The sequence below is a fragment of the Malania oleifera genome, chromosome 1, assembly GCF_029873635.1.
Source record: "Malania oleifera isolate guangnan ecotype guangnan chromosome 1, ASM2987363v1, whole genome shotgun sequence".
Lineage (NCBI taxonomy): Eukaryota > Viridiplantae > Streptophyta > Magnoliopsida > Santalales > Ximeniaceae > Malania > Malania oleifera.
This window is the reverse complement of record NC_080417.1, coordinates 135,757,949-135,830,037: the sequence shown is the minus strand read 5'-3', so window position 1 is coordinate 135,830,037 and position 72,089 is coordinate 135,757,949. Positions and strand designations below refer to the sequence as shown.

General features: G+C 36.8%; 2 protein-coding genes across 3 annotated transcripts; one reads left to right on the top strand and one right to left on the bottom strand.

Annotated features, from left to right (window-relative positions):
* The first annotated feature begins 28,373 nt into the window (after window positions 1-28,373).
* On the top strand, window positions 28,374-29,699 carry LOC131163499 (uncharacterized). Of its 2 annotated transcripts, none has more exons than XM_058120096.1 (2): window positions 28,374-29,186; window positions 29,281-29,699. In XM_058120096.1, exons 1-2 carry the CDS (start codon window positions 28,815-28,817, stop codon window positions 29,446-29,448), a joined length of 540 nt encoding a protein of 179 aa, XP_057976079.1. In that variant the 5' UTR covers window positions 28,374-28,814; the 3' UTR covers window positions 29,449-29,699. The 2 variants fall into 2 exon arrangements, with proteins under 2 accessions (XP_057976079.1, XP_057976082.1); XM_058120099.1 differs by having other exon boundaries at window positions 28,382-29,147.
* An 8,220-nt stretch (window positions 29,700-37,919) lies between these two features.
* On the bottom strand, window positions 37,920-48,291 carry LOC131163491 (3-deoxy-manno-octulosonate cytidylyltransferase, mitochondrial). Its single transcript, XM_058120089.1, has 8 exons — window positions 47,790-48,291; window positions 43,509-43,554; window positions 42,816-42,902; window positions 42,595-42,719; window positions 39,458-39,597; window positions 39,341-39,392; window positions 39,118-39,228; window positions 37,920-38,256 (listed from the first exon to the last, which is right to left on the bottom strand). Exons 1-8 carry the CDS (start codon window positions 48,060-48,062, stop codon window positions 38,164-38,166), a joined length of 927 nt encoding a protein of 308 aa, XP_057976072.1. The 5' UTR covers window positions 48,063-48,291; the 3' UTR covers window positions 37,920-38,163.
* Between the last annotated feature and the right edge of the window lie 23,798 nt (window positions 48,292-72,089).

Sequence of the window (72,089 nt, the reverse complement as noted above, 5' to 3'; positions counted from 1 at the left end):
TTGAGCGATACTTTCCCGCTACGGTCAGGAGTGCGAAGGTGTCAGAGTTTTTGTACCTGACACAGGGGCCTATGACGGTGCAGCAGTATGTAGCGAGGTTTATTGAGCTGTCCTGATTCACCCCGAATATGATGCCAAATGAGGAGAGGAAGGCGAGGAAGTTTAAGGAGGGCTTGAGGTAGAATCTGTATGAGCAGGTGGTAGGCTTCCGAGGTCAGACCTTCTCGGAGATAGTGGACAGAGCTGCTGTGATTGAGAGCAGCATACAGAGAGGCGCAACAACATAAAGCCAAAGGAAAAGGCTCGCGCCTCCTGATTTTCAGGCAGGGTCCAGTCGAGGGTCGTGGAGGAGATTTGATAGCCGAGGGGGACGATGACAGGGAGGAGGAGATTGAGTAGTTCAGGGCAGACAGATGCTCCCTCCTTGTCCCAGATGTTTGAGGAGGCACCCAAGAGAGTGCCGAGCGAGGGAGGTTGTTTGCTATCAATGCCACCAGCCTAAGCATTTTGCGAGGAACTTCCAAGCACCACTAGCAGTAGCGGATTCTCCTCGACCATACAGAGGAGGCTATCAGGCACCTTAAGGTGAACAGTAGAGGAATACTGCCTCGGCACGAGTTTATGCATTGACGCCGAGAGATGCTGAGGTGTCGGGAGATGTGGTGATAGGTACTGTTTCAATATTGTCATTTAAAGCTATTGTCTTATTTGATTTTGGGGTGATTCATTCTTTTATCGCCCGGGATTATGTAAAGTTGGGTGGGTTTGAGCCTCAGCAGTTAGATATTAGTTTGTCTGTTACTACGCCGACTGGGACTGTAGGGATATGTAGAAAGGTACTCAGGGACTGTCCAGTGGATATTCAGGGGAGGTCTTTGTTAGCTAATTTGGTGGTTTTAGACATGCATGGGTTTGAAATAATCTTGGGTATGGATTGGCTAGCTGCCCACTATGCTCGTATTGATTGCCATTAGAGAGAGGTAATATTCAAACCTCCAGAGGGACAGGAGTACAGATTCATAGGATCACGTGTGCACATCCCACCTCATTTACTATCTACTATTTAGACACGTAGATTGCTATCAGAAGGCTGTCAGAGATATTTAGCTTGTGTGAAGGTAGTATCAGAAGGGAAGCTGAGGGTGGAGGAGATTCCAGTGGTAAAAGATTTTCCTGATGTGTTTTCCAAGGATTTGCCGGGACTACCTCCTGATCGTGAGGTAGAGTTCGTTATTGATTTAATTCCGAGGATAGCGCAGATTTCGAAGGCGCCGTATAGAATGGAACCGACAGAGCTGAAAGAATTGAAAGAGCAGTTGCAGGAACTGTTAGATAAGGGGTTCATTCGGCCCAGTGTGTCGCATTAGGGAGCACCGGTTTTATTTGTGAGGAAGAAGGATGGGTCGATGAGGTTGTGCATCGACTACCGGGAAATAAACAAAGTGACTATCAAGAATAAATACCCGCTCTTGTGTATCGATGATTTATTTGACCAGTTATAGGGGACACAGATCTTTTTGAAGATAGAGTTACGCTCTGGGTATCATTAGGTGGAATTCAGGGTGGAAGATATTCTGAAGATGACATGTAAAACACCAATATGGTCATTATGAATTTCTAGTTATGCCGTTTGATTTGACGAATGCTCCTGCAGTGTTTATGGATTTGATGAACAGGGTCTTTCACCAGTATTTGGATCAGTTTGTGATAGTGTTTATTGATGATATACTGGTGTATTTGAAGAGCCCAGAGGAGCATGAGGAGCCTCTAAGTATAGTGCTGCAGGTGTTGCGAGAGAAGAAGCTATATGCAAAGCTCAAGAAGTGTAAGTTCTGGTTGGAATAGGTTACCTTCCTTGGACACGTTATATCTAGGGGTGGTATTTCTGTTGATCCGAGAAAGATTGAGACGGTAGTAGACTGTGTTGGCTTAATAAGGTTTACAATTCTTATTTTGATGATAACAAATCAAATGATATATTTAATATGTTTCAAGTAAAAGTGTTTAGGAAAATAACAGAGCTCAAGTGTATAAAAAAGTTCATGGATTACAAAGAGCATGAAGAATGAAGTCATATTGTGAAAAGCTCAAAGGAAAGAATGCAACTACAAAGATGGTGAAAGAACAAGTTTTGAAGACTAAATTATACTTTTAAGGATATTCTCAAATGTAAGTACTTCAAAGTAAATCTTAAGTAAAAAGAAATTTGAAGCTCATAAAAATTCAAAAATATGTTTATATATATATATATATATATATATATATATACTCTAAAGAATATTTCTTAAATCCATAAAAAGAAAGGGTTTAAGAAAAGAAATTTTTTTTTGAAATAATGAAGTTTTTAAACATATTTATTTCAAAATATTTGGAAAATCAAAATATTTTTTTAAACATATATACTCTAAAAAGTTTTTTTTAATAAATAAAAAGGGCTTAAAAAGAGAAGATTTTTTAAACAATGTTTTTAAACATATTTATTTCAAAATATTTGGAAATGAATTTTAGGAATCCTTGGGAGTAATGGATGATTTAAAAAAAAACTCTATAAATAGTTCTAATCTCAAACATTTTAAATTAGAGAAAAGAAAGTACAAAGAAAGAGAGAAAGAGTTTTGATGAAATATTCAAAAGAATTTTGAAATTGAGAAATCCTCTAAAGTTTCCAAATCAAGTGCTTTTCAACAACTTTTCTGATCCAGAGATATTCAAAGGCTTTTAGATCAAAGTAAATTAAAAAAAAAAAAAAAAAGGTTTTAGATCAACTAATCTTCAAGTATTTTAAATTTTGTTTTCAAAGGATATGAAATTCTTTTAAGATAAACTCTCTGATCTGAAATCGATTTACATTCTGAAATTAACTTTTCCAACGATCAAAATTTTTATCTTCTTTGGAAAATTATTTGATAATCCATACCAAGTAATTGAGCTTGAAATTTCTTATATTTAAATTACTTTGAGGTATAAAGTGAGTTGATTGGTGTATTAATTCACTCTACTATGAGAGTTCTCTTTTGTACACATATTCCTTCGTTATCTTTCTTAAACGATTCTGAGTTGTTGAATCATTGAACCAAATAAGGGATTGTTATTTGGAGAGGCGAGCTTTAGCCTAATTGAAGGAGTGCATTGTAAGTTGGTATTGTTCCACCAGGTAAAGGAACTGAGATAGTGAAATCCTTTGGTGTTTTTGCCAAAGGCGAGGACCTAGGTTGTGTTGAAGTCAAACCTCGTAAAAACTCTTGTCTCCTTCTCTCTACTTTAATTTACATACTTTATTCACTTTTGTTATAAAATTTATGAGTGCAGGTTGCGGGATTTAAATTAAGTTCTTGATCAATAGAAAGTATGTTTTGATTAATCTTTTGCGGAAACCCAAAAGGGGAATACGTTGATTAATTTGCGGAAATCTTAATCAAGTAAAGTGAATAATAAAAGGTTACAGGGAAAGCAACGGAAGCCTAAATGTTATTGATTGATTGATTACATTGATTGAATTATTATTTTAAATTCTAGTTTTCTTAAGTGTTGTTATATATTGTATTTTGCTGGGTTATTAAAATTAGAAAACTTAAAAATCAAATAAAATTAAAAGATTTCCAATTCACCCCCCCTCTTGGGAAGCTATTCTTCATTTCAGACTGGGTACGACCAAAGAATATGCATGAGATCAGGAGTTTCTTGGGATTGATTGGGTACTCCCGCAGGTTTGTTAAAGGCTTCTCTAGATTGTCAGGCCCATTGCCTAGATTGACCAGGAAAGGAGTGAAATTTGAGTGGTCTGATGAATGTAAACAGAGCTTTCAGGAATTGAAACAGTGACTCATCACTACGCCTGTGTTGACGATTCCTTCGTGAAAAAAGGGGTTCGTAATTTACAGTGATGCGTCCCATAAAGGGCTCAGATGTGTGTTGATGTCGTGAGGGAGAGTGATAGCCTATGCCTCATGACAGTTGAAAGAATATGAGAAGAACTGCCTTACCCATGATCTGGAATTAGCAGCGGTGGTTTACGAGCTGAAGATTTGGAGGCACTATCTATATAGGGGTAGGTGTGAGATATTTACTGACCATAAGAGTATAAAATATTTCTTCACGTAGAAGGAATTAAATATGAGTCAAAGGAGATGGTTGGAACTAATAAAGGATTACGATTGCACTATTAGCTACCACCCAAGAAAGGCTAATGTGGTCGCTGATGCTTTGAGTCGGAAATCAGTGGGTTCATCTATGTCTGCAATGGAGATTCAGCATTCGATCTAGATGGACCTAGAGAGGCTCGATATGGATCTGGTAGAGGGCGATCACCAGGCATTCATTACTGACTTGGTTTTGCAGCTGACTCTACTGGAGAGGACCATATAGAGTTTGGAGGACATGCTGCGAGCATGTGTGCTGGACTTTGGAGGTCGTTGGATGCAATACTTGCCACTAGTCGAGTTTGCGTATAACATCAACTACCAAGCCAGCATTTGGATGACACTGTATGAGGTTCTGTATGGCAGGAGGTGCCGATCCCCATTGTACTGGGATGAGATGGGAGAGAGACAGATATTGGGGCCAGAGCTGATACAGCAGACTCAGGATAAAGTCAGACTTATCAGAGACAGGATCCAAACAGCACAAAGCTGGCAGAAGAGTTTTACAGATACTCGCCAGCGAGAATTAGAGTTTGACACAGGAGACCACGGTATTCCTCTGCCATAAGTGGTAATTAATAAAATTGAGATGTTTCTCTTTAAGGATGGAAAGCTGATGAATAACAAATTTCGAGGACGAAATTTTTATAAGGAGTGGAGAATGTAATGACCCTAAAAAGGGATATAGAAGATTAGTGGAATGATTCCAAAAAATAATAATAATAAATAAATAAAAATTAATTAATTAATCAGATTTTTAAAAAAAAAGAAAAAAAATAATAATAATTAAAATTATTTTTATTTTTATTAATAAAATATATTATTATTAATATTAATTAAATTTATTATTATTATTATTATTATTATTATTATTATTATTATTATTATTATTATTATTATTATTATTATTATTATTATTATTATGTAACTTCCTAAAGGATAGATCCTTTAGGAAGATCAATTCCCCCCCCCCTTTCTGTTTCTTCTTTCTTCTTTTGCGTAGGTCTCCTACGCAGTCATTCTCTCTCCTCTCATTCTCTCCCCCTCTCTCCTCGATTTCGTGATGGATTTTTCCCCAATCGAAAATCGGAAGATACCTCTCGACTCCATTCTTCGCTACCATCATTTCTACCGGAGCAGATCAGTGGTAGGAGCGGCATAGACGTATCTCCTACGGTAAGCCAATTTTTTTTTTTCTTTAATTTCTTGCAAATTAGAAGCCTAATTGACGAACGGATATAACCACGAGAATCTAGGGATGATTCTCTACAAGTCTAGCGGGATGGAATTCTCATGGGGTCGTCGTGGGCAAAACTCCAAATTTGGGGTACGGGGGTTATTAAGTGGCTTATTTTTAATTAATTAGTATTAATTTAGAAATACTAAAATATTGAGCATATGGGGCTAAAGTAGGATTTCTGGAATTTAGGACGCGGGTGAGTGCCGCAGGTGTAATTTTGGGACCCGCAGGTAAAATTCAAAAAATTAAGTAGGGGTGTTAAATAATAATTTAAATATTAATTTGATTAATATATAACTTTAGAAATTATATTTCAAGGTCTTTTAAAAAATGGTTTTTAGGTCTTTGATTATCCCTAAAAAGCTTCAATGCATTTATATTGATTTATAGTTGAAATACTCACAAAAGACTTCCTTAAGATTCTAAATCCTTCAATTCTCGAAGTCTTCATGTATGTCCTTGATTTATGTCCATTTTGTCTTGAACTTCAACATTCTTTGAGCTTTCATAATATTTGTTAAACTTTGAGCTTTGTCACCCTTTGATCTGAGCGTTGTTTGAATCACTTGTTTGTATGTTTTCATTGTACTTTTGTGATTGCTTGATCTTGGGCTTTCTAATATTTGATTCCTGAAATATTACAACTTTGAAGCATATTAAATTCGCTTGATTTGTTATCATCAAAATAAGAGTCATAAGCCTTGTTAGGCCAACATGAACCATGAACCTCCAACAAATAGGCCCCCTACAAGAGTGAATACATAACTTGTGGTAGATCTTTTGTCATCCAAGCCTTTTGCATAGTCTGCATCCACATATCCCACAATTGAAGGATCACCTTGTTGTCTGCCAAACATGATGCCATAGTCTATGGTACCCCTAAAGTATATGAAAATCCACTTGATTACATCTCAATGATGTCGTCCCAGATTTGATAGAAACTTGTCAAATTCGGTATTGTACAAACCATAGCATACAGTAAGCACCTCACTGCACTAATACATGAAACCTTTGACATGTCTTGAATTTCTTCATCTGTCATTGGCCACTGAGCGTTAGACAATATAAAATGATTCGCCAAAGGTGTACTCATTGGAGCCTAGGGAAGGTTAGATGAGTATTATTTTGGAGAAATAGATTAATTAATATGGGAAAATGCAAATTGTAAGAGTTGAATTTCAGGTGCCAAGGGCGTAGGATTTGGGATTCTAACGAAACTCTCAATAAGCCAGGTAAGGAGAATAAATTATAACAGTATTTTTAGAATTACTGTTTAAATGAATATGTGAAAATGACCATATGGTATTTTCCCTGAAAATGATTATGATATAAATATTAGATAAATTATGTGGCATGTGAGTAATATTAAATTGTGAATATTAAATGAAAACTGTGTGGTATGTGACTTATATTGTAAAATGTGGAATATAACGATGTGTATTTTCTGAGAAAATATTGAAACAAGAATGATTGATGTGATATTTATACGTGAGTAGAAATTATTTGCATGAAAAATAAGTTTGTACAAATTACTGATATGAGTATTTTGAGAAATGTAGAAATACGTGAAATATAATATATATTATTATGAGATAATGAAAGTGCACAGAAAATGATGAGAATATTTACAATGAACTAAATTGAGATATACTAAAATATAATTGATGATATGCCAATACTGCACAATAATTGCAGGTAGGTGGTATTCCTTTCTTACTAATGCCTTTGGGGAGGTATGCTCAATATGAAAATTGTGTGTGAAGTTCCTACTGATGCCGTTGGGGAGGTATGCTCAGTATGGAAATCGTGAATATGTTGAAAATGGGAATTATGTGATCTAATGTATTATGTAAAGTACATAAATGTGAATTTATGTATACATAGATATGTAATGAGTTAAAATGGGAAATGATTATGAGAAATGAAAGAGTGTGTGTTTTATAAATTAAATAATTGAGGCAAAGTGAAATTATCCGCCTGAGGGCTTACTGAGTAAGGTGAGTGCCCAGATAGGTATTAGATGTATCTATTCCTGGCTGCATAACGTGTTAGGGCAGAGGAAAGCTACCTGTATGGACGGGTAACCTTTCCTATTCTTAGGAACTTCGCGGTAAATATGTATTGGAAATTATTAAATTTAAAAAATGGTTTTAAAGCTTATAAAAGCTTGTGTTGTATATCTATATGATTATGAGAATGTGTATATCAGTGTATTTTCACAGATGAAACGATGGTTTGAAAAGTAAAGTGTATTATAACTGAACTTATATGGCCACACACTGTAAATAATTTATTCCTTCTTACTGAGATGTGTCTCACCCAAATTATCTAAATTTTTCAGGGAACAGGCGATAGAGCTCCGTGATCATAGGGAGCTGGGACCCTGACACACAGGGTGTGCTTTTAGATTAGGGGGTGTGTAATTTCCCCTAGAGTTGAGTAGTTTTTGAGTTTGTGATAATGATGTATATGTGTGTATGTGGATACTTTGGATATTGTATTCTGAATCATATAAATACACTGTCTTCCACTGTTTGGTTGTAATAATGAAATAAATAACTTTTTACCCGGTACCCAATGTGGGTCAGGTCGTACGAATGTTAGTAGGGTTGTTGACGTGACCGATTTGTGGATGTTATTGATGACGCGTAAATTATTTACTTATTATTGTTTATGAAAAAAATTGTACGAAAATTGGGGTGTCACATTTTTAGCTCTGATTTTCCCTGGTTCGACGATCAGAAGTTACCACAGTGATCCTGAGGAGATTCTCTACATCATAACTGGAGTAGAAATTCGATTTGGGAAGTTTGAGAACCAGCCCAAAATTAGGGTAAGTGGATTTTTAGGTATTTCCAGTATTACTAGTTTTATTTGAGCTTGGATTTTGTGTTGTGAGGGTATATACTGTTGTTTTGTGGAATAAAATTAGGGTGTTATATTTTCAGGGTTAGGGTGTTTTGTGACTCTGTAGGCATGGGTTAAGAAGCCCAAAAGATAATTTTCCAGAAGCCCAGGTATATTAAAGTTTAAGAAATTGTGAATAGGTAGGTTCAGAAAATATGAGTGGATAATTTTCTGGCGAAATTCAGTGATTTACCGAGGAATTTGTATAAATTATTGCAGGATTTTGAGATTGGTACGCCAAGGGTGTGAGGGTAGAGTAGGAGGCGAGCCCCTAGTCAGATAAGTAAGAGAAATATGCTATGCTAGGAAATTCAAGAATTTTATCAGTAAAATATGGTATTTGTTTAACACGGTATAAAATATTGATTATATAACTTCACGGATTTCAGAGCATGTGTTTTATTAGTTGTGTGACCTGAGTAGATATTTGTTTAGTGTAGAGTTTATACAATTTTTAGAATACCATGACTTATCAGAATGTATGCACCGAAATATGTATTATTAAATTTTACAGAATTATAAATTACAGTGTATATATATATATATATATATATATGTATGTATGTATGTATAAACAGATATTTTATAGACATATATTTTACAACATTTATAGAATTTCATGATTTCCAAAATCATAACACTCAGACATTACAAAAGATTCAGTTAGATATTATAGATTATTTAGTCAGATATTTTAGTATTTAAGATCAGATTTATAGTGTTATGGTTATTTTGAAATCATAATGAAACAGCAAGATAATATATATATATATATACAGTATTAGACCCTGATGAATTAGATCAGTTATCAACAAAGCACGGTACTGTTGCTACTTCAGATTAGTTTTCCAGCTACCGTGCCATGGAGTTTGTGTCAGGGCCGGGCTGAGGAGTGGTAGAGGTTAAATTCGGATGTATAGTTTTCCAGGGTATTATTACAGTTATTTCTATGTATATAGATTTACAATACAGTAGCAGAGATTCTATAGTATTAGAATTATGAATAAATAGTAAACAGAGATGTCAGTGGTATTTTAAACTATATGAGATGTTTTTCCAGCTAAATTTTATTTTAGTTATTTGTTAGTATAATATGTTTGTAAGCTCAGTTGCCACACACTAGTAATAACATATTTCCTCATACTGAGCATTGTCTCATCCCAGTGATTTAATATTTTTCTGGTGATCCAATTAGGCAAGCGGACTAGGCTCGAAGATAGAGAGGGCGAGTATGCTACCCTATTAGTAGGGTAAGTTTTAATAGATAGTTGTATTTTTGGATAGTAACCAGGGGTTTTGGAATATATGATACTAGGATGATGTGTAACTAAGTAATTTAGTTTTGGAGAAAAACAAGATTTTGGTATTGTAAATATGGATGTATGTTTTTATGTTTTCCACTGCTTAGGTATGTAATATGAGCATGGTTTCCTCATCGCTCACTTGGGGCCTGAGAGGTTATAGTAGATAATTCAGGGGTATCAGAGTAAATAGGTAAAGAAAAGAAAAAAAATTGATATAATTTTTGGGTTGTTACAACAAGAGCCTTAAATATTTCTTCACGCAAAAGGAGCTGAACATGAGACAGAAGAGGTGGATGGAGTTAATTAAAAATTATGATTGTACCATCAGTTACCACCCAGGAAAAGAAAATGTGGTAGCTGACGCATTGAGTTAGAAATCAAGAAGTGTCTCGGTATCAACAGTGGTGGGGCAGCATCAGATCATAATGGATTTGGAAAGGCTTGGGGTGGAGTTTGTAGAGGGCAGTCACTAGGTGTTCATCGCTAATCTGGTTATACAGCCCATGTTATAGGAAAGAATTAAAGCTGCTCAGATGAAAGATGCTAAATTATTAAAGATTATGGATAAAGTACAGAATGGTCGGGGAGCAGAGTTTAATGTCTTAGAGGATGGAGCTTTGAGGTTCCGTACCAGACTTTGTATATGTGCTGATGTTGAGACTAAGAGAGTTATCCTGGAGGAAGCACATCGATCCCTTTATACAGTGTACCTTGAAAGCACTAAGATGTACATGGATCTTAAGGAATCTTTTTGGTGTAGTAATATGAAGAAAGAAATCGTTGAATTTATAGAGCAGTGTTTGACATGTTAGCAGGTGAAAACTTAGCATCAGAGACCGGTGGGATCATTGCAGCCACTTCACATACCTGAATGGAAGTGGGAACACATTTCAATGGATTTTGTTACAGGATTACTGCTGGCCTTGCATGGATAGGATGCCAACTGGGTAGTCGTTGACCGATTGGAAAAGACTGTCCATTTCCTTCTTATCATAATTAACTACTCCATTAGTAAACAGACAGAATTATACATACGAGAGATAGTTAGACTACATGGCGCACCAGTGTCCATAGTTTCGAACCGAGACCCATAGTTCACATCTCATTTCTAGAGGAGTTTGCAAGGAGCCATGGGTTATCTGTTGACGTTCAACATAGCATTTCATCCTCAGACCGATGGACAAACAAAGAGGACTATACAGATATTATAGGATATGCTGCGAGCTTGTGTGCTGGACTTCGAAGGTAGTTGGATAAATTTTTTACCATTAGTTGAATTTGCATATAATAACAACTACCAGACCAGCATTGGGATGGCACCATATAAGGTGTTATATGGTAGGTGGTGCCGATCTCCATTATACTGGGATGAAATTGGTGAAAGACAGATTTTGGGATCAGAGTTAGTCCAATAGACTTATGATAAAGTCAGACTTATCAGAGACAAAATCTGGGCAGCTCAGAGTCAGTAGAAAAGTTATGCTGATACTTTCCGACGAGAGTTGGAGTTTGATGCAAGGAACCATGTGTTTTTGAAAGTTGCACCGATGAAAGGGATTATGAGATTTGGGAAGAAGGGTAAGTTGAGCCCTAGGTTTATTGAACCATTTGAGATATTGGAAAGAGTGGGTTCAGTTGCCTATAGGTTAGCATTACCACCGATTCTATCCAGGATCCATGACGTATTCCATGCATCCATGTTGAGGAAATACGTCCTAGATCCCTCTCATGTGATTAGTTATAAGGCACTGGAGCTTAAGTATACTCTGGCATATAAAGAAGTGTTAGTGCTGTAAGAACCCGAACCGTGATAATGGGTTTATATATATAAAAAGAGGGACATTTTGGTAAAAGAGCAGATTTGTCGACGAAGTCGAATTTCGTCGATGAAGGCTTTGTTCTTCTCGTCGACGAAATTCAGAGACTCGTCGACGAGGAGAAGCCGAGAAGTCTTAGAAAATCGGAGATCCCAGATTCATCGACGAGGCCACTGATTCGTCGACGAAGCCAGTGGAAGATTCGTCAACGAAGGCACCATTTCATCGACAAAATTGGGCCAGGTCAAAGGGCTATAAAAGGAAATTTTCATTTGTTCTTCACTAAGTAACTTAGATTTCTCTCTCTCTCTCTCTCTCTCTAAACCTCTCCCTACTCTTTTTCTCTCTAGATTTCTTCGCCGATCGTTGATGGAATCGGAAATCTGAAGTTACCACGAGGATCGTGGAAGGATTCTCTACAATTTCTACGGATCGAAATCTCATTTCAGAGATTTTTGGGTTTTGGCATAAAATCGAGGTAAGGTTCGGTTTTCAATTACGATCCAGTAGTTTTTTAGGTAACAGTCTTGTGAGTATATTCTATACTGTGACTTGTAGGTTTTGGAACTCGGTTCGCCCTTTAAGAGCCTTGGAGTTCGAGATTGGCTATTCGAGGAAAAGGTAAGGGGAACTATGTTTATATTGGTTATTTTTGAAATCGGACTCGGTGGAACTGTGGTCCACGGTCTTGTGTGTGTTTTGGCTACTCATTTGGGGGAATCCTAATGGGGAAAACTATGGGTTTTTTATTATTACAGTTTTGGGAAAAAAGGGGGCGACGGGCTGAATCCCGGGTTTTGTTGAAAACTGAGTATATGTGTGATTTATACTGTGATATTGGGATGGCCGTGCCTTGACTTTGTTTAAACTGTATTTGTTTGGAAAACCATGATTTAGATTACTAAATGAGTGTAGTTTGTTTGGTTATATGAGCATGCATGTGTGTGTGATATGTTGAAATGCTAGTAGGAACGCGGTTCCGAAATTGTTCTAGGTACTGAGAGTGTCTGGCTCTATATCCGAGGTAGTGTTATCGCCTGCCATGTAGGTAAGAGTGTCCGGTTCTATATCCGAGGGTGTGAGCCTATTTCTGCAGATCAAGCCGAAGGGTGTGGATCCACCAGTTTAGCGCCGGTGTGATGCCATGGGAGTCGGGGACTAGCCATGTGCCGGTGGCGCCATGTTCGCGGGTTAGCTACGGGCCAACGCCGTATGTCACGGGCCGGCTTCTGGTTGAAGAGTGTGGTGACACTGAGGATTACTGATCATGTGTATGTATTGTGACGGGGCTGCGTATAAATGGCCGTCGTATGTGTGCGTGTATGCACTATGTAAATTAGTACTGGAATGTATTTAATTGCGTGTATGTTGTATCATGATAACACTCAAATGCCACACACCGATATAACCTGTGTTATTCCTTACTGAGAGGTGTCTCACCCCTGCTGTACGTACATTTTTATAGGTCCTTTGAGTAACCGGAACTAGCGTCCTGGTGTGGGGAGCGTAGTGGCTGGTATACTGCGTTTAGCGCTAGGTAAGTGCTAGGACTGTAATTTTGGTAGGTTGCCATTTTGGGATGTACTGGGCACCCGTTTGTACGTTTTGATAGAGCATTGTGTCTGCTTTTGTATAGACTCTGGTATGGTACTGCATATGTATATAGAAGACTGTTAGCTTTACCGTGATCCCAAGAGGGGGGGTGAATTGGTATTTTTAAATTTTACCTTCTAAGTATTCCTCCTAGCAGCAGTATGTTCACAAGCCTAGGGTCAATCTAGTGCAAATGATGTAAATGTGCCAGAGATCAGATGAAGCAGTTTAAACAATCACACAAGTATCAGAAAGCAGTAAAGAGAAGATGACACGCGGATATGTTATCGAGGTTCGGCCAACCGCCTACGTCCCCGCCTTGGCTAACCAGCACAAAGATTATCACAATACCTTGCTCACTTAAACGGGTGGAGCGTCACCTATACAAACCAGGTCAAATTACCACAGGGCTGACCTCAACCTTAACCAGGTCAATTAGCGGGGCTGACCTCAACCTTTACACCAATCCTTACCGGGCTGGATTACCGCCCCCTCAGGCCACGCCTGGAATCTCTCAGATATACAATCAAAGGTACAATACAATTGTGCTTTCAAGTAAAGCAGATATGTACCACAAATGCGCACAAACACAAACACCACAAGTGATTTAAAATGTAAGCTCTGTGTGGTCTAAATATGTCAATCTCTCAACTATGTTTTCTATCAGTGTAACACGTACGTGAGAGTGTCAATAATAATCTGTGCACTTCAAAATATTCAGTCAAGAGTGTTCACACAGAATACCAAGCAAGCCTCAATATTATCAATCAATAGAATGCGTATGTGCTTGTATTGCAAAGTAGATAATCTTTGTTTTCGGTAAATGATATATATTTATAAAACTTGTACAAACAATACCACAAAGATTTATATATCACACACACACGAATATCCTTTCCCAAATATATCAATATGAACACCACAAGATATTCAAATATGTTTGAAAGTATTTTTGCAATCTCCAAACAAAAATGAACTTCCTAAGATATTGCAACTAGAGTGCAATACTTGGGATGTCACAAAGAGTCTTTCTTAGGGCAGGCTTATTGGCAAAGCCTCCTAAGAAAACTTAGGTTATGCTCTCAAAAATCGATTCAAATACACAGCAATATGAAGAGCTAACCAAAAATAAAAGACTCAATACACTTACAAATGATTTGGATAGATGAAGAGTGTAAGCTTGAGTAGGTTTTCAAAGTAATGTAAGTAGTAGGAGGCAAATATGAGTATTTGGCTTGAGAGAAAATTTTTCTTAATTTATTTGCTAATCCGTGCTTAATCCACCAAATGAAGGAGTATATATAGACATACCAAGAATTTTGACCGTTGGGGACTTATTAGGAATTTTCAGAAAAGATTAATGACACTTAAGAAAATTTAACCCTGTTTAAAAAATTTAATCGCGGTAAAAAAATTAGGGCAACCCGAGAGGTCCGGTCGACCAAAAGTAGCTCGGTCGACCGGGACTCAAGTAGCTCGGTCGACCGAGGGCATTTTGAACTAAGGGGTCGGTCGACCGGGTAAGGGCGATTTTTGAAATCTCTGAGTTTCGGTCGACCGAGGCCTTTTTGAACTGCACGGCTCGGTCGACCGAGTTGTTGGGAATTCTCCCGAGGCGCTTCGGTCGACCGAGTTGTTGGAGTACAAAAGTGGTCGGTCGACTGGGGGGTCAAATAGTTGACTCCCAGGTGGTTCGGTCGACCGAGGTCAAATGACCTGTAAGGGGTCGGTCGACCGGGACCGGGTCAAATAGTTGACCCGGACCGGTTTCGGTCGACCGGGCCAATTTGAATTGTTTGGCTCGGTCGACCGAAAGTGCACCAAGTGTGCATTTCGGTCCCGAATTGACCCAACTCAATCAATTTTAAGTGCCTAATAAACATATGTGCATATGTGTGTGTCTTAAGGCCACTTGGGGTCCAATTTTGAAGACACCGAAAAAGTCCGGTGTCGGTCGACCTTCGGTCGCCTGAAGGTACACTCTAAGGTCTTTCTATGGTTCGGTTTGAGCTTACAAAGTAAATCATTCATGTGATGTGTGTGAGCTTATTACAAACCAGTACCCTAATTACTATTACAGACAGCCTAATTACTATTACAGACAAAATTCACTTAGAGATATTACAATTGGGAATATGAAATTGTCTTCAAGCTTTCACGTGCCCTTGAATGTATGTTAGTATAAACCTGCACATGAACTGGATATTTATTAAATACGATTGAGTTTGTCATTATCAAAACCAGGGTGTGACCTTTAAGGTCAACAAAGACCTTTTTCCGTTGCATATATGATTATGATTAGATGTGTTTAGGGTGTCTGGGAACCCCACGGGGTCGGACCCTCATCTTTTGTACTGTATCTGTGAGGATTTGTATGATACAGGGACAGGTTAGATTACAATTTTCACCCCCAGGTCCCATTTTCGGGTTCGGGGCGTGACAGCTTGGTATTAGAGCTAACTAGGTTACTAGATCTTGTAGACTTAGTTAGGCTTAGTTGTGAGTACATACCAGAGTATAGGATGTGGATATGGGTAGAGTTGGTTGAGGGTTGTTCGGTTGCTAGATCGGGATTTGTCAACGGTATTCCATGGTTTTCCTAGGATGACGATTCCAGTAAAAGCAGGGCAGATCATTGATGACTTTCGTGTCGGTGTGATAGGACAAACCTAGACCTGGCAGGGAGTAGTTAGCATGATTAGTGTAGATCATTATGTTAACTGTATGTGTTGTAGGGATACTGATAGATTCCTATTGTGCTGCAGAATGGAGCCCAAGGATAATTACCTGGGAAGTGGCTCCGAGGAGACTGCGAGTGATGAGTCTTCTTCTGTGCCTTGAGGTTTGACAAGGCAGGTATTACAGGAGATTGGGCGGAGTGTGAGGAGACGCGAGCGCTCTCCAGTTGCTGCGGGGTGCACTATTGAGAGGTTCACACGCATGCATCCTCCGACGTTCTCTGGAGGGTCAGACCAGACGACAGCAGAGGATTAGATGGAGAAGACTAAGAGGATTCTAGGAGTCTTGCACTGCACGGATAGGCAGCGAGTCCTCTATGCTACTTTCCAACTGTCTAGGGAGGCGGGTCGATGGTGGACTGCGGTGAGTCTGCTGGAAAGGCAGAGAGCCGGTCCTGAGGAGATGACATGGAGCCGTTTCAAGGAGGTGTTCTTTGATAGATACTTCTCAGCTTCCGTACGTGATGCGAAGGCAGATGAGTTTTTTGTGCTGTCTCAGGGAGTTTGACGGTGCAGGGGTATGCGGCTCGATACATAGAGTTGTCCCGCTTCGCCCCATGTATGATCTCAAGCGAGTATAAGAAGACTCGGAGGTTCAAGAAGGGTTTGAGGAAGGATATCCGCAGGCTAGTGGGTATGCTTCAGATTCGCGAGTTCTCGGTGTTGGTGGATAGAGCCACGGTGATCGAGACTGGTATCTGAGAGGACGAGGTGGATCAGGAATCGAGAAAGAGGACGGTACCTTTTGGTTCTCAGACAGGATCTCATCAGGGATCGTGGAAGAAAAGGAGCAAGGGCTCGGGTTACCGCCAGAATACCGATCGCCAGGACTCTCAGATGAGCCAGACTGGTGGTCGTTGTACCAGATGTCACAGGTGGAACGAGGGTGAGTGCCGGTCATTTGGGGGTAGTTGCTATAACTGTGGCCAGCTAGGCCACATGTCTCGCGATTATCGAGTACTGAGGCGAGACGTGCCTGTAGTTAGTGGGGACCGAGGGAGTAATCAGATAGCTCGGGGAACCGCTTAGATGAATACAGCTCCGGTCAGAGTACATTCTCTTACTCCAGCAAATGCTGAGCATGCAGGTAACGTGGTGACATGTACCTTATTATTGCTTTCGAATAAAGCTTTTGTTTTGTTTGATTCGGGTGCAACCCATTCCTTTGTATCTATGAATTTTGTGGGATGGTGTGGGGTTAAGACTTGAGATATGAATGACGTGTTATCTGTTACTACCCCATCTGGGAGTGTTTCATTCTGTAGGAAGATGTGGGTAGATTGACCAGTGGAAATTCAGGAGAAGATGCTACCGGCGAATCTTATAGTATACGACATGTCAGGGTTTGATGTTATTCTGGGGATGGATTGATTGTTCTCCAGTTATGCCGTGATTGACTGTCGTAGGAAGGTGGTAGTTTTCAGACCTCCTGGAAAGCAGGAGTACGAATTCGTGGGATCGTGTGTGCGTTCAGTGCCACAGATTCTGTCGGCATTACAGGGGAGGAGGCTACTCTTGGATGGATGTCAGGGGTACTTAACTTGTGTGGAGGAACTGCCGCGGGATGAGTTGAGACTCGAGGATATTCGGGTAGTCAGCGAATTCCTGGATGTGTTCCTAGATGATTTACCCGGTTTACCTTCGGATCGTAAGGTGGAGTTTGCGATAGAGTTGCTACCTGGTAAGGCTCCGATCTCTAAAGCTCCGTACCGGATGGCTCCAATAGAACTTCGGGAGTTGAAGGAGCAGCTATAGGAATTACTGGATAGAAGATTCATTCGACCTAGTGTTTCACCCTGGGGAGCTCCAGTACTGTTTGTGAAGAAGAAGGACGGGTCGATGCGGATGTGCATTGATTACCGTGAGATTAACAAGGTAACTGTGAAGAATCGTTATCCTTTACCTCGTATAGATGATCTCTTTGACCAGTTGCAGGGGACGCGGGTCTTTTCGAAGATCGATTTGCGGCCAGGATATCATTAGGTGAGGGTTAAAGTGGAGGATGTAGCGAAGACGGCTTTCCGAACCAGATATGGCCACTACGAGTTTTTAGTCATGCCTTTTGGGTTGATGAATGCTCCGGAGGTGTTCATGGATCTGATGAACAAGGTTTTCCATGAGTACCTAGATCGGTTCATGGTGGTATTCATTGATGACATTCTGGTATACTTGATGAGTACGGAAGAACACGTGGAACAGTTGAGGTTAGTGTTACAGATTCTGCGAGAGAAGAAGTTGTATGCTAAGTTGAAGAAATGTGAATTCTGGCTGAGTCAGATTGCGTTCTTAGGCCATGTGGTTACTGGGGATGGAATATCAGTTGATCCTAGCAAGATTGAAGCTATGATCGACTAGGTAAGGCTGAAGAATGTGTAGGAGGTTCGGAATTTTCTAGGACTGGCGGGTTACTATCATCGATTCGTAGAGGGTTTCTCTAAACTGTCTGGACCTCTGACTCGATTGACCAGGAAGGGAGTCCAGTTTGAGTGGTCCAATGATTGCGAGCAGTGCTTTCAGGAGTTGAAGCACCGGTTGGTTACTGCTCCAGTGTTGACCATTCCTTCGGGGGATGGTGGATTAGTGATTTATAGTGATGCGTCTCTGAAGGGCTTAGGATGTGTGCTTATGCAGCAGGGTAAGGTTTTGGCGTATGCTTCTTGGAAACTGAAAGAGTATGAGAAGAATTACCGTACGCATGATCTGGAGTTGGCTACTGTTGTGTATGCACTGAAGATCTGGCGACACTATTTGTATGGGGTGCAATGTGAGATCTTCACTGACCATAAGAGCCTCAGGTATTTCTTCACGCAGAAAGAGTTGAATATGAGACAGAGGCGGTGGCTAGAGTTGATTAAGGACTACGATTGCACGATCAGTTATCACCCCGGGAAAGGCAAATGTGGTAGCTGATGCGTTGAGTCAGAAGTCAAGACCTACACCTGTAACTGTGGTTGTAACTCAGTGTCACATCATACGGGATTTGGAGAGCTTAGGTATAGAGTTGGTGGTTGGTGATCATCAGGCTTATTTTGCTGGTTTGGTGGTCCAACCGACCCTATTTGAGCATATAAAAGCTGCGCAGGCTAGTGATCAGAGTTGGCAGAGGCTATGGAAGAGGTACAGCAGGGATTGGCTACAGAGTTTAACATCTCTAAAGGAGGTGTGTTGAGGTTTGGGACCAAAATGTGTTTCCGAACGATGATGAGATCAAAAGGACAGTTCTAGAGGAGGCACATCGTTCTATGTATACAGTACATCCTGGTAGTACAAAGATGTATCGGGACTTGCGTGAGACCTTCTGGTGGTCTGGTATGAAGAGGTAGATTACTCAGTTCGTGGAGCAGTGTCTGACGTGTCAGCAGGTGAAAGCTAAACATCAGAGGCCGGCAGGGCCGTTGCAGCCTTTGCCTATTTCGGTGTGGAAATGGGAGCATATTTCCATAAATTTTGTGACCGAATTGCCGCCAACGCTTCACGGACAGAATTCTATCTCGGTGATTGTGGATAAATTGACGAAATCTGCTCATTTCATACCGATGAAGGTTAGTTATCCTTTGATTAGGCTAGAAGATTTGTATGTGCATGAGATTGTGAGAATGCATGGGGTACCAGTGTTCATTGTGTTAGATCGAGATCCGAGGTTTACTTCTTGATTTTGGATGAGTTTACAGGAGGCATTGGGGATGAAGTTTACCTTCAGTACAACATTCCATCCCCAGACTGATGGATAGTCGGAGAGGACGATACAGATATTGGAGGATATGTTGCGAGCTTGTGTGTTAGACTTTGGTGGTAGCTGGATATAGTTTATGCCACTTGTGGAGTTCACTTATAACAACAGCTTCCAGTCTAGTATCGGGATGGCCCCGTTCGAGGCTTTGTATGGTCGAAGGTGTCGATCTCCTTTGTGTTGGGCTAAGGTCGATGAACGTCAGGTGTTAAGACCTGAACTTGTGCAACAGGCATCTGAGAAGGTGGGTTTGATTTGGGAGAGGATTAGATCGGCTCAGAGTTGGCAGAAGAGTTACGCGGATGTTTGCCACCGTGAGTTAGAGTTTGAAGTAGGAGGTAAGGTATTTCTGCGTATCGCTCCGATGAAAGGGGTGATGAGATTTGAGAGGAAGGGCAAGTTGAGGCTGAGGTATATTGGACCATTCGAGGTACTTAAGCGAGTGGGTGCGGTAGCCTATAGAGTTGCACTACCTCCAGCACTTTCGAGGGTCCACGATGTGTTTCACGTATCCATGTTGAGAAGGTACGTGTTGGATCCTTCACATGTCATTAGTTATGATGAGTTGGGAATTGGGGATACTTTAGCGTATGAGGAGATACCTGTTCAGGTTCTGGACCATAAAGTTCAGAAGCTTCGTACTAGAGAGATACCATTAGTGAAGGTATTGTGGCGAAACCACGAGGTTGAGGAAGCTTCTTGGCAACTGGAAACGAAAATACGCCGGAAGTATCTATAGTTGTTTTGAGCACTTGTACATGATCCTACTGTGGGTTGGGATAGGTGGTTAGTCATCAAGAGTGTGTGTGTATTGTGAACTCCTGAGACTGTTGTATATGTAACCACAGTATTCCTCCACCATAAGTGAGGGTATGTATGTGTATGTATATGATGGGACTATGCTGTGGTGATCGCCAGTTCACTCTTGAGTTGTGTCTATGTGTTCAATTGTATGTATGAATCTGGGAATGAGAGATGGCAAATTTCGAGGACAAAATTTTTGTAAAGAGGGGAGATTGTAAGAACTCGAACCGTGATAATGGGTTTATATATATAAAGAGAGGGACATTTTGGTAAAAGAGCAGATTCATTGACGAAGTCGGATTTCGTCGATGAAGCCTTTGTTCTTCTCGTCAATGAAATTTAGAGACTCGTCGACGAGGAGAAGCTGAGAAGTCTCGAAAAATTGGAGATCCCAGATTCTTCGACGAGGCCACTGATTCGTCAACGAAACCAGTGTTCTCTAAGTAACTTAGATTTCTCTCTCTCTCTCTCTCTCTCTCTCTCTCTCTCTCTCTCTCTCTAAACCTCTCCCTACTCTCCTTCTCTCTAAATTTCTTCGCCGATCGTTGATGGAATCGGAAATTTGAAGTTACCACGAGTATCGTGGAAGGATTCTCTACAATTTCTACGGATCGAAATCTCGTTTCGGAGATTTTCGGGTTTCGGCGTAAAATCGGGTAAGACTCAATTTTCAATTATGATCTGATAGTTTTGTAGGTAACAGTTTTGTGAGTATATTCTGTACTGTGACTTGTAGGTTTTGGAACTCGGTTCGCTCTTTAGGGGCCTTGGAGTTCGGGATTGGCTATTTAGGGAAAAGGTAAGGGGAACTATGTTTATATTGGTTATTTTTGAAATCAGACTTGGTGGAACTGTAGTCCAGGGTCCTGTGTGTGTTTTGGCTACTCATTTGGGGGAATCCTAATGGGGAAAACTATGGGTTTTTTATTATTACAGTTTTGGGAAAAAAGGGGGTGACGGGCTGAATCCAGGGTTTTGTTGAAAACTGAGTATATGTGTGATTTATACTGTGATATTAGGATGACCGTGCCTTGAATTTGTTTAAACTGTATTTGTTTGGAAAACCATGATTTAGATTACCAAATGAGTGTGGTTTGTTTGGTTATATGAGCATGCATGTGTGTGTGATATGTTGAAATGCTAGTAGGAATGCGATTCCGAAATTGTTCTAGGTACTGAAAGTGTCCGGCTCTATATCCGAGGTCGTGTTATCGCCTGCCATGTAGGTAAGAGTGTCCGGTTCTATATCCGAGGGCGTGAACCTATTTCGGCAGATCAGGCCGAAGGGTGTGGATCCACCAGTTTAGCGCCGGTACGATGCCATGGGAGTTGGGGACTAGCCATGTGCCGGTGGCTCCGTGTTTGCGGGTTGGCTACGGGCCAACGCCGTATGTCGCGGGCCGGCTTCGGGCTGAAGAGTGTGGCGACATTGAGGATTACTAATCATGTGTACGTATTGTGACGGGGCTGTGTGTAAATGGCCATCGTATGTGTGTGTGTATGCACTATGTAAATTAGTACTAGAATGCATTTAATTGCGTGTATGTTGTATCATGATAACACTCAAATGCCACACACCGATACAACCTGTGTTCTTCCTTACCGAGAGGTGTCTCACCCCTGCTATACATACATTTTTACAGGTCCTTCGAGTAACCGGAACTGGCGTCCTGGTGTGGGGAGCATAGTGACTGGTGTACTGCGTTTAGCGCTAGGTAAGTGTTGGGACTGTAATTTTGGTGGGTTGCCATTTTGGGATGTACTGGGTACTCGTTTGTACGTTTTGATAGAGCATTGTGTCTGCTCTTCTATAGACTCTAGTATGGTACAAAATATGTATAGAAGACCTTTTTCCGTTACATATATGATTATGATTGGATGTGTTTAAGGTGCCTGGGAACCCCATGGGGTCGGACCCTCATCCTTTGTACTGTATTTGTGATGATTTATACGATACAGGGACAGGTTAGATTACAATTTTCACCCTCGGATCCCATTTCCGGGTTTGGGGCGTGACAAGTGCAAATTCTAGATTGAAAGGAACAGGAGCTACGCAAAAAAAGGATTCCACTGGTAAAAGTGCTATGGCGTAATCATGTAGTTGAGGAGGTTTCGTGGGAAATAGAGGGTAAGATGCTCCAATGATATCTACTTTTGTTCAATTGAGCTCAGAGTTGAGCTAGTAAGAGTAAAAGTAAATGACAATGTATGTAATTAACTTGTAAGTGTAGGGTAGTTAGTGTTTTTGGTTTTGGTTTTGGCTATGAATGGTTTTAGGAGAGTTTTTCTTTTATGTGAGTGATTTTAATCTCCTAGGACCCTCCCTTGTAACCACGGTATTTCTTCGCTATAAATGAGGGTAATTAATAAAATTTTGATGTTTTTCCTTAAAGTTGGAAAATGTGATAGATAACAAATTTCGAGGACAAAATTTTTGTAAGGAGAGGAGAATGTAAAGACCTGGAAAATTGAAATAATAAGAAAAATAGAGAAAAAGAAATTTGGTTTAGTGTAGACCAAACCGTCGACGGTTTGGTGAGAGGCCAGAAAACCATCAATGGTTTTGTTTAATTGCAACCTAGTAACGGTAAAATGGTGAAAATAGGTTTGGTTAAAAACCAAACCGTCAACGGTTTCAGGAAAACTATCGACGGTTTTGTTTGGCAGTACTGAATTAAAAGGGATCCTACAAGGTCATTTTCATTTAAATAAAAAAAAATCTATTTATCTCTTTCTCAAAACCACAAAACCCTCTCCCTTCTCTATTTGATTTCTCTCCGATTACATCTCGATTCGATGATCAGACTTCGCTATGGGTGTTAGCTTTGGTGTATTCCCAAAAGGGGGGTGAATTGGGTATTTAAAAACTTCTTAAGTTGATTTCAATTCCACAAGCAGTAATACTCAATCTAAGGTCTGTCTATATACACATAAACCCAAATGCACAGATAAATGGTATGGGGAACACATGTAGGAATATAAATTGCAAAAATATAAGCCAATGCACACACGATATGTTATCGGGGTTCGGCCAACTGTGCCTACGTCCCCGCCTTGGCTCACCAGCACAACCAGGTCTATTAGCGGGGCTAACCTCAACCTAATACCGCACCTTACCAGGATGGTGCACCTAGCTTTCCTAACCGGATCTAAGACAAAATGAGACTATTTAACAGGGCTAGTCTCCCTCTTCAGGTCCACACTTGGAATACAACAAATGTATAAAAATTTTCGTACACGGAAATGCTTCTTACACTAAGCAGGTACGTACCACTAAGCATAATCACAAATCAATGCACACCAAACATGTAAGAACGAACGATAAGCTCAGTGGTGTATATATGTGCAATCTACACTCAATACAATGATAATCTCAAGTATGCACAAAAGTGTTCAAACAAGCTAATCTTTGAAAGCAAAGTATATCAAATCTTAATATCAGATTAGTGTTTTAAAAATGCTAGCAATAGTATTCAAACGAACTTAAAAATATTTTCTCAAATTGTATCAAACACAAGAGTTGTTTGAAATCAAGCTTTGTAAAATATTTTGCATACAAAAATTATTACTTAAGGAATCTTGTAATGACAATGCAAAGATCCTCAAGCTAATGAGTTTTCCTAACACTAGATTTATCAAGTTACATCTGTGGGAAGAACTCTAGCCAAACCCTCAATAAAAAAAATCAAACAATACAAATTTCAATAAGAGTATAGGGCTATTTAGAATGAAGCACTAATAATCTAAACACTCTCTCTAAGTTTGGATGATTATAGAAAATGAAGTAGGAAAGTATTTGGGAGTAGTATACAATGCAAAGATCCTCAAGCTAATGAGTTTTCCCAACACTAGATTTATCAAGTTAAATCTGTGGGAAGAACCCTAGCCAAACTCTCAATAAAAAAATCAAACAATACAAATTTCAATGAGAGTATAGGGCTATTTAGAATGAAGCACTAATAATCTAAACACTCTCTATAAGTTTGGATGATCAAAGAAAATGAAGTAGGAGAGTATTTGGGAGTAGTATAGGCAAAATAGACTTTTTAAATTTGAGAGGATTTTTCGTTAATGATCTTATTAATCTCCTCCTAATTTTCACAATTGAGCCCCTATATAGAGAAGGTGAAAATTATAACTGTTGGGGACATATATGTCATTTTTGCAAAAGTTTAAGTGAGGTTAATAATAATAATAGTATTTTTAACCTTAGTAAATTCGGACAACTCGAGAGAACTGGTTGACCGTCTTAAGAGTTCGGTCGACCGAAGTGCTCAGTTTGGTCGACCAGGAAAAATTTGAACTAAGTGTTCAGTCGGCCATTCATAAGGTGATTCCTGAGCCTCCGAGGTTTGGTTGATTGAAGTGAGTTCGGTTGACTGAACATGGGTGTTCGGTTGACCAGCCATTATTTGTATTGAAAGTTTGTTTGACCAAGCAGTTGGGAACACCCCACATGTTGGTTCGGTCGACCAGAGCGTTACAACTAATTTCGGTTCGGTCGACTGAAGGGTCAAAATGTTGACCCAGTGAAGGTTCGGTCGACCAAATGCTTTTGTGCATTATAGTTCGGTCGATTGAACATGCCTTTTTCAAGTATTTCAGTCCTAGTCCCTTTATAAAATTATCCCTATTCATATGATGATTGAATTTAATTCAATAGGACATATTTTAATGCAGACATGAGGGTCCTAAGGTCAATCTAGGTCTTTTTGAGCTTACTAGAACTTATCATGCATATAATGCATTGATTATTACAGACCATTTCCTATTTACTATTACAAACCTGAATAGAGCAATAATTTAAATTACAACAAAGGAAAAGCTTCAGGGTTTTTGGACTTTGAGCCCTCATGTGCCATCAATTGATATGCTAATATAGACCTGCACACAAACTTGATAGCCATCAATTACCAGTATTTGTCATTATCAAAACCGAGTGTGACCTATAAGGTTAACAACGGGGTCCTAAGAGCGACCCTTAATAGGTTGATCGGAGCAGTTTTGAGTTTTGGGGTTCTGGGCACCACTCCAAAGTTGAGGTAAAGGTGATAAATATGTTAAATGTTTGGAATTTAATTGATTAAATGGAGTGTTTAGGCCTGGGAATGTTTAAATGATTATAATTTTGGGGTTGAGTTGATTGAACTGGGATATATGATTTCAGGATTTTAAGCTCCAAACGCCGTGGGTGTGGGTTTAGAGATCATAGTAAATACCCTCTCAATAAGCAGGTAAGGGGAATAAGTTATGCTAGTTAGTTTTAGAAATTCTACCGGTTGAAGTATAGTATTTAATTATGGATTATCCTTATATGATTTTCAAAATATTACAGGATATGAAAGGGTATGGAAATTTATGGCTTTTCACATGTTATGTATATTTGGGAAAAATTTAGAAATTTGGGTTTCAAAAAAACCCTATAGATGATATATATTATTATTTCCATACAACAGAGAATATGATTTTCCCATACAATAGTAAAATACAGTTTTCTCATACAAATTATAGTATTTTGAGTATTACCCCAAATTGTGTGGCATGAGAAATACTAGTTTTAGTATAGAGTTTTAATTCAGAATTTTAAACAACTTTTACAAAACCATGATATTACAGCTTTTATAGAACCATGATATTATAACTTTTACAGAACCATCATATTATAACTTTTACAGAACCATGATATTACAACTTTTACAGAATCATGATATTACAACTTTTACAGATCCATGATATTATAGCTATTATAAAACCATGATATTATAGCATTTACAGAACCATGATATTGTAGTTATTACAGAATTATGGTATTACAGTTATCATAGAATCATGGTAAAATAGTAATATATAGAAATAGTATTATATAGTATCAAAACCTTGATGGACCAAAACAGAACACAGAGCACAGTAATGTAGCTAATACAGTATAGATAGTGCAACCACACATCTCAAATAGAGTGTGAAATGACAGTCAATTTTGGCTTAGAGGAGAGTAGAGGAGCTCCCTGGCAGTTCAGACTAGGTTGAGCAGGCCAATCGTACTATTGACGGATTATAGTTTGACTTAACCTGGTAGGCCAACCATGTTTAAGTTTAGCCTATGGGGCGCACAAACCGATCATGCGAGGTTAATTCATGATTACATTTATCCACCCAAGAAAATTTTTATAGTTATATATATACACACACGTAGATTTATAGAAACAAAAACTATGAAATACAGCTAGAAGTATGTTCAAATAGAAAATGTGTATTTTAAATGACATAGGTGTGAGTTGTACTACGTATTTATATTAAATTGCTATTTCGGTTACAAATTAAATTAACAGTTATGTTATGCATGTAAAAACTCATCTGCCACACACTGGTAATAACTTATCCCATCTTAAGAGGTGTCTCACCTTGATATTTATTCCAATATTTCAGGACCCTGGGAGGATCGAGCTTAGAGCTCCAGGGTAGAGCATAGAGAGTTGTTCTTGTAAGTAGAAATGTTTTGTACACCTGGGTTTATAGTAGTACTTTGGAAAATGAAATTATGTATATATGATAGCACAAGGATTCGGGTATCGGTTTCTGGCTTTGTTGTTTGTGATTCTGCTGCGTAGATAGAATGTGAATATAGACAGAAGTATCCCTAGTACCCCCACTTTGGGTTCGGGATGACTTTATGATCATTATTACCATGGCTTTAGAGGTACAAAGTTATTATTTTTTTTGAAAAATGGTAGTAATTTTGAGTCGTTACAATTATAATAAGTTTAATATGTAATAGTTCATTATTACCATTGAGTAATTGTAAAAAGATAAAATCTTGTAAAATAAATAAAAAATTTCAAAGAGTTGTCTTATTCATGAACAAACGACTTAGCCCCCACTGATTGTAGGGTTGTAGATCCTCTACTGGGTGGTGGGAATGTTCTTGTAGGCCATGGTTAGAGGTTGTGGTGTGAGGCACCTAACCAGCGAGAGCATGGTGGCCGAAAAGTGGTGAAGAATCGATGGTGTGGGAGCATGATGGAAGACTCTAGATCTGTTAATTTCTACTATAGTACTCGGAGCATGATACGAGGCTTTAGATCATGGTGTGTCTACGGATGGTGCGCGCTAGTGGAAGGTTATTATGGGATGGAGGAATGGTGAGAGCACGATCATGGAAGAATTAAGTGGATTAGGGAAAGTGTAAGAGAGGGACACGAGAAGGGATCTAGAGGCAAATAACATCTTGTGAACGAGGCTTAGAATATATCTACTATTGATCAAATCAACACATACCATTGCGAAGCAAATTAATGAAATTTCCAAACAACATTTGATTCACACCGGGTCAATAAACTAAGAGATCATTTAGTACAAATAAATAGCCCCTTACATATTTGGTGTAACAAAGGTGTGAAATATAACTAACCAAAAGGAAGAGCCTGAAGCCATTGACATAGTATAAGATTGACTTGCTCACGAACTAGCATTAAGCTAATCAAGTAATTAAGGGGACTAGATTGTCTTTTACTTTTCTTATCACATTCTACTTAGTTTTCATTAACCCTACATTTAGAAGCATAAAGCCGAGACCTAAAATTTAAATTTATATACATTTAAATAAAATATAGTATATAAGTACATAATTTTTTATAAAAATTACTCACAAATTCAAATTCAAATCTTCAAATCTCTCCTATCAGACACTATGTAAGAATATTTTAATTGTTACCCCTAGGGTGTGGTTCAGGTGGTAGTTGCGGGTTGCGTGAGTGTCTTTCACGAGATAAGGTGTTCAAACTCTTTCGGGTTCGTTTCTGTCACTGGATTCCTGAAATTTACTTCCCTTTGAAGTTATGGGGTCGGCTTCAAGAGACACGGGATTTGTCATGTGGACCGTAACGGATACCTGAAAATTCGGTGCGTAATTCAAAAAAAAAAAGAATATTTTAATTGTTTAATTATTTGCACAATAATCATTGACAGTCGAGTTATCCACAAGAGCCCAGGACAAAAGAGAAGGGAAAAGATTAAAAAAACACAGATGAATGTGTACCGTGGGAGCAGGAGAAATCTAGAATTGTCATTTCAAAAGGAAAACAGAGTCGTTTCTTGGTGCAGTGCAGGGCAACGATAGGATCATTTTCATTTTGTTTTACGGCAATGGAGAATAGTACCTGCTCCACTGACAATTGGAAATCAAAGGAACAGTGACATGGCGACAGATTATTGGTAAATCGAAGTAAAAGACCCAGAAAAAAAAAAAGATTTCAGGCAAATATATATAATCAGAGAGGCATGTCCTTGTCTGTCAATCCCATGCCCTTAACTTCTCCTGACTTTTCCGCGCCCTTATTTTTCCTTCCTCCTCTTCTTCTTCTTCTTCTTCTTCTTCTTTTTCCTTTTTTGTCATTTTTCTTCTTCTTCAATATTCAACACTACACCTACAGCTAAACCGGACCACCAGTCAAACTTCATCTGCATTCTTTCCTCTCTCTCTCTCTCATATTCATCTTACCAATTCCTCTGTCGATTTTCATTCTTCCCCAGACTATATCATCTAATGGAGAAATCACAGTATGACGATGATCAACGGGAGCAGCAGCGGAAGAAACTCTCTGTGCAATCTTCATATCCCAAGCTGGAACGCGCAGAGTCGGCATTAATTTACAGGCGGCCCTCCACGTCCACCACTCCCGGCTGCTCCGAAACGAAGCTTAAACTGGCGCTGGCCGCCACCGCGGCTGCCCTTAACGCGCGGTTGCTGTCGGCGGATATGCCTCCCACCATGCAAGAACGTGCCCTCCGTTTCACCACTTCCCTCTTCGATCGTCAAGCCGCCACCGCCAATCCCAACCGCCCCAATTCCACCCTCATCGCTCGTGCTCTCAAAAAGGCAGCTACCTCTCTCTCTCTCTCTCTCTTGAATTTTTGGGTATATATTATTTTCAAACTTCCGGCCAATTAATTAATTACCAATTGTTGAGCATATTTTGATTTGCTTTTTGTAAATTTGATTTGGGCGGCAGGAGTTTGACTCGGTGTACGGGCCGGCGTGGCACTGCGTGGTGGGAAAGAGTTTCGGATCGTTCGTGACTCACTCGCCCAGCGGCTTCATCTACTTCTCTCTCGACTCCTTCTCCCTGCTCCTCTTCCAAACGGCGGTTCGCTTGGTCAACGAACCGGCTTCTGGATAGTTGACCCGGCCAACACGAGACCCTCGAGTAGAGGCCCGCGCACTTTACTCGCTTTTTGTGAGTACCACGTGTCATGTTAAAGGGCGGCTACCGGTCATGTACGGTGGTACGCGGTGACTCTTTTTAAGTTAAAAAATTTTTAGCAAACAGCTTTCTTCCCCTTCTGGGAAAATGTTAATCTCATTGTAAGGATTGTTTGGAGTGGAAAATCTCGAAAAAGGAAAAGAAAAAATGAGATATTTTTTCAGTAATTATCTATTTTTTATATTTAATTATAAAAAAATAAAAAATATACCAAATGATTTTGCACATCATGCATATTTAATTTTTCTTTTATAAATTTATACGCAATTCAATATAAATAATATTTATACATTGTTTAAATATAATCCAAATCTATCCAACTCTCAATTTAAATAAGGCAAATGTAAAGACTAAAGGTTTGCAAAATATCTGTTCTGAAGAATAAATAATTTTTTTAGATTAGTTACAATTAATTATATAAAAAAATTATGTTGGTACTGTAAAATAAATAAAAATGTGAAATATTTTATGAGTACATAATAAATAATAGAAAAAAATAACTATTTCTAAATTTTATTATGGAAATATCTATAATTTTTTGAATTTTATATTAAATAAAATAATTAAAAATATATAAAAAAATAACTATTACCTTCAAAATGCAAATTATGTTTTATCTTATTCCTTTGAATACCAAAATGAGTTCTTAAATTGTTTCTACTACTTGGTAAGTCATAAGCACATAATAATAATACTAATAATAATAATAATAATAATAATAAAGCTTAAAGAAGGGGTGGATCTTGGAGTCGTAGTTATTGTCGGATACTAAGACGTGTTTGGCATGCGTAAAATTATGATTAATTAAAGGGTTAGCTGGCGGGATAGGGATGGTGCAGCTGCGTAGCTAGAGGCACACCCCAAATGGCACTTAATGATTAGGTAGGCTAACCAGATATATCATATATGTGAGTATGTCGGCAGGTAAATGTCACAGTGGAGCAGCTCAAATATTATTCACTAAAGAGTTCTTATTGCTCAATTTTAGTTGATTTTTCAAAATTTTAAAAATTTAAGAGTTGTATAATTGTAAAAAAAAAAAAAAAAAATTTATTATTTTAATTTTTTAAAAAAATTATAAAATTTTTAATTTATCTTTTTCAATATTTATATTTAAAAATACAAAATAAAGAATTTGTTTAGTTGTACAAATCAGTTTTTACTTTATATTTTTAAACACATAATTTTTCAATTTTTAAAAATCACATAAGAAGATAAATTATTTTTCAATTTTCTATACAAATTTAAAAAATTAAAAAATAAGCTGACCTTTATGTAATTTTTTGAAAAATTATAAATAGAAAATGAAGGTATTTTCTACAAGTGAATAGTGTTAAAATTTTTTATTACTTTACATTTGTTGTACAATTGTTGTTTTTTGAAAAAATAAAAATAAAAAATGAAAATAGCCACAACCATAAGGACCCTAATGCTTTTTTTTTTTCTTCTCATCACAATTCACATCCCAAACACTTCCCTAAAGGCTTCATTTGGACGTAGGGAGATGAACTTAGAATAAAAGCCAAATATTGGATTTAATAAAACCTAACAATGTATTTGAGTTTGAATGCCGTAGATTTCAAGATGGGAAGGTTTTCTAGAAATCGATAAATGCATTTGGGACACATATCAATAGACTTTTGCCTTTATTATTGGTCTTTAATTTTTTTTTTCTTAAAAAATTGTTGACCGATGAAATAAATTTTGTGAGATAAACTTTACTTTACTTCTCTAAATAGTCATTGAATTTCAATTCGATTTACTTTTCTAATAAGGGGATAAAAACTTTTCTTCATTAAAATATAATTATATTTTTATAATTAATGCCTGTCGGGAATCGGTACAATCAAGATAAAAGCTTAGCATGGCTAGATCTTCCAGTCCATACTTTATCATGCCTTGATTTATATTGATGATATCCTTCTGTTCTCAAAGGATACAACATCACATGGTAAGCTTCTGAATTAGTTCACTGATATTGTGAAATACTATAGAATTATGCTATCGAAAAGACAGTTGATTTTCTTAGGATGAAGATTAGTTGAGGAAATATGAACTACAACCTTATATTGCTACACAACTCAGCACCTTTCCAAATAGTCAGATGATGACAGAGCAATTGCAACAGTTCCTTAATATTGTCAATTATATGACAGACTTTATCTCAAAGCTAATAACTTACACAATATCACTTCTCCAGCTTTTGAAAAAGAAAGATGTGTCCCTTGGGTAGTTATACCTAGTCAACACACCATAGAGAGACAAGTTTTAAATGATTAATTTTGACATGTTAAATAGGATGACTAGATAGAAACTAGTGCACCAGCAATAGCATTATTAATTACTAGTAGTAGGATTAATCACACATTACATGGGACTTGTAATGGGGTTGTACATATGCAATTGCCTTAGCTAGGGTACCATCCAAACCAAAACAAGGTAAAGTGTATTTTCCTGTCAATTGTGAATTGCCCTTGTGCCTAACTTAAATTTGTCCAACCAGGTACCAAATTGTTAACCCACCCCCCATCCCCTCTCAATTGCTCTAATCCACTGTGCAAGAATCAATAGAGCCCATTTAATTAGGCAGGTACTGGGTAGATAGGGCCAAGCTCATATAATATTTTTAGGGCAAAGTTTCATATATAGGCAGCTTAGTTCCAAGTTGCAGGGTGGGTTCTTAGGCAGAATAAATTAGTTTTGGTTGGTGATAACAGCTAGAGCTATCTGTATTTGGTCTTTTATTCTTGCCATCTCGCTGTCTTTACATTAAATTAAAAAAAAAAAAAAAAAAAATCCTATGATAAGGAATTTGGACATGTGCTACCAAAGCTTTTGGATCACTTGTTGGTATGAGGGTCCAATTAGTAAAAAATTTGAATATAAATAATTTTAAATCGAAATAATAAATAAATTAAGACACGTGTAAGTTCTAAAGTAATATTAGGATCGATTTTGATCAAGGATTTTATGTGAGGAAAGAAAAAAAAAAAAGAAAGGAAAATAAGGAGAAAATTTATTTATTTTTCTTATATTTTCCTTCTCTATTAAATACAATAAAAAATGAAAATTTATTTTAAGATGACTAAAATTTTTTTAAAAAATACTAATGTTGTGTAAAATCAAATTTTTGTTTATGGATTTGGTATTTTTTATTATTTTCTTTCCCATTTTTCTTGATAACCAAATATGGAAGAATTCCTTTATATTTTCCTTTTCTTTCCCTAATATTTTCTCAATCTCAAATGCGGCCTTAAGGATTCCGACTAACCACAAACAGTGAATGCTGTTATCAGACTGGCAACACTCATAATAAGTAAATATTTTTCCAAGGAACTTTTAACAGCTTACCACCAAAACAATCGTTTGAACAGTTTATGTTCAACCTCAGAGTATTAGTAATCTCAGCAATGGTTAAGAACACAGAGAAGCAATCTGACAAACTAGATGTGAAGAGGCTTGGCTAAACTAACAGAACATGGAATTAATAAAGTCACCATCATCCTAAATTAATAGACTGCTGAGAAATCACAAATAATATGACAAGAACTCTAGGGCATCCTCTGGATACTAATCCTTAGTCTCAGCTGTTTATTGTACATTTTTGGATTTATGGTTGGATGAAATGTCATAGAGATTCGGATATGTATAACATAAATTATAGTTACAGGCTGAGAAAGCAGAACCTCATGCTGCTGCAGGGATGCTTGATGGCTATCATGGTAGTGCTGGTGTTGTAGCTCAAGGCAGTATGGTAAATACAACAGAATAGATGAGTTGGTGTCTGTCCATCATAGCAACTTGAAATCTTCTCAAAAAACAAAATCTTTTGTCGACTAACTTGGGAGTTGGGAAGAGGATGTTACTAACTGAACTTCAAAGATTTGATCGGATAAGAAATTAACAGAAGAATTCCTGATGCCAGACAGGAAATAAATTAGGCAAAATTTCAAACTATAGAGGATAAAAAAGCCATGATGTATTGCTTAATCATTGGTTTACATAAATAATTTTCAATTTCTTTTTCCAACTCATAAAGATACCACCACTATCTCTTTAGACAGAATTTTATTAGAAGGGAAGGACAAAATGCAAGAGATGTTACATGGCAGAATAGCACTGATTATCACCAATGGTAAATAATATATGGGCATGAATGCATTTTACAGTCCAATTTTAACTATGCCTGCTAAGAAGCTGCTCAAATTTCAGGAAACTCATCCTGAAGGTCAATAATACATGGGTAGTCATGCTTTATGTCATATTTCAGCACTAAATGGATAGATCAAAGGGCTTTTATTAAAAAAAAAAAAAAAATGGAAGGGAGAGAGTGAAGTGAGAGAATAGTTGCCCTCCAAAAAATAAAACTGTAGGGAAATAGATCATAGTCAAGAAATTGGGAGATTGGTGTCCACTGTTCATTATGAGATTATTACATTCTACGTGAAATCCTAGAGATCAACAGAAGTTGTCCAAGAAGCGCGAAGCTTTAGACCATTTTAAGTAAACTTTATCTAAGCAAATAAGATAAATTCAGAGCACTAAAAGGAGCAGACAAAGATGATCTGTGAAAAGCCAACCTCTCAACAGGGTCCATTAAAGCACAAACAAATGCCCTTTAAGAGCACAGGTGTCACTAGAACTGAAGTTGGTTTTTTTTCTTTATTAAAATATATTGTTCTGTTGACAATGTGAAATATTCCCTTCGATGTGTAATTTTTTTTTTTTTTTTTCTTCAAAACAAATGGGGCTAGAGATTAAGATAATAAAACGTAGGTTAGCCAAGCAATGCAAGCACAAATTGCAGGACACGGAAAACAGACAAGCCTCATAACACATACAACAATGTTTCCAAAAAAGCAAATTGCAGGAAGTCAATACAAGCACAAGCACACGTTAACAGCAGATAATCAGAACTGCCATCGCCTATAGATAATTGAAATCATAAGCACAGATTCAAAAAAATCAGCACAGATTACAGAACAAACAAGGTCATAAAACATAAGCATCTGAATAGAAAATGAAATGTAAACACCCAATTAGGATTTTTCAAAGAGCCTGAAACACTCACAGTAGAGTCATTTGGTTCTGGTTTGGAATCCAATATTGAGAGAGAGAGAGAGATCAGAGGTACCTGAGGTGTTTCAAAGGCATCGCAGATCTACAATTTCTTCCTACATGATTGTGCAAAACTAGGGTTTATAGAGATAACTCAAAGCTTTAGCGCTTTAGGCATGGAGCTACAAAGGGAGGTGGAGAGATTTGAGGCTTCAAGCATGGAAATGCATAGGGGGTTCAGGCATGGAGGTGCATAGGGGCTTCAGGTGTCACGGGCCAACTATTTCACACCTTTGTGAAAGGACGTGCAGCGCTAGCTAAAGCACTCTTGCTTAACTATTCAACCTATCGTTTACCACAATTCATCCACGAAACACTTTCATTATCATTCAATCAAATATCAGCGGAAGCAGTAAGCAATTATGAAAGTAGTGGCAAGTAAGCAGTAAACATTGAAGCAACGCAATTCATTAACAACATCTCCATTAACATTGTGTGTCTAGCGAGGGAGGCAAGTAGGTTAAATACATTGACAATATCTAGTGAGTTTTACACGTTGATGAACACTCACCCTCCCCCAAAAGAGCTTTATATGCAATTCTCACCATGGCACTAGGACACATCAAAGTCACCGAGAAGTCATACAACCTTATTTGGCATAGGGAGAAACTACTACTAGAAAATAAACCTACACTAATATTTACATGATGGAAACCCATTCCAAACGCACAAGACAAGTGGTCACAGGCAAGCATAATGCCCTGAACAAGCTCGAGGGAGATCAGAGGTACCTGAGGTGTTTCAAGGGCATTGCATATCTACAATTTCTTCCTACACGATTGTGCAAAACTAGGGTTTATAGAGATAACTCAAAGCTTTGGCGCTATAGGCATGGAGCTACGAAGGGAGGGTGGAGAGATTCGACGCTTCAAGCATGGAGATGCATAGGGGCTTCAGGCATGGAGTTGCATAGGGGCTTTAGGCATGGAGGGCATCAGGGCTGCAAATGAGGTGGACAGATAGGGATTTGGAGATGTATTTGGTTAATCAAATACATGGGGACAGAATGTTTTGAAACCCATGAATTTGGGTTAATGAAATTCACCCTAAATTTTAATCAAATTCAAATACACTCTCACAACTGTTGGTCCAAACAATGAAACTGAATTTGGAAAGCCCAAATTCAAATTCGCATTCCCAAACAGACCATTAAAGAATGTAATCAAGGAAAGTTGTAATATTATCATATTTGAGATTAATGGTGTTATTAAAAAGTGTTTTTCCTAAATTAAGCCATATTAGCAATAGGAACAGAACAATCCTCAAGACATACAAAAAAAGGATGATCATTTTACCTTGAGGTGGGAAAAAGTCAATTAAATTTAATCACACAAGCTCACGAAATCCTAGGGAACAATAATAATTTCATGGAGATCTCCATCTTCACGCTCATCATTTGTTCATTACAATCAATAATCATCCTTTCCAAAGCCACAGCATTCTTCAGCATATACTTTACTAGACTCAGCTCCTCGGTGCTGCCCCTGAAGTTTAAAATTTTTAGTCCTTTGAGGTGGATCATCGAACACTCTGGGAAACTAGCGAATGAACATTGATTTGAGCCACTGGGATGAAGTTGAGACAAAAGCAAAGATTATAAGTTGCAATTTCAAGGTAATTTACTGAAATTAGGAAGTTTCATTACACATGAACTCACATTGTCCAGCAGCAGAAATTCTAGACTTAGAAAAATTTTGAACAAGTTTGGCAGCCATTGCAACGAGTTGCAGAGATTACAACCCAGCAGCAAATGGATTAAACTAAGGAAAGTGGGTAGATTTGTAAAATAAGCATTAGTCAAAGCTATATTTTCAGAAGAAAAAAAAAATAACAAATGAGAAACTTGCCGAAGAGGAACAGTGTGGCAATTTCAGGAACTTAACACGAGAGATGTTCAAGGATATTGCGTAAAGACATGGGTTGAATATCGGTCTTGAAGAGTCTACCATCAACAGTTGCTGAAACTAGAATGGATGGCTCTTCAGAGAAATAGCATTTGCAGTTACTTTTGGCGACACCTGAGTCTTGGAAGACTCGTGCAATAGAGAAGTGTTCAAGGACCGGAGCATCAACTTTATATGCATGAATTCTTTTCCTGTTTCCTTCGCATCCGTGAAAATGCAAAGGCAAGCTCTTCAGAGGAGGCACAGCGATATGGGGAGGGGTGCTTAAGCGACCAATTTCCACGTGCAAATCTTCCAGAACTGGGCAACCGTGGAAGAGGTTTTCCATTGAGCGCGGGCATAGGAGCTGCCTTATTTGGTTTACAATGAAATAAATACTGAAAAGTAACCCTACACTAGTATTTACATGATGAAAAACCATCCCAAACACACGAGGAGCAAACGATCACAGGCGAACATAATGCCCTGAACAAGCTTAACTCGTGACACATAACCGTGAGTTGAAGAACAGTGATGCTGAAATTAATTCTATAAATATTTTCTGAACACACTTATTTTTGTAAATTATTTATGTACAACTCTAATTCGGCCAAAAACTCTATGACAATATCATTATACAACTATAATATTGCAGAATAATAATTGAGCTATAAAATCTTTTTCATTCTTTTTAAAAAAATTTTAATGATTAAAAATAAATAAAATGCATAAATAAACAAGTAGCTTAATGAAAGATTTTTCCTTACTGATGCAAGTGTTTTAAAATCTAGAAGGGTGATTCATGCAGTGGACTGTTCATACCTTCATTGGCGAATAACAAACAAGCTAAAATTCCTCTTACAACAATCATCTAATGAGATAGTCAATAATGAAAAGATTTTACACATGTATTATGCAAAATGAAGCTAATTTAAGATTATGAATGCAGATGAATCATGAAGCATGATCAAACAATTTAAGTAATGACAGTAGCGATCAAAATATCACATAAATCTTAAGCACATGGTCCATTTACATTATAATCAAAGTAATGACCTAGGTCGACTTGCTTGGTATTCCAACTCAACACAAATTATAGTAAGCATATAAGCCTTTCCTTGTTTTATACCTATTATGTTTTGAAGGTTCAATACTCTTTCTATAAACATTTCACAATATAAGGCAAATAGAATGTCTGAATCAACCCCATTTCGGTCTATATATAAATTTACAATTATTTATTACATATTTTTTTAGTTCTTGAAATTTATTAGATTATTACAATCAAACACGAAAAATCTAATAATGAGCTTCAAAGAACATATGCCTAGCACATATATAAGAGTTTTTTTTCCCTTCTAAAGTGGTCTAGGTCAACAACCAAAAAAAATAAGACCATGGATACATTCCTCATCACACTTATTCACACACCATTCCCCATCAGACATGGTAATCACTGGGAACAATAATTATACAAAATACGCCTAAACAAGGTTCTGACACTTCTGGGAACAAAAATTTTACAAAATGGTAAATGACTCGCATAAATGTTCTATGTAAGTACAAGGTTACAAGTTCCACATGAAAATGGACAAGTAATAGCATGCTCACAGCCTAGGGCGTCCATGAACTACAAGAAGTTCCTTTCTCGCATATAGGTTTCTATTTTTTCGACATCTTCTGGTGTGTCTATCCCATGAGCCTCGTGATCAACTTTTATAACCTGCAAAAGAACAAAAATACATGAACTTCCAAATTTTCACATGAACAAATCTTAGTCTTCCTCAAACAGACCTCTTTATTGCCTTCAAAATATCTAGACGGAAAAAAGAAAAAATAGATAACCGTTCAATAAATTCTACTCTTTGGCATGTGTGATGAGTTATTTTGCACACACAGGATCATCAACGGCTTTTATTTGTGATGTTTGGTATATTCCTTTTCTCTTTTAATAACAGGTTCAAATGCAATGTCCCAAGAATAACTTGATAGAATGCTTTCATGTGCATGGAGTATGAACGAATGTCACACATTTCTCGGTAGTAGAACACACGAATAATGCTTTCATTTGAAAATTTTCTATTCAACTTAGACACAAAGTCCATCACAAAATATGGTCACTACCAAAATCGTCATGTTGGTGATAAGAAAAATGGATGATCAGTGCCCTGGGCATTTTCTTGTGTGGTAACGGGTGAAATGAGATCAGGGTACAAGAAGTCAATACCTTACTGTGATATGGTAACAAGAAAAAAGACACATGCACACACATTATTTTTACAAAAAAGAATGATCAATCCCTGGGCATTTTCTTGTGTGGTAGCAGATGAAATGAAATTGGGGTATTGTGGTACAAGAAGTCAATATCTTACTCTTATATAGTACTGAAAATAAAAAAAGGAAAACATGCACAGGCGCACACGCACATTATTGTTTAAATGTTAAAAAAATAAAGATATAAAATCACTCCCAATGCAATCAAAAAGAGGATTAAATTATGGTTAACACACAAGGATCACGCAGAGTCTCCTTGGACAGCCACTGGCTTGAAGAAACAAAAACATGGAAGAAAATCTTATAGTACCTTAATCTTATAACCATTCTCAAGGACTTTGAGCTGTTCCAGATCTTCTTCCAATTGCAGTGGAGTAGGTGGAAGTTCTGGGTATATCTTTAAGAACTTTGTATCATAGCTCTGAAGACATAAGAAAACAAAAAAATGGAGTAGTTAAAACACAGTATAACGAGAACCAAACGCAGAACATTCTGTGCCCACAAGAATGCAGTTTTGAGTAGAACGATATTACTTGAATGCCAAGATGAAGCGAGTATGGGAACTGTGGATTGACCTTTCCAGACCTGCATAAGTAGGTAGACAAATTAACAACTCTTCTAAAAAGACAAGCCCAGACATTATAACTCACTTATTATATGGAATAAGCCCTCTTGAGAAATAGATTGCATAACCACGGTTGTCCACTACACATTTCACCCGATTTGGATCATATCCATCTTCAGGTTTTAAAGGTGTGACCGCAGTGCTGAACACTGCATCAGGGGATGCCTGCAGACAATACACACAACTCAAAATTATAAGAATAAATGAAATGTGAGAACAATAATTGGTTCATAAATCAAAAACAATATACCTTCTCTTTAGTGGAAAGAAAATGCCAAAACATAATTTTCCGAAAACCATACAATATTTCAAAAGTAGCAAGAGAAATTGCAGACTCCCCTCAGATGCCTATGGTGCACAAAGCTCAGGCAGGAAAGCTTTTAACATAAGAAAACTCCACAAGTAGGTCCATATTGTGTCAGATCAACATGTGGACTCATTCTATCATCCAATTGCTGGAAAGATAGTAGTAAGCAGAGCTTCATTAAGGGTGCCTTAAGAGAGTGATAGCGTAAAAATTAGGTCCAGATTTGAAATGGGAGACAACAGCCACTCAAACAACCTGATGCTATTTCTCTAGACAGCATTGCCAAGACTCCAACCAATACTTTAAATGATCATTTCAGAAAGTGAATATTTTTCCACTGGAAATAATGGCCACAAAAATATGATCCTGGGCACTAACAATAAAACGTATAAGCATCACTCAACAACCATGGATGGGCTTCAAGGATTCTAGTCCTGCCATGAGACGGGCTTATTCACAATCACCAGACAATTGATTTTGCAAAGTCACATGAGGAAGATACATATATCCACGTATAAACCGAGGGGTCCATCTACGATACGCACCAAAGAGAGGAGTGTACCATACGCAACCCAATGTAGGAGCCTTGTGCACTGGATGTTTTTTTGTTTTGGCTTGCAATAAGGTGTGTATTTAGCCCAATGGTAAATGAATGTGTACCACACAATTTTCCTCAACCAACACACCCAGCAGTTAAAATCTGGCAAGGTAGCAAGTGTCCTGAAGAGGCACTTGGAGCCTGGAGGCATTTACAGAAATGACTATTCCTCCAAAATAATGCACCATAACTGATGAGAGACCACAAATGGTAAAACATAAGGCCACCCATGAAAATTAAGGTATCAGTATAGGGCATTTCTTGATCATTTCCAGGTATGGTTTTAAATCACAGTAGTGGGTAGCATAACGTAACGGTAATGGGTGTAACAGGAAGCGGGAGTAGTGGATGTTACATAACGGGAAAAGGGTGTAATGGCCGTGAATTTTTTGAAGAATGCACAACCTTGTGCATATTAGCGTACTTGCATGTTTTAAGCTTTTAGCCCTTCTTAGAAAGAGTTTTAGTGTATTTTGGATCCTTTAGTTTGTGTAACTAAGTTATTTGGTAAGGGCAACAAGTTTACATTTGTTTTAAACTGCCATTGATAGAAAAATTACGTGTGTGTGTGTGTGTATTTATACTTCTCATTGTTCTTATCTGTGATAAATTTTTGTGTGCGCTAAATTAATTAAGAAAAAAAAAACATCATACACTCCATTAATCTATTAGACACATAAGACATATGAATAGTACAAATATAAAATAACTAGAAAAGAAAGAAGGTTGAAGTTGAAAAATATAGAACATAATTATCACATTACTAATATTATCAAAATAAATATTTTCCTAACAAGTTAGTATTTTCAAATTATTAATGCATCTATTGTTAGTATTTAAAGAAATAGTAAATTTTGTATCATTATCATCTTCATTATAATTTTTCCCCCTCTTGCCACTAGGTATATTGAGAATGATATGTGAAAGAGAGGGAAAAAGTGAGAAGAAAAGGTAAAAAATAAAATAATTTTTTGGTGTAATAGTCCTGTCGCGGTTACGTAACGGCCGCTACGGCTATAATTTTTCTTCCCACCAATTTTGCAGTGTGTAACAGTATCGGTAACCCAAAAAACTGTTACGTAACGGTCGCGGCCTTTATTTAAAACCATGTTCCCAAGAGCACAAATTGGTTGACTTAAAAAATCAGTTATCCAGTATAATGGTCCATGCAACTAATAACATTTCATTTTTCAAGCAGGGAACATGTCCTTGTTTCAATAGCTTATATCCGGTTAATTAATTTCCTCATATTTTCCATGAAAATTTTAGATGCACTCTTGGCAGCTCAACTTGTCCTGGCCCAAGTCATAACTTCATCATTTTAATCTCTTTACACTGCCCTCTCTCCCTCTTTTACTCAAGTTTGCAACAACCGGCAATAATATTCAATCAGTAATATTCTCCTTTAGCTTACATGTTCTTTGAGAACATTATTATTTTCCTATTTTATCCATTTCAAGCATAACCCATTCAATCTTATTCCATATTCGAAACCAAATTTCTCATGTTAACCAAATCCTAGTTGTGCATATTTCTCCCACATTATCCAGATTCTTCCTTCCTTACTACCCACACTTCCCCAGAACTGTTATCCATTATGGCCAGAACTCCTAGTTGTGCATCTTTCTCCCACATTATCCAGATTCTTCCTTCCTTTCAATAGCTACTACCCACACTTCCCCATAACTGTTATCCATTATGGCCAGCTGTTATTCTGCAACGCGCGCGCCGGGGGGGGGGGGTGGGGTGTGTGTAATAGTTTGTGGGACAATACCAAAGTTCAAAAATATATTACTTTTACATAGTTTTAAAAATTTAAGGATAAAATTTTAATGTAGAAAACTTACTTTATTTAAGCACCTTAAAGAAATTAAAACATTTAGATAATCAACATTACAAATATACCATAAATGACATTGACAGCAAATATAGTTTCTGGACTGATTCAATATTTCAGATGAGCATTGGATAATAATAATATGATGGAATTAAAAAAACATAAAGTGAAAATCCCTGGATGGTATGAAGAAGAATCTCCAAGAAGTAGCAAAAGACTCATGATCCTCAAGGCAATAGAAACATGTTTAAGAAAAGGCATATTCATCTACTTCGGGGTATGCAAGTTGAAAGAGCCTTGCAATGCTCAATGGCAAAATTTAGAGAGCACCTATATCTGAGCAAGATGAACATTTTGTCTATGTGGTGGTAGCACAGTTGCACTATAGAGGCAGCTCAAATGCAAGAAAAACAGATTTACCTGTAGAGCTTTAACAACTCCGTCAATTATCTCAGGTTCAATAAGAGGCTCATCCCCCTGAATATTGACTACAACATCATATTTCTTCTCAAGCTTTTGAAGTGCTTCATTGCATCGTTCAGTACCTTTAGTTTTATGAATACACAGCATCAGGCATCAGCAAATCAATACGTAATTTTTTGGCAGTCAGCCAGTCACAACACAGCAACAAAATTTACTACCATTTTGACATGATTCTGAAGTCATTATCACATCAGCACCAAATCCTCGACAGCATTCTGCAATTTTTTCGTCATCTGTTGCCACAACTGGACACGGAAGAAGCTACTGATAAGAAATTATAAATCAAATCCATATTTTTTTTAAAAAAGGAGAAAAAGAAAGTTCAGGATGTTGAAAGTTCGGAGAAATAGGGTATTTGACAGTCATCAAATCAAAAGTTCTCTAAGAATGAATTGCTCAATCTAAGCATAGAATAAGTTGAGCAGCGTCATGCAAATCCAATTGTCTCACATGTTTGCACATCAAAGAGAGACAGAGAACTTGTACAGTGAAAATTACTTGATAGCCTTTAGGTCACATGTTTAAGGTGATGTCAACAGAATGCAGCTCTAGATCATATCACAATTACTTGATGGAATCCATGAGCAGAGAGTTTGCCAGTACAACAGAAGCAGCGCAGCACATCAAAGATCAATTCAAAAATAAACCTTTCAATGGCTGTCATTGTATCACAAGACTTAAACCATGGCATAGCAATTTATGATTGATGTATGACCAAATCAAACTAGATTAGTATAGTAGCATTTTGAAACACGTGGTTCTAAAACATCCTCTTTAAGAGATTTCTTCACAATGTCACCTGAACAAAATAGCATAAGTACTAAATGAAATAGCCTGAAGATGCAACATACCAACATGATCCAATGTAGTTGCCAGTTTTGCCCTTTCCCATGTTCTCTGTAAAAAACCAACTAGGTCAGTGAAAATTTTTCAATGAGAACATTTTTTTTGGGGGAAAGGAGGGGGGGGGGGGGGGGGCGCACATTCACAAGTACAAGATGAACTTTGCCCAACTAAGGTAATAATTATCAAATACAATACAACCAAGGCTGAGGCTGGAAAAACTTAAATAACAGAGCAGACAAAGGGAAAACAACCATAAGTAACTTCAACTTGTGGGGATTAAATTATTCTTTTTTATTTTTTATATAATAAAATTTCAAAGACAAGCAAAGCAAGCACAAAAGTCAGAAAATGTCATTAAAGCTGATTTCCTTTTAAACTTGGCGAGAGTTCAAATTGCTATTACTTAGATCCTCCATGAATTTCAAAATATTACAAATCAATAGCTTCCGCAATACAACAATTATTTTTGGAAGTATCAACCCCCGAATCTGCATATGGTACAGTTTGACATCAAAATCAACGTTGTTTCACCAGGGTAATCAATTGAAATCTACCAATAGCACTCACTATGGACAAGAAACCAATTTTCATGTCTTGTTCTTCATCAAGAAAGTGATTTCCTGCCACATCTTGTCTCATGAGATAGCCAAAAAATAGTTGAAAAGACTAATATTGCAGTAAGAATAAAAAAATGCAGATGATACCCTTTTTTTTTCTCAAGGAAAATATTGTGAAATTCCGAAAGGTTTTAGCGTTGATAAAAATTTTTGAGAAAATTTCGGGGTTAAAGATCAATATGTCTAAGAGTGAGTGGCAGGTATCAATTTGGGTGAGCATGATTTAGAGACTTTTGCTAATTTAGCACATTGTAGTACTTTGGTTTGGCCTTTAACTTACATGGGGCTTCCATTAGGTGGCAATCCTAACTACTCTGCTTTTTGGGAATCGGTGGTGCAGAGAGTGGGTAGTAGATTGGAGGGTTGGAAAGGGAGTTACTTATCTTTAGGGGGTCTAATTAGTGTTGTTTCTATACATTTTCTCTCTCTTTTTACTTTTAGAATTCCAACAAGGGTGGCTCTAGCCTAAGAGAAAATTATGAGACAATTTTTGTGGTCAAGTATTGGGGATGAGAAGAGAGATCATTTGGTTAGTTAAAGTGAAAAGACATAAGTGAGAAGGAGGTGTGGGCCTTGGGAATTTAGTGTCTAAAAACATCTCCTTAGTGGGTGCTTTGGAGATTCCCTCTAGAGGTTGGCTCTTTCTGGCGTATGGTTATTAAAAGCAAGTATGGTATGCATAGGAATGAGTGGGATACTAGGGGTAGTGGTATGGTTTCTTGTGCTGGTCCTCAGAAATTATTTCCTCAGGTAGCTCAATCTTTCTTTCCTCTTACTCATTACCGTATTGGAGACGAGAATCATATTTGTTCCTAGGAAGATGTTTGGGTGAGTGGGCACATTTGGAATATTTGTTCCCTCGCCTTTCTAGATTTTTCTCTCTTGCATAATGCTTCAATCAATGCTTTTTATTCATTAGAGGGTGGATATCTTTCTTGAGATTTCATTTCTTTAGGAATCTCGATGAGAGAGATGTGAGAATATGACATTGTTGTTGAATATGCTGAATTCTTTTAATCCTCAAACATATGGTGATTCAAGGATTTGGGTTGGGGATTCTTCTGGTTCATTTTCCACTAAATATTTTTTTTCCCAATTATTGAAAAGGCCAAATCTGTGTCCCTATCCCTTGTACAAATTTATTTGGAAGGCTAAGGTTCCTTAAAAGATCAAGGCTTTTATGTGGACTCTTACTCCCGATAGACTTAATACCAATGCTTTGTTGAAACTAAGAAGACCTCAGAAGGCTATTAGTCTGAATATTTGTTTTGTGTTTGGAAGCTAGTGAGACTAGTGATCATTTGTTTCTACACTGCAGGGTGACTAGGCAATTGTGGGCTTTTCTTTTTTCGGTCTTTGAGGAGACCTTGGTGATTCCTACAACAGTGGAGGTTTTCCTAATGGTCTGATATAATGGTTGTGGGAGTAAGAAAGAAAAAATGTTGTGGAGATGTGCAGTGTTGGGTATTTTCTAGACATTGGGGTTGGAAAGGAATGCAAGGATCTTCAAAAACAAATTAAATTCTGAGCATTTCCTTTTTGATAGAGCTGCTTTCAAGGCTTCTTTTTGGGCTCATTCTTTGGGTTTTTTTAGGGAATGCTATTATCAGATCTCCGAAAAGATAGGAAAGGAGCTATGGTATAATTTTTAAATTTATTGTGCCTTTTTTTCTTTTTTTTTGAGAATTTCTTTCCTCCTTTCAGTGTAACTCCTCATCCTTTTCTTTAGTATATTTTTTTTTCTATAAAAAATTAATAATAATAATAATAAATAGCAGAGAGAGAGAAAAGGTTTAGGAAAATGAATAGAGTAGAGAAAAAGTTTGCATATGAATGAGTGAGAGAAAAAGAAAGTGAGAGTAAGAGAGAGAGAGAGAGAGAGAGAGCATTAACATAGAACAAAAAGTTCTCATTTTTCATCTTGCAAGAAAACAAGGCATGGTGTCATAGTCCACATCGGATTTGTATTAGGGAGTTTTGGACTTATAAGGATGGTTTTGACTCTAATTATGTGAGGCGCCTTTTATAAAACAAATTCGTGAGACCAATAAACCAAAGCAAACAATACCTCACCGGAGTTAAGCCCAAGACCATTATATTTGGTAACAGAGCCACCTTGGGGCACTATCATGTGGGTGGGTCCTACATAGAGGTGTAAAACACTTTGACGAGAGCGTCAGAGATTGGACAAGAAAGCATGTCACGGTCTCACATTGGATGTGTACTAGGGAGTTCTTGGACTTAAAATGATGGTTAGGGCCCCAATTATATGAGGTGCCTTTTATAGGACAAACCGTTGAGACCAGTGGGCCAAAGCAAACAATATTTCACTAGAGTTGGGCCCAGTATTGTTACAAATGGCATGGTGTTTGACATACTTCTAACACTATTCATCAAACATGTTATAAGAAGGTTTTGCTAGAAGTCAATACAAGGTGCACAGCTATGACAGTCTACTACCAAATCCATGTAATAGTGACAAATTGTTAGCTGTGCAGCACAAACACCAAAACAATAGAAAACTAGATATTGGTAAATTCAGTTTACTTAATCAGTTAAATTGGTTGGATTCAGTAATTTAAAAAAAAAAATCAGTTTTTGTTTACGTGTCTGATTAACCAAAAATCTTTACCAATTTACCCAGCTTAACAGAAATATTTATAAATATATATCTTTTAATTTTTATATTTAAATTATTTTACTACTATTAGTATTTTTTTTTAGTTATTTTTGGAATAAATGGGATGAACGGGTAGGCAATCTATAAAGGAGGGAACAGGGTACCCCCTTATAAATTTCATTCCCACCCCCCCCCCCCCTCCCCTCCCCCTCCCCAAAATCCTTTTTTTATTTTCTTTGATCAAACTTGGACCATAATTTCTTGGCCTATTATTAAATACTTTAAATTTTTTTGTGGCTGTCCAGCTATGTTTTTTTTTGGGTTGTTCAGCTAGCTAAATTAACCAAAATAACTGACAAGATTTTGATCAATTGTGACCATCTGGTGAGCTAAACTAATGGAAAGTGACTTTTGATCAGTTAATGATAAGTTAATATACAAAATTCCAAATGACTCAGTTCACGAAAATTTTAAGCCAAAATTCATGGTAAATTCGAAATTATAACCAAATACAGAGCACGGGCTAATTGCTCACATTTCATGGGCGTTTGTATTTTCTCAGTTATAGAGGGTAACTATAATAATAAGACATAAGCAGGTTCAAGTTGAACGCTCATATGAGATTAGTGATCACTAAGATTATCACAAGAGTCCCGAATATAATTTTTTTAACAACTCAAATCGTGTAAAGCCTTTTAATTTCGTTTTAAACAATCTTTTGTATGTAGACTGTAGGTATGACCCAGCTAATTTTGATTTTCAATGTTATTTTTCACCACCCAATATACAGTTTCAATGTTTATTTAAAACGCCCTTTTAAAATCATAAAAAGAAAAAATCACCCAAAATTACTTTTGAAAAAGGGGCTGCTATTGCGATGCGTGTTCATTCGGCTACGTTCGAACATAAACAAAACCCAATTCAGAGTCAATATCGAAAAGCTATACAAAATTAAGTTAGGAGGAAATCGAATAAATATTCATAACTTAATTCAGTAGAACATTAGAGAAAAATAAAACACACATGACTAGATCAAAAATGCCAAATACCTGAATCATGGGCTTCCCGAGGATTTCCACGAGAGGCTTGCCCTGAAACCGGGACGAAGCGAAGCGAGCCGGTATAATTCCAACGACTCGGCTGCGAAACTTGGAGGATCGGTGGAGCAGAACATACGCGTGGGCACCGATGGCCGCCACGATGGCCGCTCCGACGACCACGCCGTGCACAATCCAAGCTTTGGTGCTGCTGCTCGAAGATCCAGATGCAGAAGACGATGAAGATGAAGATGATGATGGCGAGCAGATCGACATGAGGTCCATCTCTCTTCTCTCTTCTCTCTTTTCTCTCTCAGGGTCAGTCTCCAGTCTCGACCTGAATTTAAATCAGCTGAGAGAATCCTCGCCTGCTGCGCTGCGACGGTGTCAATGTTCCTTTTCTTTGTTTCTTTTTTAATATATATGTACCATTCAATATTCAGAGTGTAGAAATTAAACTGATCAATACAATATTTGGGGTTTCAATTTTCTACATTCTTAAAGACTTTACTTCACAAAATATATATGCTTATATTTTATTTATGGACAAACATTTTTTACTTGATAAAATAAAAAGATATTGACCTAGGAATTATGTTTGGAAAAGTTTTAGATTTTAAATGATATTAAATTTAGATAAAATGTAATATAAAGTTATATTAAAATTTATTTAAGTTCACTCAAATCTAAATTTAAAGTCCAAAATCTATGCTCTCCTAAAAGCAACATGAGACTATGTTAATACATACTTTTTGCAGCCATTTGAGTTTCTATATAATATTTTTTAAATTATCTTTCATCTTCGTTTAATATTTTGCATACATTTACTTTTTAATATGCGAAGATAAGGTTCGGTGCGTCAAAAGACATTCATTCACATGGCTCAATCTAAGGAGGACAATTTTCACACTTACAAAAGCAAATTAGATAAAGAAAATCACTTTTCCTCAAAATAGATTTCTCTTTGGGTGACATTAGGGAGAGACCCATAAGCTAAGCAATAAACGAGCAATTATCTTAAACCAACTTCTTTTAATTCGACTCTATTTATAAAATAGAATGTATTCAATTTAACTATTAAATAATACTTATTTTTCTCCTTCTCTCACAAATTGTTACAAATTTCAAGTACCAGAGGGTTCTTCTGCTGCTCCTTTAAGCACCAATTTGCTCCACTTTTTCAAGTGAATACCTACTGGCATTTTAATAAAATTAGAATGTGCCAACATATTAACCAAGTATGTATTCTATTTTGCCCCTAGGCGTTGGCTCAAGTGGCAGGAAGGACCTGTGGTGGGCTGCTTGATAGTATAAGTTTAGGTTCAATTCTTGCCTCGCTGGACAAAAAACCTGATTTATCTCTTGCGTTGGCTGTGGGGCCAGACAACGTGGGCGAGGAATTAGTCTGAGTATCACGTGGGGCCACTAATGATCATATATCATGTAGCTGGATGAGCCGAAGGCTCCAAGACACCCGACGTAATAAAAAAAAATATATGTATTCTATTTTATCACAACCCTCAGACCAACTATGCTTTTTTGGGACATAAGTATTGTCATTCGGCCTCTCTCACTTGGCTATACTTTTAGTCTAGTCATTAAGCAAATTGTGCTCCCTATGAAGCAAACCAATTTGTAGTTATGTGGAGACTTCCAATTCAAAATGTGAAAATTATCTAGATCCGTAATATTGGAATAAAGCTAGACGCCAAAATAAAAAACAAAAAAAAAATATATATTTTGGTAATTATTTCAAAAATAAAATAAATTAAAAATGTAGTAACCGAAAAAAAATAATAAAATTTTAAAAAATAATAATAATAAAATAATAAAATAAAATTAATTAATTAAATTAACAAGTAAAATGAATAGTATGATAAGGACCAATATATATATAAAGTGTGAAAACTTCTTCAAGAAGCTTTACTTTAATTAACGTTTACTATTATATATATATATATATATAAAATAACACAAGCTTCTTCAAGAAGCTTTGAAAGTCAAAATCCAAATTGAATTGGATTTTTGGGTGTGCGTGAGTACTCTCTCTCTCTCTCTCTCTCTCTCTCTCTCTCTCTTCGATTCCGGGCTAGTTTTACGTCGGATCGATAAATCGAAGCCACCACGACGCTCCTGGGGAAGTTCTCTACAAGTCTGTCAGAGCGGATCGTCAGGGAAACGAAGTTGGATTTCATCCTAAGGCTTTATATTTAATATTTGGATTTTTGACAGTTGAAAAAAGTGATATACGCGTAAAAATACTAAACTTTAATACTGAAAATTTTCAGTTCCAGGGGTGTTGATTGGGAACGTTGGGAATCATCCCTAAGTTGAGGTAAGACTTTTTAAGTCGAATTTGACTTAGTGGTAGTTATAGAAAATGTTGTACGTACGAAAATACTAAACTTTAATTCTACGAGTTTTCATTTTCAGGGTATTGAGTTGAGAACCTTGTGAGTACGGGGAAGATTTTCTTAGGGGCTTTTCAGGAATCAGGTAAGGGGATAAATTAAGCTAGTTTGTTTTGAGAAAATGCATGTATATATATGTAGCATCTGGTTTCAGGAAAAATAAATATATGATTTATATTTGAAAAATACTATTTAAATGATGATATGTTGAATACGTGGAAAATTTGTTTAGTGTGGCATGAGTATAAAAATGTTGTGAAATACTGTTTTCTGGGAATGGGGACAATATAGATTTCTATGATGGAAAATCGGCGTACGGGCCGAGATATATATATATATATATATATATGTGATTTGCCGGCGTACAGGCCGTGCTATGTAGATGAGATTTGCCAGCGTACGGGCTGTGCTACGTGATTTGCCGGGGTACGGGCCTAACTATGTGATTTGCCAGCATACGGGCTGTGTTATGTGATTTACCGGCGTACGGGCCGAGCTATGATAAAATGTGAAATACCGGCGTACGGGCCGATGATTTTCATGATATATGTATATGTGAAAAATGATATGAATGATTTGATAATTAATGATATGAGTTATCCATGTATCACGATTTTAGTATATGTATATGATATCAGAACCTGGTTGGCTTGGTCTAGGCTAGCACTTGCACGGTACCGTTGCTATGTGTCCATGGTCCTCGTGATCATGATATCTGTGTTAACGCCGCTGTACGGAGTGGTGTAAGATTGGATGGTCGATGTGGTTATTTTCAAGAAGTGTGCTGTTATCGCCCCTGGTGTACGGACCAGTCTGGGTAGACCCATCGGACTTACAGACTATTGTTTGACTTGGCAGTGGTCAGCCAACCATTGTCAGGTCCCACCTTCGGGCCACACAACCCAGTCATGTGGGGGTAATACATGACAACAACCAGCTAACCTACCAGGATTGTTTTATGTTATTATTAGTGTATAAGATGAGATATGTTTATGAAAATGCAGTATATTCTGCTATGTGTTGATATATATGTATGTTTTCCCAGATTTGATAAACAGTATTAAATATGTTATGTATGGTATATGTAGAACACATAATACTCGTGTTGCCACACACTAGTATTAGTTTATTTGCCTTACTGAGAGGTGTCTCACCCCTAAATCTTATTAACTTTTCAGGAGCTCCGGATAGGAGAGCGGGAAAAGCCCCGCTGATATAGTACGGTCTATCTACCCTTTTTGAAGGGTAAGTTTTGTAGGGACAGTTAGATTTTGTGGGAAATGTCTCTAGGTTTTATTTTTGGGATGTATATATGAAAATACAGTGATTGTAGTAACTCTGGTATATTGTGGTATATGGTATTGAGATGTACATGTTTGTATATTTTCTGCTGCTAGGACTTCTTCTTTATGCTTTGATATATCCCTGGTGCCCACGGGCCCAGGTGGATTGTGACCTGTTGAGCTGGAATGTATGATGTGATGATAATTTATTTATTAAAAAAAAATATATGTGAAAAAGGAGCAAGTCGTTACAGTTGGTATCAGAGCCTAGGTTGTTAGGTTCTGTAGACTTTAGAGTGCAGCAGGAATAATACCAGAGTTTAGGAAAGGATTTGAGGTTTTGTTCTACAGTCTAGAGGCAGGACTTCCGTGGTAGTTTCTGTGTTTTTCCTGGGGTGACGATTTCAGGAAAACCATAGAAAGCTATTGTGGGGTTGTGTTCCTATAATGTAGGACTGAGGATTAGCAATAAGTTAGAGATGTTGAGATAAGTGGTGAGGATAGGTGGGTAAATTATAAGGATAGGATTACTGAATTGCAACTGCTATTTACTAGGATGGATCCAGAAGGAAATAGTGCCCATGCGAGTGGCAGTGATGGAGCAGGACCATCAGGTGCAGCTGGGACCGACTCTGATGCGGTATTACGTAGCATGACTCAGCAGGTTATGGCTGAGATTGCTAGGAGCTCGAGGGAGCAGAGTGGTCCATCTACAGGCCATGGGTGCACTATAGAGAAATTTACGAAGATGAATCCTCCGGCGTTCTCAGGTGGAGTTGATCCTGTAGCCGCTGAGAACTGGATACAGGAGATTAAGAAAATCTTGGCTGTGCTGCAATGTATTGAGGAACAGAGGGTCCTCTTTACCACCTATAAATTGACAGGAGAGGCTGAGAGGTGGTGGACTGCGGTGAGACTATTAGAGCAGCAGAGGGTGACTCCAATAGCTATGACGTGGGACTGGTTTAAAGATTTGTTCTTTGACAGATATTTTCCAGCTACTGTGAGGGAGGCTAAGGTAGAAGAGTTCCTGAGTCTGAAGCAGGGACAGCTATCCATCGAGCAGTATAGAGCACATTTTATCGAGCTCTCTCGATTCGCCCCATACATTGTTCCTGATGAGGTGAGGAAGGCGAGGTAGTTTGAGAGAGGCTTGAGGCGGAGTATATTTAGGCAGGTGGTGGTGCTGCGGATCCAGGACTTCACTGAGTTGGTCGACAGGGTGGCCTTGGCAGAGATTGGTGAGCGTCTTGATGCGGATGAGCCGGGGCAGAGGAAGAGATCTGCATCTACAAGCTACCAGCAGGGTCACAGGCCGGGTCAGTGGAGGAGAGGTAATCATAGTAGAGGGCGGAGACAGGAGACGGGAGGACGCCAGGTGCAGATAGGGCAGGGTCCTCCAGTTTGTCAGACTTGTGGTAGGAGGCACTAGGGAGATTGTCGAGCTGGTGGTGTAGTGTGCTATCGCTGCTGTAGATCGGGACATATAGTGCGAGATTGTCCTACCCCGCCAGATGCAGCTCCGGTGTGCTATCGCTGCAGTAGATAGGGGCACATGATACGAGACTGCCCTACTCCACCAGATGTAGTTCCAGCTCCTAGACCATACCGAAGAGGTTATCAGGCACCACGGGGGGGGGGGCAGCAGAGGAATACGACTCCAGCCAGGGTGTTTACTCTGACGTCGGGTGAGGCTGAGGCGTTAGGTGACGTGGTGACAGGTATGGTCATTATGCTTTCTTTTAAAGTTATTGCATTATTTGATTCAGGAGCTACACATTCGTTTGTGTCCTTGGGGTGTATTAAATTATGTGAGGCTGAAACACAATCATTAGATGTTGAACTGTTGGTATCTACACCGACTGGGTCGGTAGTGAGGTGTGGTAGGGTACTCCACGACTGCCCAGTAGAGATTCAGGGGAAAACATTGTCTGCTGATTTGATAGTATTAGACATGCATGAGTTTGACGTTATATTTGGCATGGATTGACTAGCAGCTAATTTTGCTAGCATAGATTGTCGTGCACGAGAGGTGATATTTAGACCCCCGGGGGAAGCAGAATTCAAGTTTGTAGGGTCGCATGTACAATCCCCGCCTCAGCTAGTTTCAGCTATTTAGGCCAGGAGACTACTACTGAGTGGTTGTCAGGGGTTTGTGACGGTTGTGAAAGAGATGTCAAAGAATGAGTCGAAACTTGCTAGTACGCTTGTAGTGAAGGAATTTATGGATATTTTTCCAGATGAGTTACCAGGCTTGCCACCCGACCGTGAGGTGGATTTCTCTATTGATCTACCTCCCGGTACAGCGCTGATTTCTAAAGTACCTTATCGAATGGCGCCAGTGGAGTTAGCAGAATTGAAGAATCAGTTGCAAGATCTGCTAGATAAGGGCTTTATACGGCCCAATGTATCTCCGTGGGGAGCTCCAGTTTTATTTGTGAAAAAGAAAGACGGGACTATGAGGATGTGTATAGACTATAGGGAGATAAATAAAGTGACAATCAAGAATAGGTATCCTCTACCCCGTATCGATGATTTGTTTGACCAGCTCCAAGGTACACAGGTGTATTCGAAGATTGACCTCAGATCTGGCTACCATCAGGTGAAGGTGAAAGCAGAAGACGTCTTAAAGACGGCCTTCAAGACTAGGTATGGGCATTATGAGTTTCTAGTGATGCCGTTTGGTTTGACGAATGCTCCTGCGGTATTTATGGACTTGATGAATAGAGTCTTCCACCAATACCTAGACCAGTTTGTTGTTGTTTTTATTGATGATGTACTGGTCTATTCTAGGAACTATGAGGAGCATGAGACGCACTTGAGGCAGGTTTTGTAGACACTTCGGGAAAAGAAGTTGTACGCCAAGTTCAGTAAATGTGAATTTTGGCTGGAGAAGGTCGTGTTCTTGGGGCATGTTGTATCTGGAGATGGTATTTCTGTGGATCCTAGCAAGATTGAGGCTGTAGTGAATTGGGCTAGACCGAGAAATGTCCACGAGATCAGGAGTTTCTTGGGGCTAGCAGGCTATTACCGTCATTTTGTTGAGGGATTCTCAGCTTTGTCAGGGCCCTTGACATGACTGACAAGGAAGAATGTTAGATTTGAGTGGGACGACAGTTGTGAGCAGAGTTTTCAGGAGCTGAAGCAGAGACTAGTCACAGCACCAGTGTTGATCATCCCATTTGGGGGTGAAGGGTATACCATTTACAGTGATGCGTCCTTGAAGGGACTTGGCTGTGTATTAATGCAACATGGCAGGGTAGTGGCGTATGCATCCAGGAAATTGAAAGAATATGAGAAGAACTACCCTACCCATGATCTTGAGTTGGCTGCAGTGGTACACGCACTGAAGATTTGGAGGCATTACCTGTATGGTGAGCAGTGTGAGATCTTCTCTGACCATAAAAGTTTGAAGTATTTCTTTACACAGAAAGAACTGAATATGAGGCAGAGAAGGTGGTTGGAGCTGATTAAGGATTTTGATTGTACCATCAGTTATCACCCAGGGAAAGCAAACGTGGTAGCTGATGCATTGAGCAAGAAATCCAGGGAGCCAATGTTGGCGGCTATGGGGATCCAGCATCCGATCATAATGGATCTGAAGAGACTCAGCATAGAGTTGGTGGAGAGTGATCTCCCAGTATGTATTGCCAGCCTAGTGGCATAGCCTACCCTGCAGGAGAGAATTAAAGCTGCCCAGAAGGAAGATCCAGAGCTAGTGAAGGTGATAGACAAAGTACAGAGTGGGCAGGGGGAGGAGTTCAGTATCGCAGATGACGGAGCTTTGCGGTTCCGTTCCAGATTATGTGTTTCTGCCGATACTGAGATCAGGAAGACTATTCTAGAGGAGGCTCACAAATCTTTGTATACAGTTCATCCCGGTAGTACGAAGATGTACAAAGATCTGCGAGAGTCATACTGGTGGAGTGGTATGAAGAGAGAGATTGCCGAGTATGTAGTGCAGTGTTTGACGTGCCAGCAGGTAAAGGCTGAGCACCAGAGACCGGCAGGACAGTTGCAGCCGTTATTCATCCCGGAGTGGAAGTGGGATCACATATCAATGGACTTCGTGTCAGGACTGCTGACGACGTTACATGGTCATAATGCCATCTGGGTGATTGTTGATCGATTGACGAAGACCGCCCACTTTATTCCCATCAAGATCAGCTACTCCCTCAGTCGTTTAGCGGAGATTTACATTCAGGAGATAGTACGTTCTCATGGGGTGCCTGTATCTATTGTGTCGGATCGAGACCCACGATTCACATCACTATTTTGGAGGAGTCTGCAGGAGGCTCTGGGATCTCAGTTATCGTTTAGTACGACATTCCATCCTCAGTTAGACGGGCAGACTGAGAGGACGATACAGATATTAGAGGACATGCTCAAAGCGTGTGTACTAGACTTTGGGGGTAGTTGGACCCAGTTCATGCCACTAGTAGAATTTGCGTTTAATAACAGTTATCAGTCTAGCATTGGCATGGCACAATTTGAGATTCTGTACAGTAAGAGATGCTGTTCTCCTTTGTTTTGGGATGAAGTGGGTGAGCGGCGAGTAGTGGGACCAGAGCTGGTTCAGCAGGCGTATGATAAAGTTTGTCTTATCAGGGACAGGATCAGTGCAGCTCAGAGCCGACATAAGAGTTATGCTGACCATCGCCGCAGGAATTTAGAGTTTGACGTAGGTGATCACGTATTTTTGAAGATAGCTCTGATGAAAGGGGTTATGTGATTTGGGAGGAAGGGTAAACTTAGTCCTAGGTTTATCGGTCCATTTGAGATTCTAGATAAAGTGGGACCGGTAGCCTACAGGCTAGCTTTGCCACCTGTATTGTCCAGGATTCACGACGTATTTCATGTTGCTATGTTGAGGAAATACGTCCCAGACCCTTCTCATGTCATCAGTTATGATGAGTTGGAGCTTAGTGATTCACTGGGATATAAGGAGGTACCAGTATAGATTCTAGATAGGAAAGTACATGAACTACGTAACAGGAAAATTCCTCAGGTAAAGGTTCTATGGAGGAATCATGTAGTAGAAGAGGCTTCTTGGTAGTCCGAAGAGCAGATAAAACAGAGATATCCGCATTTATTTCAAGAGGTCTGAGTGGATAAAATGTAAGTAGTTAGGTAGTTTCTTTTGCAGGTACATGTAATGATTTGAATAGTATAGTATTTTAGTTCTAGAAGAAGTTTCTTTTGTACATGTAATCTTCTAGGACTTGGAATTTAACCACGGTATTCCTCCGCCATAAGTGAGGGTAGGTAATAAAATGAGTAGACCCTTTTTCCTGATTAAAGGATGGCGAGTTACGGAAACAGTAAATTTCGAGGATGAAATTCTTTTAAGGGGGGAGGAATGTAGTAACCGGAAAAAAAAAATTAAAATAATAATAATAATAATAAAATAATAAAATAAAATTAATTAATTAAATTAACAAGTAAAATGAATAGTATGATAAGGAACAAATATATATATATATATATATATATATATATTAAAGCATGTATATATATATAAAATAACCCAAGCTTCTTCAAGAAGCTTTGAAAGTCAAAATCCAAATTGAATTGGATTTTTGGGTATGCGTGAGTACTCTCTCTCTCTCTCTCTCTCTCTCTCTCTCTCTCTCTCTCTCTCTCTCTCTCTCTCTCTTTCTCTCTCTCTCTCTCCCCTACGATTCTCTCTCTCTTCGATTCCGTTTTACTCCGGATCGACAAACCGAAGCCACCACGACGCTCCTAGCGAAGTTCTCTACAAGTCTGCCGGAGCGGATCGTCAGGGAAACGAAGTTGGATTTCATCCCAAATCCAAGGTAAGACTTTATATTCAATATTTGAATTTTTGATAGTTGAAGAAAGTGATATACGCGTAAAAATACTAAACTTTAATACTGGAAATTTTCAGTTTCGGGGGTGTTGATTGGGAACGTTGGGAATCATCCCTAAGTTGAGGTAAGATTTTTTAAGTCGAATTTGACTTAGTGGTAGTTATAGAAAATGTTGTACATACGAAAATACTAAACTTTAATTCTGCGAGTTTTCATTTTCAAGGTATTGAGTTGAGAACCTTGTGGGTACGGGGAAGATTTTCTTAGGGGCTTTTCAGGAATCAGATAAGGGGATAAACTAAGCTAGTTTGTTTTGAGAAAATGCATGTATATGTATGTAGCATCTGGTTTTAGGAAAAATAAATATATTTATATATATGATTTATATTTGAAAAATATTGTTTAAATGATGATATGTTGAATACATGGAAAATTTGTTTTGTGTGGCATGAGTATAAAAATGTTGTGAAATACTGTTTTTTGGGAATGGGGATGATATGGATTTCTATGATGGAAAACCGGCGTACGGGCCGAGATATATATATATATGTGTGTGATTTGCCGACGTATGCGCCGTGCTATGTGGATGAGATTTGCCAGCGTATGGGCTGTGCTACGTGATTTGCCGGCGTACGGGCCTAACTATGTGATTTGCCAGCATACGGGCTGTGTTATGTGATTTACCGGCGTACGGGCCTAGCTATGATAAAATGTGAAATACCGGCGTACGGGCCGATGATTTTCATGATATATGTATATGTGAAAAATGATATGAATGATTTGATAATTAATGATATGAGTTATCCATGTATCACGATTTTAGTATATGTATATGATATCAGAACCTGGTTGGCTTGGTCTAAGCTAGCACTTGCACGGTACCGTTGCTATGTGTCCATGGTCCTCGTGATCATGATATCTGTGTTAACGCCGCTGTACGGAGTGGTGTAAGATTGGATGGTCGATGTGGTTATTTTCAAGAAGTGTGCTGTTATCGCCCCTGGTGTACGGATCAGTCTGGGTAGATCCATCGGACCTACAGACTAGTGTTTGACTTGGCAGTGGTCAGCCAACCATTGTCAGGTCCTACCTTCGGGCCACACAACCCAGTCATGTGGGGGTAATACATGACAACAACCAGCTAACCTACCAGGATTGTTTTATGTTATTATTAGTGTATGAGATGAGATATATTTATGAAAATGCAGTATATTCTGCTATGTGTTGATATATATGTATGTTTTCCCAGTTTCGATAAACAATATTGAATATGTTATGTATGGTATATGTAGAACACATAATACTCATGTTGCCACATACTGGTATTAGTTTATTTGCCTTACTGAGAGGTGTCTCACCCCTAAATCTTATTAACTTTTCAGGAGCCCCGGATAGGAGAGCGGGAAAAGCCCCGCTAATATAGTACGGTCTATCTACCCTTTTTGAAGGGTAGGTTTTGTAGGGACAGTTAGATTTTGTGGGAAATGTCCCTAGGTTTTATTTTTGGCATGTATATATGAAAATACAGTGATTGTAGTAACTCTGGTATATTGTGGTATATGGTATTGAGATGTACATGTTTGTATATTTTCTGCTGCTAGGGCTTCTTCTTTATGCTTTGATATATCCCTGGTGCCCACGGGCCCAGGTGGATTGTGACCTGCTGAGCTGGAATGTATGATGTGATGATAATTTATTTATTAAAAAAAATATATGTGAAAAAGGAGCAGGTCGTTACAAAAAACTTGAAGAACAATGTTCATTTTTGCCTTTATATCAAATAGCAATAAAAATACAATTAAAATAATAAAAATATAAAAGATTAAAATTATAGTGATTATTTTAGTTGATTATCATACTTCAAGGCTTACTTTTTAGTGTTACAGGACAATCTAATTGTACATGACAATTGAAAATTAGTAAAAAAAAAAAAATTAAATAATTTATTTTTTAAAAAAGTTAAGAATTTGTTAGATATTTTTATTTCATTTATATTTTAAATTCACATAATCATTTAATTTTAATTTTGATTAAATATATTATAAAATGAATTATTTCAACCACAAAGTTAATTCCATGTATTAAAATATCCTAACAATAGGCCATCAAAACAATTTAAAATCATAAAATCTAATTTTTCAAGTTTCTAGAAATAGTTTAAAATCATGTAAACAAATACAATGTCATAATTTTTTTTTATTAAAATTATTCCATAACAATCTAAAAAAATAGAAATAATACCAAACAACTCTTACTTATCTTCTATTAGATTCCCTATTTACTCTTATTTGGTCATTCTTCATTGTAAAACAAATAAAAATTTGCTTGCCCTTCCAATCGTGAATGAAGAAGATATTTCATCGCATTAACTTCTTGTAAAATTTACATAAAAGTATTGTCACTATGGAAAACATTATATTATTTGAGGGATCAATAGGGAAAATAAAAATATCTTACGTCAAAGGGACAATCCTTTGTTTTTGTTTTTTTTTTGTTTTTTGTTTTTGTTTTGTTTTTTGTTTGTTTTTTTTTCTTTTTTTCTTTTTACATCTACACAAAGAAAACTACTATTATTTATCAATAATTTGGAAAAAAGTTGGGAAGGAGAGATCTTGTAGTTATTGAGAACCTTAACATAGTAGTTCAAGAAAAGAATTGATTTATGCCCTATCTTAAGGATATTCTCATGTAGTCAAATTTCCTCGACTATTTCGTACAAGCTTTTATGACATAAAGTAAAGGTATAAGGGATGTTCAACATCTTTTGATGACCTAGGTAGACCCTCTACAATAAGGGCATTGGCCTTAGACATATAACCCTTATTACCTTGATAGAGAGCTCTCCCTATGCCAAAATATTAGTAAGAATAAGAATAATCCCATGCATGACTTGAAGAGAAAAAAAGGAAAAGAAGAAATTGATGAACTAAAAAAGCCAAATAGGAGAAACACAAAATACAACTCAATGATCAAAGCGCTAAATCTCCTATAATTGAAACAACACAAAAAATGCATAATCAAAGAATAAAATATGGAAGAAAAAAATCCTCAAAAAAGAATATAAGTGAAAGAATGACAAACCAAAAAGAAATTGTGCATGTAAAGTACTTTGCAAGTGATAAACGAGAAGAAAAAATTGGAAATGAAAAGTAAGGTGTAGTCCCAAGAGAGGTGGTGAATTGGATTATAAAAATTTCTTTTAATTCCTTTTAAGAATCCTTAACCTTTTTTTGTTTCTTTAAACTAATTCTTGACTTATTTGTTTAATTCTTTAATTACTCAAGAACTTAGTTTTTTTAATTCAATCAATCAACACAACTATGTAAACAACCAAACAACTAAACCAATCATTCAAGTAATCAAGCCAATCATCCACAATTTGAAAAACAAACAACCAAATGATTTGCCAAGCACAAGTTGCCTGCAGTACAATTTAGATTGATGGAAATTTCCAAGATTCAACACTCTTTGAAATATAAACACAAACTACTCAATATCAAATTTTAAACCATTCAATCATAATATAGCTTTTGTTGTCAGCCCTGGATATAAATTTGAATTAAGTCCTGTAGTGAATGATAATTTGTGTTTGCTGATGTGAAACCTTTGTATTAATTGATTTATGTAAAATAAAATCCAACACAATATTCATACTCTTCCCAATATTTAAAATTCAAATAAACTCTTGGTTAATTTATCTTTGAAATGTTTAACCAAGTAACGTACTCCCGTATGGTTTCCGCAAGATATGGTTTAACCAACGTACTTCCTTTCGGTTTCCACAACCCAAATTAAAATTAAACTTTAAGTTTACTTGATTCCCAAATATACGTAGTATATATATGATTTTCAATTTAAACCATAAACGCAATTTAAATATGAATTGAAAATAAAGAGTAGGGAAAGAAAGAGTGAGACGGAGGTTTTTACGAGTTTCGGCTTATACCTAACCTACGTCTTCGCCTTTGGCAAACCACCAAAGGATTCACTAAACTTGTTCCTTTGACGGGCGGACCAATACCTTTACAACACTCCTTGGTTAAGGCTAGAGCCCGCCTTCTCCAAACAATATCCCCTCGTCCGGTCACTCCTTTAAGCTTGAGCCCGCATCTCTAAGTAATATCCCCTTACTTAGCCAATGATCTAAACAATCTTTGGAATCATCAATCTACAAGACACAAATCAAATAGATGTACAAAGAATGCTCATAGCTAATTAGTACAAGTTAAAAACTAATATACTTCAAACAAATTCACAATGTGGAAATATGAAGCTTAAGAAGATATCACTGTAAGCCTTCTTTCTAGGTTGAAAAAATTTAGAGTAGGCTCAGAATTTTCTTGATAAATTCACAGTAAATCTTAGTAGTGAAACTTGGAAATTGATTGCACAAGAGAGCTTTGAGAGAATTAGGAGATTTGAGAGCAAGAAAGCTTGTTTGCTGTATTTTCTTGGTGTAATTAATCCTTAGCCTTGGGGGGTTATTTATAGATGATAAATCAACTCTATTTCGTGTTCCCCAAGTAGCTTAGAGTGTTTCCCAAGTTTATATAAAGTTTGGAGCACAAGAAATATAAGTTTGAATTTAAAAACTTTTTTAAAAAAATGAACGCTAACAGTGTTCAGACGTCTGAACTTTCGAGTTCAATTGTCTGAGGCGGTTCTGTCTCTTTAGAAAACCTTCAGCAAAATCTTCAGATGATTGAACTTAATCTTCAGTCATCTAAAGATAATCTTCAGATGACTGAGATTGAGGATCAGACGACCGAAGTGTCTGGTTCAGTCTTCTGATGTTCCGCCATGAACAATATTTAGTTGACTGATGGCTTCGACCCTGCTTCGGTATTGTAGTCATAACTTTTTCTATACAACTCTAAATTAGGTGTTCTTGGTGCAAACGAAAGCTAAAAGAAAATGCTACAACTTTCATGTTGAACACTTTTTAAAATAAAGATTCTTTGATAGACAAAAATGCACCTTAATGCGTATGTAGAAAAAATGACAACAATAGGGAAATCCTCTTTTTGGTGTTTTTCATTCCAAAAATGATTCTAACCTTTTTGAAACAATTTTTGACTTTATACAAATATTTTCCAAGTATGTTAAAAGGTATTTAGGTCCAAGAAATTAACTTAAGAGTTTCACGCATCCATATTGAAATTTTTTGAAGTACTTACATGACATTTCCTATAGACTCTTTCAAAATTTCAATTCTTGAATTCCTTAAGGTCTTTATGTTTGTTTCATCTTTCTTTGAGCTTTCCATTTTGATCACTTGAGCTTTCATTCTTGAAGCTTTTTCTTTACTATCAATGCTCTCATGATCTTCAAGTTTTAATCCATGCCTCAAGCTTTGATATAATCATCCTTCTTTGAAGTACAAGTTTTCATGAATTCTTTAACCTTGCATTCATCATTGAGTCCTGAAAATAAATCACTTAACCAAAGCATGTTAAGTTCTATTTGTTTGTTAGCATCAAAACAAAATGTTAAGCCTTGTAAGACCAACACTCTCCCTTTTTTTATGACGACAAATAAGAAGCAAAAATTAAAGTGAGCCTTAAAAAGACTCCCCCTTTCAATAAGCATCATCTTAATAATATTTGTAAGATCAATATTAATTTCAAAAACTCTTTTATAATCATGCTCATCACTTCATTTTACAATCATGCTCATCACTTTCTTCAAGTTCAAGTTTATCAATTAACATCAAGTACTTCTCCTTCTTTTGATATATTATGTTCATGCTCAATTTTTGCAATCACGTGCTCAATTTTTGCTTAACACTTCTCCCCCTTTTGACATCAATCAAAAAGAGAAATGATTAAGTTCAAATAAAATCATATTCTGAGCATATCATCAAACATTACATATCTAACATATGAACACACTCAATACCAATTGTTGATTTTATGATTCCAATTTAAAATTGAATTCATGATATCAATTTAAATTTTTATTAACTTTAATACCAATTAAGAATTTGATTAATAGGGAAACAATCATAATATGAGCAATAAGTCATAACACTCCCCTGAATTCAATACATTCAGTTTTGTTACTAATTATGCTTATCATCCCATGTTTCAAAACATTTATTCACATCATATATCAAATATCAATAACATGCCAATATTATCAATGTTATACCATGCTCATAGATATAATCATACTTGTTATGCTCAAAAACATATTTAACTTTTAGATTGTGATACCAAGTGAGCTTTTTTTTAAATTGTGATACCAATTAAAATTTTTAAAATGTGATACAAAAAATATTTATGCATACCAAAGACTTTATAGATACCAAAGTCATTATCACATTATAAACAGCTCATGGATACCAATATAACCATTATATCTTTCATAACTTACAGATATCAATATAAAGAGCAGTAAGTTTATCCATGTGATTCATCAATAGCATGTATGGTTAAGAATTAATTTCATATCAGAATTCATGCTTATGCAAAAAAATCTCATGCTCAAATTTGCAACATAGTGAGCCATGAATTTTCAATACAAGTCAAGACAAGCAAAGTTATACACATGTAGCATATAGCATATCATATAGGCATGTAAGCATGTGGCATATAGATTTTCATTCTCAAATATCTTTTTCTTAATCAAGGTACTTATGTGATAAACTCAATTTGATATTTTCTTAATATTTTCTTAAGTTAAGCCTTATAAAAATCATCCTATGATGTTTGCCAACAATGCCATTTTGAATTTGTTATAATAAGTTTTTAAATTCATCTTTAAGTTTTTCTATTTCAACTAGTTCATTTGTTGATCATGAATTAAGTTACTTTCTCAATTTTTAGAGGGGAATGATTTAATCCATTGAGTTTTTCATTTATGAACTAGTCTTTCATTTTGGTACCCAAACTTTCTTAGGTCCGGTTGGTTTCACAAGGGATGTTTCCTTAATTCTCCATACTTGTTTAGTTTTTACATCATTTATCTTAAATGGACATTCAAACTTTATATGCCCCTTTTTCTTACATTGATAGCATATGGTGTTAGTGTAAACATTAAAGGATGTGCTTGCATTATCTTTGGAGGCTTTTGAGAAATAACCCATGTAAAGATTTCTTTTCTTTTTATTTTCAATTCCATTAAATCCAATGCCTTCTTTGTTTAGAGACATTCTTTGGGAGCCTACCATTTTGTCAAAGTTATAAATGATCATTTCTTTATCTTCAATTTGATTCTTGAGATCATTTATCTCTTTATCTTGTCATCAATCTTCTTTTGTGATTTTTCTAATTCTAGAGATAATTTTCTGATTTTATCCTCTAATTCAGAAATATATATATCTTTCTCATATACCGTAGAAGATAGGGATTGAAGGTCTTCTATCATTTTTTCATTCTTACATTCTAATTCTTTGATTTTCAAGTCTTTTTCCTTTTCAGCAAGATTTTTGGATTCTAACTCCTTTGTTATAGCTTCATTCTTACTTTCTATTTTGTTGAGTCTTGAATCATTTTCTCTTTCAACAGTTTTAATTGCTTCTAACTCTTTCATCAATCCTTCATTCTTATTTTTCAATGAAGTATTTTGTTTAGTTACTTTGATTAGCATCTTATGGACTTTGAATAAATCATTTTGTAATTCATCATAAGATGTCATACACTCACCATCGGATTCATCACTACAACAATTATTTAAAGATTTAGATGGGGAGCTTTCCTCATCGTCCCAAGCCATAAAACATGTATAAGCAACCTCTTGGTCACTTGATTCATTTTCCGAATTACTTGTACTATCCCAACTAGTGAATTTCATGGCCTTTTTCTTTTTTTTCTTAAACTCTTTCTTAAGTAGAGGACATTACAGTTTTAAATGTCCAGCTTTATTGCAATTATAGCATGTAGGAGTTTTACTTTTAGATTTTTTTTTGCTGATTTATTCTCCTTCTTCATCTGATTCGGAGTCTTGGTTTTTTCTTTTAAATTTGTTTCTCCTTCTTAGTATCATTGCTAACTTTTTAGATATGAAGAATTCTTCATCTTCATCCATTTCACTACTTGAGTTTTCTTTTAAAGCTTTAAAGACTATTAATTCTTGGGCTTTGGTTTTTTCATTCTTTTCATTTATTGTCATTTCGTATGTGAGGAGAGAACCTATAAGTTCATTTAAGGAAGTGGTTTTCAGATTTCTTCCTTCTGTAATGGCAGTGGCTTTTGGTTCCTATATAATTGGTAGCCCTCTAAGAATTTTCTTTATCATCTCATAAGTAGTGTAAGTTTTTCCTAGTGCATTTAGGGAATTTATTATGTGAGTAAACCTAGTAAACATATTAGTTATGGATTCATCCGGGTTCATCCCAAAGGCTTCACATTCACTTGTTAGCATATCGATCCTATTATCCCTAACATCTATAGTTCCTTTATATGTTAAAGACCCAAAAAATTAAAATGATTGAAATAAAAAAAATATAAAATAGATAAAATAAAAAATAAATAAATAAAAGGAATGGCGTGGGAAAAAGAAAAAAAAAGAAAAAAAATTTAAAAAAATTTAAAAAAATTAAATTGAATTAAGATAAATTAAATAATTAAATAATTAGTTGTTAAATTAAACATTATTGCATTGGATTTAAAAAAAAAACTAATTAAAATAAGATATGTAAATATATATATATATATATATATATATATATATATAATGCAAGAAATCAGGTAAGGGAAAAAATATATATTAAACCAGAATTTTTATGAATTTAATGAAAAAATAAATTGTATTATATACACATGTATATGTTTCGGTATGAGTAAAATGCCAACTGTTTAAATTATATTTTTTCGAATTTAGGATTGTTTATTAGATATGTATATGCAAAAATGAATTGATGAAAGTGGAAAAATATTTTCAAGATAATTATATAAGAAATGAAAGGTATTTTCAGTAAATAAATGTTAAATGTTGGTTGACTTATTTTATAGCCAATGTATGAATTATATTGCTAAACTGTGTGGCATGAAAGTCTGTGCAAATATATGTTAAATGTATGAGATGCAGATTAAGTAAGTAATGCATTATAAATAAAACATGATATGGACTATGCTGCTTGTGTGTGTTAATGCAACCATGTAAACAATTGAAAAATATTGGATAAATAGTTGAAAAATGTTGGGTAAAACAATAGAAAGATGTTGGGTAAAATAGCTGAAAGATGTTAGGTAAATGTATAACGGCTGAAAAATGCTGGGTAAAACAATTGAAAGATGCTGGGTAAATGTATGACAGCTGAAAAATGCTGGGTAAAGCAGCTGAAAATGCTGGGTAAAACAGCTGAAAGATGCTGGGTATGAAATGAAATGAAATGAAATGAAAAGGGAAATGAATGGAATGGAAATGAAATGTGAACAATGTAAAATGGGAAAGAGTCACTTAAAGTGAAATAAAATGCAATGTTTAAGCTATGAACATGAACGAACGTGTATAATTGAATAATGATAGAAAAGAATATTATATTATGATATTAGAAGTATTTATGTATGTAGAACATGTTACGTTTGGGCAGGGCGCACTCTTCGCCTGAGGGCTTGCTGAGTAAGGCGAATGCACTAGTAGCTTCAGATGTGGCAGTAGCTGCAAAACGTACTAGGGCAGAGGGAACCTACTTGTATGGGCGGGTAGATTTTCCTATCCTCAGGGCCTTTTCAATTAAGCTATTGTTGAACGGTGTGAGTAAGAGATCAATCTAATACTTGAGGGCTTGCTGAGTAAGGTGAGTACCCTGTTATGCTTTAATTGTGACCTCATGGTTGCCTAAGTATCAGAGCAGAGGGGTGCTACTTGTATGAGCGGATAATCACTCCTATCATTGGATAATCTCGTGGGTTAAATCTTTTGCATGTAATTGATTAGGTCCAGAAAATGATTTCAGAAATTACGTTAAAGATTTGCAAATGTTAAATATTATGTTGATTATAAACTCATGTTGGCCGCACACTGTTTTAATATATTGTTTCTTCCCTTACTAAGATGTGTCTCACCCGAATATAAATCTATCTTTTTTTTTTCAGGACCTCCTCGAGATCGAGCTTAGAGAGCTTGAGATTTTATAGTACTTTTGGAGGAAAAATGGAATAATTTTTATAATATTTTGGGATGTAGATATCTTATGTTTTATGTCTTTATGTTTTAAGGTTGTTGAGTAAGGAATGATTGTGAAAATACTGAAATGTTTTGGGAGTTATGTAGATTTAAGGAAATGCAGGTGATGAATGATTTATTATGGATTTTAGTTAGAATTAGTAAACTTTGGTATTATGTTATATGGAGATTATATTTATGTTCTCTGCTGCGTATATCATGAATTATGAATTATCAGGATTTTATCAGGTATAACGCGCCGGACCCAAATTTTAGGTTCGGGGCATTACATTACTTCTAATTTGTCCCATATCTCCTTAACTGATTTGCAAGTCATTATTCTATTAAATTCATTGACATCTAAAGCACAATATAGAGCATTCATGGTACTAGAATTTACTTGCAACATCTTATAGTTTAAATCTGTCATATCAATTTTCTCCTTAGGGACTTATTTTCCATCAACTATCTTAGTGGGAATTTGGTCACCTTCCATGACAACCTCCCAAGCTTTCCAATTCATAGTTTGAAGATCAATTTGCATTCTCTTTTTCCAGAAGGTATAGTTCAAACTACAAAAAAAATGGTGGTTTAGTTGAAGATTGTCCCTCTCCAAAGGAAGCTACGCCTAACTTAGCCATTTAGATCTTTTTATAGCTACTAATTAAGATTTGCTATAACCCCTCTCTGATACCAATTGAAAAGCAAGGTGTAGTCCCAAGAGGGGGGATGAATTGGATTATAAAAATTTCTTTTAATTCCTTTTAAGAATTCTTAACCTTCTTTTAATTCTTTGAACTAATTCTTGACTTGTTTGTTTAATTCTTTAATCAATCAAGAACTTAGTTCTTTTAATTCAATCAATCAACATAATTATGTAAACAACCAAACAACCAAACCAATCATTCAAGTAACCAAGCCAATCATCCACAATTTGAAAAATAAACAACCAAATGATTTTCCAAGCACAAGTTGCCTACATCTCAATTTAGATTGATGGAAATTTGCAAGATTCAACACTCTTTGAAATATAAACACAAACTACTCAATATCAAATTTTAAACCATTCAATCCTAATATAACTATTGTTGTTAGCCCTGGATATAAATTTGAATTAAGCCCTGTAATGAATGATAATTTGTGTTTGATGATGTGAAGCCTTTGTATTAATTGATTTATGTAATATAAAATCCAACACAATATTCATACTCTTCCTAATATTTAAAATTCAAATAAACTCTCGGTTAATTTATCTTTGGGATGTTTAACCAAGTAACGTACTCCCGTATGGTTTCCGTAAGATATGGTTTAACCAACGTACTCCCTTTTGGTTTCCGCAACCCAAATCAAAATTAAACTTTAAGTTTACTTGATTCCCAAATATACGTAGTATATTTAAACCATCTACGCAATTTAAATATGCATTAAAAATAAAGAGTAGGGAAAAAAAGAGTGAGACGGAAATTTTTACGAGGTTCGGCTTATACCCAGCTTACGTCCTCACCTTTGGCAAACCACCAAAGGATTCACTAAACTTGTTCCTTTGATGGGAGGAATAATACCTTTACAACACTCCTTGGTTAAGGCTAGAGCCCGCCTTCTCCAAACGATATCTCCTCGTCCGGTCACTCCTTTAGGTTATAGCCCGCCTCTCTAAGCAATATCTCCTTGCTTAACCAACGATTCAAACAATCCTTGGAATCGTCAATCTACAAGATACAAATCAAATAGATGTACAAAGAATGCTCACACAAGGAGCTAATTAGTACAAGTTAAAAACTAATATACTTCAAACAAATTCACAATATGGAAATATGAAGCTCAAGAAGATATCACCGTAAGCCTTCTTTCTAGGTTGAAAGAATTTAAAGTAGGCTCAGAATTTTCTTGATAAATTCACAAAAAATCTCAATAGTGAAACTTGGAAATTGATTGCATAAGAGAGCTTTGAGATAATTGGGAGATTTGAGAGCATGAAAGCTTGTTTGCTGTATTTTCTTGGTGTAATTAATCCTTAGCCTTGGGGGGTTATTTATAGATGATAAATCAACTCTATTTCGTGTTCCCCAAGTAGCTTAGAGTGTTTCCCAAGTTTATAGAAAGTTTGGAGCACAATAAATATAAGTTTGAATTTAAAAACTTTAAGAAAAGATGACTGTTAATAGTGTTCAGACGTCTGAACTTTCGGGTTTAGTCGTCTGAGGTGGTTCTTCCTCTTTAGAAAACCTTCAGCAAAATCTTCAGATGAGTGAACTTAATCTTCAGTCGTCTGAAGATATTCTTCAGATGATCGAGGTTGAGGGTCAGACGACCGTAGTGTCCGGTTCAGTCTTTTGATGTTCCGCCGTGAATAGAGTTCAGTTGGTTGACAGTTTCAACCCTGCTTTGGTATTTTAGTTATAACATTTTCTATACAACTCCAAATTAGGTGTTCTTGGTTTCAAACGAAATATAAGAGAAAATTATACAACTTTTATGTTGAACACTTTTTAAATAAAGATTCTTTGATAGAAAAAAATGCACCTCAATGCGTATGTAGAAAAAATGACAATAATTGGGAAATCCTCTTTTTGGTGTTTTTCATTCCAAAAATGATTCTAACCTTTTTGAAACAATTTTTGACTTTATAAAAATATTTTCCAAGTATGTTATAAGGAATTTAGGTCTAAGAAATTAACTTAAGAGTTTCATGTATCCATATTGAAATTTTTTGAAGTACTTACATGACATTTTCTATAGACTCTTTCAAATTTTCAATTCTTGAATTCCTTGAGGTCTTTATGCTTGCTTCATCTTTTTTTGAGCTTTCCATTTTGATCACTTAGGCTTTCATTCTTGAAACTTTTTCTTTAATATCAATGCTCTCATGATCTTGTAGTTTTAATCCATGCCTCAAGCTTTGATATAATCATTCTTCTTTGAAGTACAAGCTTTCATGAATTTTTTAACCTTACATTCATCATTGAGTCCTGAAAATAAATCACTTAACCAAAGCATGTTAGGTTTGTCCCTTAAGGGGCCAAGACCTTCAAATGTCAATCAACTATCACCTATAATGATGACATGATGCTTGAAAATGTGAAGATATTTGTTGTGATATGTGGCTCATATACTGAATGGAATGCATGTACAAAGAGAAAACATGGTGGAAAATCAAGATGTTGGTGACAGCAAGGGAAACCATTGACGGTTTCACTATAACCGTCAACGGTTTGGCCCAATAGTCGTCGGATTTAGGGACGGTTTGGGCAAATTTTGCTCTCTGCCTAAAACCGTAGATGGTTTGACTCAGGAACCCAGCGTAGATTTTTCAAATCTTGTATAGGGAAGTTAAGTTAGTTGGGGTCTGGAGAGAAGGCCTTCGGGAACTTTATTTATACATTGTTTATGATGTCTTTGTGAGGTTGTTTGTGTCTTTGACACAAATAGTAAGAAATACTGTCGATGGTTCCTGTGGATGTAGGCATTACCGAACCATGTAATCCTTTGTGTCTTTTGTTATTGCTTTCATATAATTTGTGTGATTGTGTTGTTTTTTTTTTATTTTTATCGATGAGTGCTGCATTAATGCTTGTGATATTCTGTTGTGCATTTCAATTTCCATAACAAATTGCTATCGGAGAATTGTTGTAATGGCCTCTGGAACTTCTTCTGTAAAATTTGACATTGTCAAGTTTGATGGAACCGAAAGTTTCAGTTTATGGCAGAGAAGGGTGAAGAATCTATTAGTGCAATAAGGAATGGTGAAGGCATTATACGTAGTTCAACCGGAAAAGTATGGATGAGGTAAATTGGAAGGAATTGGAAGCAAAGGTTGTGGTTACTATCAAATTGTGTTTGGCCAATGACATGCGTGTATCACGTCATGGATGAGGATTCTCTTGTGGTTGTTTGGCAGACACTCGAAAGCCGGTATATGTTTAAGTCTCTTATGAATAAATTATTTCTTAAGAAAATGTTATATTGGCTTAAGATGGTGTAAGGTTCGGATTTGAACCAACACATCAATGTATTCAATCAAAATCATAAGTGATTTAATGCGGGTTGATGTGAAATTCGAGGAAGATGACAAGGCGTTGATGCTATTGAATTCCCTACTAGCGTCTCACACATATGAAAACTTGGTTACGACTCTAACTTGGGGTAAAAAAACCCTGAATTTGGAAGAGTTAACAAGTGCATTACTAGGTTTTCACCAAAGAAAGAAGACTAGTGATGAAATTTCACTTGGTGAAGAGCTTGTGGTGAAGGGGAACCATGAACGTGGAAGAGGAAAATCCAGGAATGGATTAAGTGGTAATAAGTGTCGGTTGCAATCTGGGAAGAAGAAACATATAAAGTATTTTAAGTGCGGAAAAATTGGGCACATAAGACGAGAGTGTCCGAAGTGGAAGAAAGGGAATGTTGAAAATTAAGAGGATTAGTGAAAATTTGCAAATGTAGTGAAAGGAGACTCAAGGAGCAGTGATGGTGATATGTTATTTGTTTCATTGGATTCAGAATGCCTCACGGATTCTTGAATCCTAGATTACGGATGTTCTTATCACATGACACCAAATAGAAATTGATTCAACACTTACAGGTCAGTTAATTTTGGTTATATTCCAATGGGAAATGAAGTTGTATGTAAAATAATTGGGATAGGAAATGTCAGAATTAAGATGTATGATGGCATTG

Coding starts and splice junctions, on each gene's coding strand:
- LOC131163499 (XM_058120096.1), top strand. CDS start 28,815: ATGGAGAAATCACAGTATGACGATGATCAACGGGAGCAGCAGCGGAAG. Junction 29,187..29,280: donor TCTCTCTCTTGAATTTTTGG/GTATATATTATT, acceptor TTTGGGCGGCAG/GAGTTTGACTCGGTGTACGG.
- LOC131163491 (XM_058120089.1), bottom strand. CDS start 48,062: ATGGACCTCATGTCGATCTGCTCGCCATCATCATCTTCATCTTCATCG. Junction 43,555..47,789: donor TCGGGAAGCCCATGATTCAG/GTATTTGGCATT, acceptor GGTTTTTTACAG/AGAACATGGGAAAGGGCAAA. Junction 39,598..42,594: donor GAGTTGTTAAAGCTCTACAG/GTAAATCTGTTT, acceptor TATTGTCTGCAG/GCATCCCCTGATGCAGTGTT.